Consider the following 72,089-nt stretch of genomic DNA (forward strand, 5'->3'; position numbering starts at 1 on the left):
ATATGTGTAAAAATTAATTTAATATTTGATATTAAATTAATTAGTTTTATTTAAAAATTAATTTAAGAAATTAATTACATTTTTCAAATTTTTAAAATAAAAATGTATTTTGGAAAAAATCATTTTTTTATTTTATGATAAAATTGGAAAATTAGAAAACAAAACGCAAAATGGAAAAATCTTGTTTTCCATTATTAATCACCTAAGTAACTCACACAAATAGCATTCTTTTTCCCTTGTCTTCTTCCAACTCATGCTACTCCCTTCTTTTCATGTTGATATATAATATAATGAAGAGTTTGGAGTGATTTTCAGGCATGCAATCGATAAAGAATTTCAGAGAAAATTCAGCTTGAAGAAAGGGTTTTTCACCAAGATTGCTGCTGTGAGCTTTTCTCCTTCATCCCTTGATTCAAGTTTGTTTTGAGTCCCCCAACTCAATCTAGAGCACCAAGAGAATAGTGGGGAAGATCTGGAGGTGGTCTGCAACAAGATTCGAAGAAGATAGCAGTTGGAGGAGGAGCTTTGAAGAAGTTCTACAAGAGGTATGTCTTGAAACTCATTTGTTTTTTGCAAGAGCATGGTTTATATTTTGCCAAAATTAGTGAATTAGAGTGCTTAGATGATCCTTGTGCTTCCACTGTTGCTGATACAATCCTACAATTGGTATCAAGCATCATATAAGCATTCAAGACCCGTTGTCAGCACTTAAAGGAACAACCTGTCACACCCCGCTCCAGATTACCCTCATAACCTGGATGGAATGGTGACTACAGTAGTTACCAACCCTTTTGCTGGCACTTACTGCCTATCTATCCTGTTAAATTTTGCTCAAACCCTGAATACGTACATATCATCAATATATGAACATATTAACTCAGAACTTAACACATTTACATTACAGGGTTTCGCAGCATGGTTCATACATAAATATTACAACTTAGTAAGCCCCATCAAGAATACTAGTCACTAAACAGACACATGTGTATTAACTAATATAGGTCTTCAATTACGCTTCCTTCCACCTGTTTCTTTGAGTGGCAAAGTAGCAGAAGAAAAGTTTTTTGGGAACTGACCGCTACCTGAAAGGAAAACATTTGAAAACATGAGCTTGAAGCCCAGTGAGTGACTTAATAAAGACATAAATCTCATGATTAAACTGAAAGCTCGAACACATAATACTGGAACTAAAATATGCCAAGCAAACGTGTACATAAAACCTTTAAAACCATTGTATCTTAAACCTGAATCTTAGTTGAGAATAAACATTCATCGCTCTAATTCCCAATGCCAAGCCACGACCAAAAGAGACCCCTACTTTGATCTCTTCATACTGAACTATGACTAGGAGAGACCCCTACGTTGATCTCTTTAAATATACCGATGGGCCTCTCAAGCAACTTCCTCTAAACATAAACATTGATAACTCCTCTTAAACACCATTAAACATCATTATTCCCTAGTTGAGAACAAACATACATCGCTCTAGCTCCCAACTTCTGTTATCGGCCAAGAGACCCATACCTTGGCCTCCATTTGCTGGTATATGGCCTAGGAGACCCATACTTCGGCCTCTCATTCAGAACTACCTACGTGCACGTGGAGTTTTCTATGTACCGTCAACACCTTAGGTACATTTATTCAGATACCTTCCTTACCTTCAGTATCAGGCTCACTTAAGCTATCAAGTTCTCGAAGAGCATTAAAAGAATAGTTCTCAAATATAGCATAGAAAACTCTTTAGGATACCTTCCCTACCTTAAGTATCCATTTTCATTATGTTTAGGAATACCAACGCATGTACTTTGACAACCTTAGGTATTTAAAACATAGTACATCAAGCTTCATTCAACCTTAGCTTTAACCCTAACGCATGCTTCATACTTTGTAAAATAAGTTGGCTTAAATCATGCTGAACTAGCTTGTAAAAACCATTAGCATGCGTTAGACATGGAAAACATACTTGGAAAACTCATACATTAGTAAACATCATGCGTTGATCATGCTTTCAATCATAGAAATAAGTTGCTCAGAATCACATAAAATTTAGCATGATAATAACTTTTCTCAATCCCTCGATGTCGTATTACTTACGTGCACGTGCTTATAACTGAGTACCGTCATACCTTAGGTACTTAACTAGGATACCTTCTCATTGTCCTTCAGTATCCTTAGGATACCTTCTCATCGTCCTTCAGTATCCGTTGTATAACTAGTCATAAACATTTAGTTGAAAACTAAGGCTTAGTGCTCAAATCATCATACTAGTTCATCATGAAAATGGAGTTACTAAAACATGCTGAAAGTATTTGGACAAGATAACATACTTCCTGTCAATTTCCATGGAAAACATGTTTTACTTAGCATGAGAAATAACTTCAAACATATGTTGCTTGGCACCTCATATAAACAATTAGCATGAGAAATAACTTCAAAGAAATCATGGTTTCTAAATCATTAAAACATTTAATCATCATATAGTCACTCACAAGTCCTTCAAGTTTGCTTCCTTAAGGTTTGATAGGCTTTTCCATGGGAGTTGAACCTACACATATAAGCATACTACTTAGTGTTTACATTAGCCTTCCTTTTAGGCCTACTCAATAAATCAAGCTCACATGCCAAACCATCACATTGTGCCTCCTACCATTCACTTTGAGGGACGGGCACCTAGCCAATTTGGAGGGATTAGGTGCCAAAAGAATGCACCCTTTGATCGCTCATACTCCCTGCACTTAGAAAAATTTTGGACCATCAAGCTGCAGATTCAATTTCAACAATTCATAACTAAATATCCAGAACTCATCTCAAGGAACTTCCTTCTACAAACTTTCTTAGAATCAAGTTAGCAACATTACCTTAAAATTTTAGCTCAAAATTCTTCGTCGTTTGATCTGGAGATTCAAGCATTCATCATTGGCTCTAATTCAAGTAGATGCCTGCTTGTTCAACAATTTCCAGTTCAAACTTCAAAAATATATAACTCGACTTCCAGGCCTCATCTTAAAAAATTTCATTCTACAAAGTTGTTTATAACTGAGCTAACAATATTACCTAACCGAGGGCACTCTTCTTAGGATGTTCTTTCTATCCATACTCAGACATTCTTTCTACTATAACATTTCCCAACTATGGCTTACCATACTGTATACATAAGGTTTTCTTAACTGTACTAGTCCCTAGCTCAGTCACAATTCAAACTTCGAGCTATTACCTAGAACATCAGCAGATCTGGACCTTTTCCTTTTTGTCTTCTGCTGACCATTTTGTTCGTTATTTTTATACTCAGCGTATCCCTGGTACATTTCGAGCTCACTGTTGCTCATATTTTCCCTCCTCTTAGGATTAATCTGACTAGGACTTCCTCTAGATTACACCCTTTCCTCTGAATTCACTAGAATGGACTTCACGTTTGCACCAACCTCTGAGCAAACCTGCTACACATTCTATTTCTAGTGAAAATTCTATGTTTACCTGCGTGACTTCCGACTTCCACTCAGGTACCGGTAGTGGATTGAGTATCCTGCCGGCCTCTGCCTTCCACGTTTCACTTGTTGACAAATCAAACATCGGTCTACATACTCAGCTATGCCTTTCTTCATTGTAGACCACCACTACGATCTCTTCAAAGTTCTATACATCTTGGTGTTTCTTGGATGCACGGAGTAAGCAAAACTGTGCGCCTATTCTAGAATAGCTTGCTTAAGCTGTAACACGTTAGGCACACACATTCCTCCTTCCTTTACCAACATTTCATCTACTTCTAACTAAAAATCAGTTCTTATTCCCTTGCTTACTTCTTCTGTAAGCTTTTGGAGATCAGGATCCTTCAACTATTCATGCTTAAGATCTTCCATCAAAATAGGTCTTACCTGAAATCTAGTAAACAATCCTGACTGACCTACTGATAGAGTGACCCTAGAACTCCTGAACTCCTAGAGTAACATTCCTGATACCGATCCAAGGACTACTTTGGATCCCAAGGATTTCCTGCTTAATGCATCAGCTACAACATTTTCTTTACTAAGGTGGTACTCAATTGAGCATTCATAGTCTTTGATCAGTTCAATCCATCTTCTTTGCTGCAGGTTCAGTTCCTTCCGATCAAAGATGTACTTCAGATGCATTGGTAAGTCTTTCCCAATTCACTATAGCTTCTGGAACCAGATGACCAAGAAATACAACCTGGTCTCAAATCTATCTTAGAGAAAATCATGACTCCCTCTAACTAATCAAAGAGATCACCTATACAAGGCGATGGGTACTTGTTCCTGATCATCACCTTTTCCAATTGCCTATAATCTATACATAACTGAGAGTACCATCTTTCTTCTTGATAAAAAGACTGGTGCTTCCCAAGGTGACACATTAGATCTGATGTAACCCTTATTTATTAATTCCTGCAACTGAACTTTCAACTCCTTAAGTTCTTCTGGCACCATCCTTAATGGTACCTAAAAAATAGGTGTTATATCTAGAATTAAATTGATAGTAAACCCAACTTCCCTGTCAAGTTGTAAATCTAATAACTTTTCAAGGAAAACATCCAGGAACTCTTGTACAACTGGTACATCCTCAGGCTTCAGCTTCTCGTCCTACGAAACCATCACATGGGTAAATAGGCTTCACATCTTTTACTTAGCAGCTTCTTAGCCTTCACTGCTGATATTAAGCTTCCTGAAAGTATTCCTTTGCTTCCTACAAATACTGTCTTTTGCCTACCAAATCTCTCGAACATTATCTATTCTTAAAATAATCCATACAGTTGTAATATTTATTCGAGAAATCCATGTTCTAGAGTGACATCAATTCCAAGAAATCTAATGGAATCACTTCATAACTATAATTATCAATAACTACCCCAAAGCCTGTAAAACTCTTATACTATTACAACCTCTCCACAACATAATAATAACTACTTAGGGACATGCTCTCTACAATCTTTCCTACAAGCAGTGCAACATACTAGATAACAATAAAGGTATAGCACCATAAGCAATTATTTCATAAATATACTGGTACATAAAGTTACTTTACCATTCACAACATTAGGTGACTCCTCTGCCTCCTGGTGAGTCACTTCGTAAAACCTGCCCTGCTGCTAAGATCGTTCTGCTTCCTTTCTCATTTTTCTTCTCTTGAATTCCTTCCTCGACTCCTGAGCCACTAGGCTTATCCATCGTCTGTAAAGTAATTTTGTGTTCTATCTGAACTCCTCGACCTAGCTGGGGCATTCCTTCTTGAAATGTCCTGCCTGTTCGCACTGGAAACATACATTTTTCCCTCTGTAACATGTCCCTCGATGATGCTTACCACAATTCGTACATAAGGGTTTCTTACCCGTACTAGCCACTAGCTCAGTAGGATGGCAAAATCTTGATCTATCACCTATACTAACCACAAGTCTTGGCTTCTTCCTTCCTACAATATGCTGACTTGTAGCTCTCTATCCTTTATCAATACCTATTAGGTTCAATACCATACTTCCTTTCTGAATCTGCTAGAATGGATTCGATACTTTCCGACAACCTCTTGGCGATCCTGTTAAATATTTTGTCTTCTAACTGAGAATCTGTTCCTGTCTACGGAATCCTCGACGCCTTGTCTAAAGTTATTTCCTGATTTACCGGGTCTTTACCTTTTCGTTCACTAAAATTTGGATTCCCTCAAATATCGAAACTTCTAAAGGTAGGGTCAGGGTCTCCATCTGCTGTCTGACTGCTCTGCATGCCACTTCTTCTCAGTATCCTTTCTTAATTATGTAGTACACATGTTAGAAACTTACATTAAGGGACCTAGACTCATGCATGAACTCTCTCTCTTTTCCCAAAACCTTATGCTCTGATACCAACTTGTCACACCCCGCTCTAGATTACCCTCATAATCTGGATTGAATGGTGACTGCAGTAGTTACCAACCCTTTTGCTGGCACTTACTGCCTATCTATCCTGTTAAATTTTGCTCAAACCTTGAATACGTACATATCATCAATATACGAACATATTAACTCAGAACTTAACACATTTTCATTACAGGGTTTCGCAGCATGGTTCATACATGAATATTACAACTTAGTGAGCCCCATCAAGAATACTAGTCACTAGACAGACACATGTGTACTAACTAATATAGGTCTTCAATTATGCTTCCTTCCACCTGTTTCTTTGAGTGGCAGAGCAGCAGAAGAAAAGTATTTTGGGAACTGACCGCTACCTGAAAGGAAAACATTTGAAAACATGAGCTAGAAGCCCAGTGAGTGACTTAATAAAGACATAAATCTCATGCTTAAACTGAAAGCTCGAACACATAATACTAGAACTAAAATATGCCAAGCAAACGTGTACATAAAACCTTTAAAACCATTGTATCTGAAACCTGAATCTTAGTTGAGAATAAACATTCATGGCTCTAATTCACAATGCTAAGCCACGGCCAGATAAGACCCCTACTTCGATCTCTTCATACTGAACTATGGCTAGGAGAGACCCCTATGTCGATCTCTTTAAATATACCGATGGGCATCGCAAGCAACTTCCTTTAAACATAAACATTGATAACTACTCTTAAACACCATTAAACATCATTATTCCCTATCGAGAATGAACATACATCGCTTTAGCTTCCAATGTCTATTATCGGCCAAGAGACCCATACCTCAGCCTCCCTTTGCTGGTATATGGCTTAGGAGACCCACACTTCGGCCTCTCATTCAGAACTACCTATGTGCACGTGGAGTTTTCTATGTATCGTCAACACCTTAGGTATATTTATTCAGATACCTTCCTTACCTTCAGTATCCGACTCACTTAAGCTATCAAGTTCTCGAAGAGCATTTGAAAGAATAGTTCTCAAATATAGCATAGAAAACTTTTTAGGATACCTTCCTTTTAGGCCTACTCAATAAATCAAGCTCACATGACAAACCATCACATTGTGCCTCCTACCATTCACTTTGAGGGGCGGGCACCTAGCCAATTTGGAGGGATTGGGTGCCAAAAGAATGCACCCTTTGATCACCCATACTCCCCACACTTAGAAAAATTTTGGACCATCAAGCTGCAGATTCAATTTCAACAATTCATAACTAAATTTCCAGAACTCATCTCAGGAACTTCCTTCTACATACTTGCTTAGAATCAAGTTAGCAACATTACGTTAAAATTTCATCTCGAAATTCTCCGTCGTTTGATCTAGAGATTCAAACCTTCATCATTGGCCCTAATTTAAGCAGTTGCCTGCTTGTTCAACAATTTCCAGTTCAAACTTCAAAAATATATAACTCGACTTCCAGGCCTCATCTTAAAAAATTTCATTCTACAAAGTTTTTTATAACTAAGTTAAAATATTACCTCAAAGATTTAGCTCAAAATGCTTCGTAATTCGTCCTGGAGCTTCAATTCTTCACTGATGGCATAAATTCACCCAAGAAACGAACCCTTCGTCTTTATTTTTCCCCTTCGGCCTTATTCTGACGAGTTTTCCCTCTAGCAACATAGCCACAGAAAATAGACACAAGAGCTTTCAAATGCGACTGGAATTACAGAAATAGCCTAAGCAGTTTATCCAAACCGACCCAATGAATTCGACCTTCTTGCTTATATCACCGCCCAAAATCCTACATGAACCCTCATTGTGCCACTTTGCCACTATTGGTTATGAAGGGCTAGGAATTAGCAAATTTTCTTTTGCTAACTGCACTCACAATATTACTTCAGCACTACACCTCATTAGATGGCATGGTCTCATCCATATGCTTATTATGCATTCCATCATCAAGCATGACCTTCCTTAGCCTAGCCGATTTTTGTCCTACCTTTACACTTAGCTACCCAAGAGCTTATTTATTCTTGCTTCCATCTTCTATCCTTCCTAAGACATGGCTGCATTTAGCTCATTATAAGACATCAAATTACTTACTCTTACTTAAAGTAATTAGGGTTCGGGTTTTACACAACCTCTCTACTATCCCTAAAAGCGGGTAGGAGTGAATTTCTTCTTGCACCCTATGTCCCCAACTATCTACTCGGTCTTACCCCTAAAATGGAGGTTTATTGAGTCGGTGTTGTTGAGCCAACTCTCACTTATGCAAATCTAAGGATAATCCCGAATAAACAGGAGTTCATAGTTAGCTCAGGATTAAGGTCAAGTTACCTAGTTCATCACTTTGAAATAGTCAGTTTTAAACTGTAAACAACGTAATAAAGTAAGAGTGACTTATTTCGCGGTCCAATCTTGTACAAACCCATTTGCACAGGATGCCCCCACTACTCATCTCATAACATGTATAAATTAGGATCACTTCGTTTGTAGCACTTTACAACTCTTTGTAATAACTACAGAGTAGGCCGCATCCAACAGTGTTACCAGAATAAGGCACCCAACCTTATTCATATACTATAGATCATTTTGACTATTTACTCGAACCTGATCCACTTTTATGTCTCCACATAAAGTTCAAGTACTCATGTAATAGCCATGGGTCTTTTAGGTTTATTGGATTTCTAATAAGCAATACATATATTCAATAACAACTTATTGAATTTTCAAAATAAGTTTTATTGCTTACAAACCACGAGTTTTAGGACAAAAAACCCAACAAATAAAACATAAGCAGACTGTCTACATAACATCACATTACCAGTCACAACATTTAGAGACTCTACTGCCTCCTAGTGCGTCATTGCATACACTTGCCCGTGCTGCTGGGGTCGACCTTCAACACCTTTCTGCTTGGCACCACTTGATCCTTCACCTCAATTTCCAGCACCCCTTAGCTGGTTAACTGTCTGAGAAGTTATCTATTGTGCTGTTGGGACTTCCCTATTCACCTAGGAACAATCTCTCTTGAAATGTCCTGCTTGATCGCATTGGAAACATACCCCGCTTCCACTATAGCACACTCCAAGATGCCTCTTGCCATAACTAGGGCACATCGGTTGCCTATCCGTACTGGCTACAGACTCACCAGCTCGTGGCATCTTTGGCCGGCTAGTTGCACTGGCTGTGGGTCTCAATTTCCTCTTTTTGGATGCCTACCAACTCATCCCCTGAATCAGCTTCCACTAGACTGACCTGCAACTGGGGTCGAGATCCCTTATCTCTCGGCCCTACTACAACCTCACCACCTCTTTGCAACTGCTCATCATCTGCAACACTCCACTCCACTCATATCGTCGTTTCTATTAACTGGTTAAAGTCTAACAAATTAGCTGTAGATGTTACCGGAGTTCTAATCTCTTTCCTCAGTCCTTGCTCAAACTTCCTGCATCTATCTCTTTCTTTAGAAATAATCTAAGCATACTGTGATAATTCTATAAATTTCTGCTCATACTCTGCCACTGACATCGTTCACTGCATCAGTTGAAGGAACTCATCCTTTTTCGCGTCTCGGAAGGAGTTGATGTAATACTTGTCTTCAAAGGCCTTCCTAAACTCAGGCCATAACATTGCACCTGTACTGACTCGTCTAGCGGATTAGTCCTTCCACCATTTCTCTGCTCCTTTCTACAGTAGGAATGTGGCTAATCCTACCTTCCTATCCTCTTGGTAGCCCATAACATTAAAACATTTTTCAATTACATCCAGCCATACCTCGACTTTAGTTGGCTCTGTTGTACCCTCTAATGTCATAGCCCCTAGGGCTTTAAGCCTCTCAATACTATACTTCTTCTCTGCGTCAGCTTGTACTGAGCCTACACTGGCTGCCAACATCTGCGCTATTCTGTCAAAAACTATATCTTCTAGTTGAGGATTTGCCCTCGTTTGGGGAGTACTAGACTCTCCCTCAGACGTCATTCCCTGACTCACTGGATCTCTTACCTTCCTCTTTCTTCCTGGTGGGTTCTTCCTAACCTTAGGGCCTCTATTGATAGGGTCAGTATTCATGTCTCTTGTCCGCTTCCTCTGTCTGCCACTTTTCCATAGCATTTTCACCTAGTAGAATATACACATGTTAGGGACTCACACTTAGAGACTTAGACTCATGCATGAACTCTCTCTCTCATTCCCAAAATCTTATGCTCTAACACCAACTTGTCACATCCTCTCCTAGATTACCCTCTTAACTTGGAAAAAGATGTGACGGTAGCAGTTACTAGCCTTATCGTCAGCACTTACTCACTTTACTTACTTACTTACTTAACTCTTTTAGTGTCAACCAGATAAACATTATTAACTTATACAATTAGCCCACATCAGAAAGGCTCAACATTAGCTTCCATACAATCACATGCTTAACAAATCATAACACAACATCTGGAGATAAAATATTTACAGTTGGGCCCAAACTTTACTAACAAAACCCTGACTCCCCTCACAACATGTGTACATTGTTATAGACCATTAACCTAAATTCTTTTAACTAGCTGGGTCCTTCAATGGCAGTAACAGGATCAACCTTGAGGAATCTGACCGCTACCTGGAAAAAGAAAAACATAGGAAAACTGTGAGTTAGTTGCTTAGTGAGTGACTATAGAAATCATATTATGCGATGCTTCACATTATTATAAAACATATAAACATGCTGGAAAATGCTTCAAGCAACTTCTGATAAAACATAAACATAATCATAATCTCATGCTTTATGAAGAAAAACTCATTGATTATCAATAAATCTCGTTAAACCTTAGTTAAGAATGAGCATACACCGCTCTAGCTCCCAACATCTATATTCGACCAAGACACCCATACTTCGGCCTCATATTATTGGTATATGGCCTAGGAGACCCATACTTCGACCTCTCTTTCAGAACTACCTACGTGCACGTGGAGTTTCTAAGTACTGTCAACACCTAAGGTGCTTTTTGGATACCTTCTATACCTTCAGTATCCGGCTTACTAAACATATCATACTTAAAAAAACATATACATTAAGAATCATTCAATCGTAGCCTTTAGCATAGCATTTGTAGAAACATAGATTTTATCTTAAAAACGCATGCTTCATCATAGATACTTAGCTTTTGTAATGAATTAATATAACCTTGGCATGCGATAAAACATATACATGCTGGAGAAGAAATCTATGCAATTCATAACACTTGGTTGCTTGAAGACATATAAACTTATCATCGAACATCATTGAAATCACATGGTCTTTTATGTACAAAACATTGAAAACATTAAGTTTATTTTAGTCACTCACTACTCGTCTCGGCTCTTAATGGTTTGTAGGCTTCTCCTAGCTCCTTTTGGCCTGAAACAACATAATTCCTTGTTAGATTCCTTAGAATTCCCATCAAGATGCTTCAAATAGTTTGCTTACTAGCAAGACCTTTACTAGAGGGATCATCACTACTGAGACCAACACTAGTGAAATCATCACTAGCAAAATCATCCTCATGAGCGAGATTAATCACAAAATTTAGCGAGACTTACACGATCCTTGTCTCGCTCTCGCTTTCTCGGGTGAGCTACTCGCTTGATCTTCCCAAGCAGTTGCTTGCTTACAATAGGGGTGTCCGTGTAATTCTTGGATCTTATTCTCTTATCTTAGTTTGTACATTACAATAGGGGTGTCCGTGACGCTGCCTTGTTTTTTGGCAACTTGACTTTTCTTCCTATTTTTCTTTCCCCTTTTGATGTTTGGCTCGAGTTTGATCTCATTAGACAATTTTGGTTCTTCTTAGTTCTTTTTGACTCTAAATCTCCAACTCGAACAGAACTCTATGAAATTTCTAACAAAGGACATCAAATCGAATAAAACCATACACCACTATTCTAAAACCACGGTAAGTAACACACATTTTAAGTGTGTTTAGCTTCATGTGTATTTGATGTAATTTTAAGTGTGATATTTATATTTACTGATATATTTTGTTTAATTTAGATTTCAAGATGAACCTTAACCAATTAAAAAATAGCTATTTTTCAAAACTAAACTCGACCCTGAATTAAGTAATCAAATTAATTAAATTAAATTAATACACAAAAATATTTGAGACACAATATCATACTAAAACTAATTTTAATATAATGATAATTACTAACATTTAATCTAATTTCAGAATTGTGTTTTTAGAATAATAAAGAAAACGTACAGTTGCAAGATGCGCTTGGTGATACACCAGTACGCTAGAACAATAAGATGAAGATCAGTACCGTGTAATCATGTATACAAACACTGAAGCCATGGACGTTCTTCACCGCCCCTTGTGGCTCGGCGGCTCCCCCTTTTTTCCACTTCCCAAATTTCAAAGGACAGGAGCTTCGACCTCGCTAGAATTCCGACCATCTTCCCCTTCTCCCCACTTCCGCACTTTCCTTTCAATTCACTCTCGTTTTTCTCTCGGTGAGTCGATTCGAAGATTCCCCCATCTCGTAACCAATTTCTTTCAAATTGCATAGGTTCCTTGTTATCCAATTAATTCCTGTTTTCTTTGATTTTTTCTTTTGTTCATTGAATTGATTCTGGGTTATTCTGAATCGTCTCGTATGCTTCTGGCCTCATTTATTTTCTTTCAAATTGTTGGGGTTCCTTGTTATCGCAATGAATTCCAGTTTCTGTAAGTTGTTGGTTGCTTCCTGCAGTTTCATTTGCAACGCCCGAGAGCCCGGTGGGCGAGGCGATCGATGCTGATACGCGAGAATGGGCGATGCAAGGTATGTTTAGTTCTCTTAAAAACAATATTTCAATTCCTAGACTGAAACTACTGTGTTCATGATGTTCTGTTCTAATTATTGAACACCCTCTGTTGCCTTTATGCTTTTTTTTTTAAAATTTATTTTTTTAATACTAATTAACTAACGCTCCGAGTGTAAAGGTCTCGGAAGTAAAACTAACAAGAACTAGGCATATAATTGAAAATTCTTTGAGGACGAAAGATTGTGATTCGAACAATAGTTTAGTAAGAAAATTGTTTTCTTATCAGGTATCCAACATTTCCAGTTATGGAAGATGATAAAATCTTTATTAATATGATATAATGCCCTTTATTTTTATTTTTATTATTTTTTTTTGCTTTCATATAATTGAATGTATTTTTACTCGTGCCCAGGTCAAATAAATATTGCTGTGGCATGTTGACTTCAAACGTTAGGCTTTTCCAAGCATTAAAATTTGGTCACTATTAGGTAGCCCTTGGTTCCTTGAATGGTTGGTAAACCATCTTAATGGGTTGACATAAGAAAAAGTGACTTATTAGTAGTATCTTCGTCAATTGTGGTCAATGTTTGTGTTAAATGACGTTCAATTTTAAATGCTGCTTTATGAATATTCACTTGAATGACAAATTGCTTAAGCCTTTTTATTATTTTAACATCCTTAAAATATCTATTGCGATTATTTTTAAGACCCAACAGGGTGTTTGTTGCCCCAGATTTTGACATTTCACATCAATTGTATAAATGGATGCATCTAATTCCCATTTATCCATTTTAGATTCAGTGGTGTTTTCAGCACAATGGAAATGATATAACCTGTGCTTGTTGTTGCTGACAGATTTTTATTTATTAAGGAAAGAAGTGGAAACAACCTCAGAGCGTGTGGAAGGGATAAGGAACTCTGCCGGTTTGTTACAGTTGGACCAAGAACTTGCAGACTTGGAATCTAAGGCTGCTGATAGCTCTTTCTGGGATGACAGATCTAAGGCTCTACAAGTTCTCGTGGCCCTGACTGACGTGAAAGATAAAATAAATATGCTTACTGATTTCAAAACTCAGGTACATATCATGCAGTCTTGTATTTAGAGCACTCTATTCTTTTTAAGAATAAGAAACGCAATTTTTTATTAGAGTAATGAAAAAGATCAATGCTAAAAAATACAAGCACCAAAACCAAAAGGAGGAAAAAAAAAGCGAGAAGAAAAACTTCATAGACATAATAAGAACTAAAAATTTCTCGATTCATACAAATATCTGTTTGGCCTCTGGTTAAGAAAGTTTATTCTAGGAGGGACAAGAAGGGTATTTCACCTCAGACAAGTAGTGTATAGCAGTGTAGCAATGTAAGAGCAAGAGAGAATGTCATTATAATGTATGACAGGTATTTCACCCCACAGCTGCAGCCTTCTGAAAGAGTTTTCCTTAACTCAAAAGAAGCCGAGAAACCCTTGCAGCCGCAGCCTTTTGAAAGTCCATTTGGCATATCAAAGGAAACCGAAATGCCCCCTGATTTATTTGCTGCTGCAGATGAGACTCCTTGTATCCCACGAATAGAAATTAATTCTACTGCTACCATTAAGATGAAAGAGAAAGAAGTTGAAAAGCCACCGATGCCAAAAAGAAAAAAGAAAGCAAAACTTTGTGTCCCCTATAATGAAGTGCTTCACTCAGCCTTTTCCTCGATCGAGCATGTCATAGCCAAGCCCGAAACCAAAGCTCCTCATTAGTTTTCATCTTCCCCTGCTCTCTATCTCAATTCCTCTCCCCTGCCCTCCCCTGTTTTTCCAAACCAATCGACCTCCCTGCCTCCTCTACCTTCAAACAGCCAGTTCCCCTACCCTAACAAAACACCTTCCTCCTTTGTCTCTGCTTTTCCTAAGCCTCCTCTCCCTCCCCTAAACATTAAACCTGCCCTTAAACCTAGCAAAACAAACCAGAAAAGGCTAACCAGAGCCCGCAACCCCTCCTGCCTCGTCAAAACCTTTCCCAAACACTTTATCAGAAGAAAGCACCCGAGGGAACATCCCAAAAGCCTCGGAATCACCCTCAGTTCAGCCTCCTCCCAGCCCCAAGAAGCCAAAATCCTCTCTTTTCCAAAGCAGTCTTTTAATTCCAGGTCAGATTTTCCATTTCTCTTTCCCCTTACAACCCAACTGGACCATCACCAAAAGAAACCCCTTCCCCCCCCCAAACCACCCCCCCCCCCCAAAATTCACTCAATCAGTGAGAGAGACTGCCCTCCTGACTCCCCCTTTAGTATCAGTTCAGAGAAAAACGAGTGGCTTAGCAATTCAAAAGATCAAAATGAGTCAAATCTGGAAGAAACCATGCTTGCTGACCTAAATTCCCTGTTTCAAACAGGGGAGGAACCTGCTGCCCAGAATAAAATCCACAACCCTGCCTTTCCCGCCCTCCCTTCAACCCCTTCTGACCTCCCACCACACCTTCTGAGTTTAGTCACTGAATGCAGCTTATTATGAGATTAACCCTTGATTGAAATTGATAATTGTTCTCGAAAAGATGAAGATTTTATCCTGGAACACTAGAGGTCTCAAAGACATTAATAAAAGATTGGCCCTTAAACGATTCTTAAAGAAAATTAACCCTTCAATTGTGTTAATTCAAAAATCCAAGAAGGAAAATTTTGATGCAAGTTTCATTAAATCTTTATGGAGTTCTAAAGATGTTGATTGGGAATTTGTTGAATCTTTTGGTGTTTCGGGTGGGCTGTTAACAATGTGGGACACAAGCCTAATTTCAGTATTAGAAACCCTCAAAGGCGGTTACTCTCTCTCAATTAAATGCATCACTAATTATAAAAAGACTTGTTGGGTTACTAATGTATATGGGCCAACTGATTACAAGGAAAGAAAATTTGTGTGGGAAGAATTTCTTTCCTTGGTAGCTTATTGTGAAGACCCATGGTGTATGGGTGGCGATTTTAATATCACAAGATGGGCACACGAAAGATTTCCCTTGGGTAGAAGCACTAGAGGCATGAGAAAGTTTAATAAGTTCATTGAGCAAGCAAAACTCATAGAAATCCGGTTGAGTAATGGGAAGTTTACATGGTCAAGGGAAGGCACCACTGTTTCAAGATCCCTACTAGATTGCTTCTTCATATCAAAAGGTTGGGATGAATTATTTGAAAACTCTAGAACCAATAGACAAGCCCGGATTTTTTCAGACCACTACCCAATTTTATTAGAAGCCGGATCATTTAGTTGGGGTCCTTCACCGTTCAGATTTTGCAATAGTTGGCTACTCAACAAAGACTGCATCCAAATTATAGAGAAAGCATGGTTTGACAGCAAAGCACATGGTTGGGGGCGGGTTTTGTATTAAATCAGAAACGGAAAGATGTGAAAACAGCAGTAAAACAGTGGCATATCAGCAATAAGGAAGAGTTAAAACAGAAAGAGGAGAGGTTGCTAGCAGAAATAGAAAATTGGGGTACACTTGCTAAAAATTCCCCACTGTCCAGCACTGATTATGCAGCTTGGTCTTCCTCAAAATCAGAACTAATGGCTTTATATAGGTTAGAAGAAATTAATCTATTGCCGAAGAGTAAACTAAACTGGCTTAAGCAGGGAAATGAGAACACAAGTTTTTTTCACAGATTCTTAGCAGCAAAAAAGAGGAGAAATTTTATAAATGAGTTAGTTGATGAACAAGGGATCCCAACAAAGTCGAGTGCAGAAATTGAAAACCTAATACTCAAATTTTACAGCAACCTTTACCTAAAATCTCCAGGGGAGAGGCACCTCCCTTTAAATATAGATTGGCCTTGTGTGAACTCGAATCAGAATCTTCTCAAAATAATTTTTCAGCCACAGAAATCCTCTCAGCTATAAAAACCCTTGGTAAAAGCAAAGCCCCAGGCCTTGATGGCTTCACCACTAAATTTTTGCTAAAGTTTTGGCCTATTCTCAAGACAAGCTTCCAAGATACCTTTAATGACTTCTACAAGAATGGCAAGATCAATGCGTGTATAAGAGAGAATTTCATTTGCTTAATTCAAAAGAAGAAAGTAGCCATCAAGGTAAGTGATTATAGACCCATTAGTTTAACCTCATTAATCTACAAAGTCATTACTAAGGTGTTAGCCGAGAGACTAAAAGGGGTTATGTCCAACATCATTGCTCCATCCCAATGTGCTTTCATAGAAGGAAGACAAATTTTGGATCCCATACTTATAGCCAATGAAGCAGTGGAAGAGTATAGAGCAAAAAAAAAGAAGGGTTGGATACTTAAACTTGATATGGAAAAAGCTTTTGACCGAGTTGATTGGGATTTTCTAGAAAAAGTGCTTTGGGCCAAGAACTTCGATCAGAAATGGATAGAATGGATCTTGGGATGTGTCAAAAACTCACTTTACTCGGTCTTCATTAACGGGAGACCAAGGGGAAGAGTGGCCGCTTCAAGAGGGCTTAGACAAGGTGATCCTCTCTCCCCTTTTAGATCTTCTAGTCAGCGAAGTGCTGAGTGCACTAATCTCCAAACTCAACCAATCCGGCATCATTGAAGGGTTTTTAGTAGGCAAAGAGCAAGTCCAAGTCTCCATACTCCAATTTGCAGATGATACCTTATTATTTTGCAAATATGACAGCACTATGCTGTCAAAACTTAAGCATACAGTGGAGCTATTTGAATGGTGTTCAGGACAGAAGGTAAATTGGGATAAATCAGCACTCTACGACATTAATGTGGATGATAGTGAGCTCTATACTACAGCAGCTTCCTTAAATGTTTTGGTTGACCATCTCCCCTTCCTTTATCTAGGGTTGCCTCTAGGGGGTTACCCAAAAAGAGCCTCTTTTTGGCAGCCGGTCCTAGATAAAGTACAAGGTAAGCTCGACAAATGGAGAAGATTCAATCTATCTAGGGGTGGAAGTGCCACTCTTTGTACCTCAGTCCTTTCAAACCTCCCAACCTACTATTTGGCTATCTTCCTTATGCCCGAAGGGGTAGCAACTAAATTGGAAAGGTTAATACGAAGTTTCTTTTGGGAAGGTAATAAGGGCAGCAAGCAGAATCACTTGGCCAAATGGGAATTGGTTCAAAAACCTTTAGCAGATGGTGGTCTAGGTCTTGGGGGGCTCAGAGCTATGAACATTGCACTCCTTGCTAAATGGGGTGGAGATTTTTCAATGAGCAAAACTCTCTTTGGGGCAAAGTTGTTAGAAGCATTCATGGTATGGATGCTTTTGATTGGCATACAACAGGGAAAGGAGGTAGAAGCCTGAAAAGTCCATGGGTTAACATCTCAAAGACGTGGCTGAAGGTAGAATCCTTGGCCACTTTCAAACTTGGTAATGGCAGTCGTATTGCTTTCTGGTTAGACACTTGGGAAGGACATTCCCCCTTCAACATCCTTTTTCCTAGCTTATTCAGAATCACCAAGCTACCAAATGGATCAGTTGCCGATCATTGGGACAATAACATAGCTTCGTGGTCCATTACTTTCCGAAGATCGCTTAAAGATGAAGAAGTGTTGGTCTTCCAAGACTTGTTGAGAAAAATTGTAAGTAGAAGCCATTCTCTCTCTTTTGAAAAAAGAGTGTGGTCTATCTCAACCAATGGCCAATACACTGTTAAATCCCTCAAAAGACACCTAACACCATTCTCCCCTTTGGAAAAGCCCATCTTCTCGGCTATTTGGAAAACAAAAAGCCCAAGAAGAGTCAACATCCTCATTTGGATTATGCTTTTCGGTCAGTTGAAGTCCTTCAGAAAAAGCACCCAGCATCCTCCCTTTCCCCCACAGTTTTCCCACTCTGCCTACATCATAGTGACGACTCGCTTCACCTTTTCTTTACATGCCCTTACTCAAATTGGTGTTAGAATAAGCTGCTGTGTTTTTTCAATCTTCCATGGACCTTGTGCAATGATTTCAAAAGTAACGTGTTTCAGCTCCTTGCTGGCCCCATCTCCCACAAATCCATCCGCTTGTTATGGTGTAATGCTGTAAAAGCCTTATTTGGTAGACCTTTGGTTCGAAAGAAATCAAAGAATTTTCCATAACAAAACCACTTGTTGCCAAGACCGCCTTGAAGCCGGCCGTCGTCAAGCCTCCTCTTGGACCCTTTCTGTGCTTACAGCCTTTCAGACTTCAACCTCAATTGGGAGGCCTTTACTGAACCCCTCCTTTCGGACAGCACTAAACTTCTCCAGATTTCCAGAATTCAGCAACGTTTATTGAACTTTTTTGTATTTTTCCATCATCTTCAGGCCACTGTTTTGGCTTCATTTTTAGTTTTTCATTTTTGTTGTCTCTTTAGGCTTTGTCCTCTTTTTATAATCTTGTTCTCTTATCTCCTAGTTATGGGTTAGAATTGGATATGATGAGGGTGCTAAGGGAGTGTCAACCTAGTTGAGATGTCCGGATGCACCTCCTGATCCTTTTACAAACACTTGTATTCTCGCTTTGCTCTTTGTATAACTCTCTTGTACTTAGACCCTCGCTCCTCTCTATTTATTAATACAATGAATCGTTTCCTTTTCAAAAAAAAAAAAAACATATTCCTCTCTTCCCCCTTTCTCATAACTAAACTCACACTCTTTCTTTTTCCCTCAAAATCACTCTTTTTTCTCTCTTGGTTTTCACTCAACTTTTGCCCCTCACTTTTCTCTTTTTTTTTTTTTTTTTTTGGCTCTTCTCCTTTAACTTACTTTCTTCACTCCTCTCTTGATCCTCAAATTCTTTTCTTTTCTTTTATAATTTCACTTGATCGCATTGTACTTCATATGGAGATAATGGAAGCAAAGCAAACTTCTTCCCATTCAAAGTAAATGTGTACTTGTTCAACAGTCCATCATATGTGACTTCTCTATTATATTGCCAAGGTTTGCCCAATAACATATCACCCACGTGCTAGGTACTACATCGCAAAGAACCTCATCCTTATATCTTCCCAAAGTAAAAGAAATAAGAACTTGGGAGTTTACCTTCAATTCTCCTTTGTTTGTTATCCATTGAAGTTTATATGGTTTTGGATGTGGACGAGTAGTGAGTTGGAGTCTTTTTACAAGAAAACTACTTACTACATTTGTGCAACTTCCACTATCAATCACCAAGCTACATGGAGTTCCTTCAATCAAGCACCATGTGTGAAACAAGTTCTCCCTTTGATCTTCAACTTTTTCCTCCTTGATTTGCACATTAAGTACTCTTCTTGCAACTAAAGATATGGAGTTACCGTCTTCAATGTACTCATTATCAAAGGTTTTGGATTCTTCCTCAAGTTGGCCACCTTGTTCATCACATTCATCTTGCAAATCAATAATTCCATTTCTTATGACCATGACTTTTTTTATTGACACAATCTTTACTCATGTGTCCAAATCCTTTGCACTTCCAACATTGAATAGAACTAGTCTCTCTTTCCTCCTTTGAAGCTTCATTCTTTTTAGTATTGATGCTCCCAGCTTCCACTCTTTTAGGAGCCATAAACTTCCCTTTTGCTTCACCCCTATTCACAAAACCATCCTTGTTCCAAACATTAGAATTTGAAAAGGTATTAGCTTTAGAATTATACCTCTTGGAATGTTCCTTTTATTCTCTCAATTGTTCTTCAATTTTGATTGTATAATGATACATATCTTTCAAATATAGTTGTGGATATCAATGAGATGAGCAATTTCTCGATTTAAACCTCCAAGTAATCTAGACATGGTGTTTTCTTCTTATTCTTCTCAAATATTTGCACTTTCCATCAAAGTTTCCATCTCTTGATAATATTCAACTACACTTTTTGTTCCCTGCCTCAAAGCTTGCCATTTAGTTCTCAAATCTCTTTCATAATGTTTTGGAATATCTCTTTCTCATGGCTTCTTTAAGTTTTTTCCAACTTTCAATGGGATCCTCCTCTTTCCTCTTCTCAGATTTGAGATGTTGATACCAATTTCCCGCATGGTTAGTGAATTCAGCAATAGCAAGTCTCATCTTCTTATTCTCACTAAATGAGTTGCAATCAAACACATGTTCTATCTTCCTTTCCCATTCCAAGTATGCCTCCGCATCCGACGTTCCACAACATGTTGGATTTTCGAGCTTGACTCCACTATCTCTATCTTCATGGATTCTTTCCCCTCGTCTAGGGTGCATATTATTTCTTCCTCTTCCTCTCACATTTCCTCTTCCTCTAATTTGTCTTTCTTGTTCAACTAAGTCAAATACCCCTTCATCTTCTTGTAAGACGCTTTGTTGTTGTGCCCTCCTTTCTTGCCTATCTTCCCTCATCATTTCCATCATGTCTTGAATGGCTTGAAGAATAGCCATATTAGTATCTTGTACTTGTGGTACTCCTTCACCCTTTGACATTTTAAAGTTAGTAATAAAAGGACCTCACCACATTTCTCACCAATTTCACTCAAGAACACTCGTGTTTATCACTTAAGGGTAGGCTTCTGGTACTAGGTCAAAGATGTAAGGGTTGACTTATATTTTTTATGCAATCTCACTAAAAGTTTGATAAAAACCAATTCAAAATGATCAATTCTCACAAACTAAGACTAGAGTAACTAAGCTTAGGCAAAAAAAAAAAAAAAAAAAACAAATATAGATGTTTTTTTTCTTTTTTTCAAATGAATGACAAAAAACTTTCATGTGCCTTGGATCTTTGATTTCTTTTCTTCTCTTTTTTTTTTTTGCTGATTTTTTTTTTCTTTATGACCCAAGAGTTGATTCGAAGAAATTCTCAAGACAAGTTGTAGTATGTCTTGTAGTACAAGAAGTAAGCAATTGCTTTGGAGAAAAAAATTTGTAATAAAAATAAATTAAAATAAAGTAAAGATAACACCTCTAAAGTCGGTCAAGAACGATGAACAAATGCTCTGATACCAAATGATAAGCGCCTGCGATGCTTGTTGGATGCAAAGCTAGAGGTCTTTCTAGGATCCTTGCAAACACTCACAATGAAAGCTAACTTAGATTGAACTTAGAATATGATGGTCACTCTTAGATCGTAAGATAACTCACTCCAGAACTAGCTTGATCAAGACTAATCCAATGAGAATTGATTTAAACATCAAATCTAAAGCAAGATTTGAAAGAAAAAGACAACACCAAAGGGTTGAATAAGCACAAGCTTTTTAGAGCATTACAAGCCATTTTATAGGCCAAATAGTCGTGGATAGACCAAGAAACTCAAAAGTCATTCAAATACAATTAATTGCATGGTGTCAATAATAGAACTTCAGTTTGTAAGTTTTTATTGTTAGTTTTCAGTTGTAAAAACAAAAACTATATTCTGTTATTTTTGTAATTCAATTGTAAGAACAGAAGCTATATTTTGTTTTCCCCTCTATAAATAAAGTTTTCCTCTCCTCATTTGAGAGAGATCACTTTCATTCAAGATCAGACTTTTGGTATTACACCAAATTGGTATTAGAGCTCCAAGAATCCTTGGACTAATGGCTGGAAGAAGAGCAGCCCATCCAAATGGAGGAGATGCTCGTACGCAAGAGCAAGAGGTGGAAGAAACCCCCACCCTCTCTCCAATAACTACAACACGACGCTTGCTTTCTGTTGAGAACTCTTTGGAGGGAATTATGACACTTTTTTGAGTCTCCAAGAAAGTATGGACACTCTTACTCGAAGGGTTGAAATGTGGGCCACACCTCAAAATCAGGGGAATGATCAACCATTCATTCAAGAATGGGGAAGAAGAGGTAGACGTGGTGCTGGACAGCCAAGAAATTTCCAGTTTCAGCAAGAAATTCATCAAGAAAGACCTCCGAGAATGCATAGACAACCCCAAGAAAGATATCAAGAAAACCAAGAATGGAACTCATCTAGTGAATATTGATGAAAAATAGAGTAGAGAAAAAAGAAAAGCACACTAAGATTTTACGTGGAAAACCCTAATCAGGGAGAAAAAAACCACGGGATAAAAGGATTATTAGAAGACTGATACAAAGAAATACAACAGACCACCAGCTTAAATAGAAAAAAAAGGCAATGAAAATCTTTTTTTGAGATGCCCCTAGAGTACAATGAAAAAGACAATGGTGTGCTTTTCAACACTCCCCCTTAATTGGGGCGTAGATGTCAATAAGACCCAACTTGCTCACACGTGTCAAACAGGTATCTGGGCAGGCCCTTTGTTAGGACATCTGCAATCTGTTGATTGGAAGGAATATAAGGAACACAAATGTTGCCACTATCAAGTCTTTCCTTGATGAAATGCCGATCAATCTCCACATGCTTTGTTCTGTCATGTTGAACAGGGTTATTTGCTATGCTTATTGCAACTTTATTATCACAATAGAGTTTCATTGGACCGGTATGCACTTGATCAAGGTCTTTCAAAACCTTTTCAAGCCAAATCTCTTCACAGATTCCCAGACTCATGGCCCTGTATTTTGCCTCGGCACTACTTCTGGCAACAATACCTTACTTTTTGCACTCCATGTAACAAGGTTGCCCCACACGAAGGTACAATATCCTGATGTTGATTTTTTGTCTACTACAGATCCTGCTCAATCAGCATCAGTGTAAGCTTCGATGCATCGCCTTTCAGTTTTCCTGAACATCAAGCCTTTCCCTGGAGAGGTTTTTAGATATCTCAAAATGCGCTCCATTGCCCTAATGTGTTCTTCGTATGGAGAATGCATGAACTGATTTACCATACTTATTGCATAAGAGATGTCGAGTCTAATTTCCCAACAAGCCGCTGATATCTTTCTTTGCTAGCTGGAACACCTTTACTCATATTACTTAACTTTGCATTTGCTTTTATAGGAGTATCAACTGGTTTGCAACCTGTCATACCTGTTTCCTTAAGCAAGTCCAGAGTATACTTCCATTGGGAGACTGAAATTCCTTCTTTCAATCGAGCTACTTCCATTCCAAGGAAGTATCTTAGTTTTCCAAGGTCCTTGATTTCGAATTCTTTAGCCATCTTTGCTTTCAATCGGTCAATCTCTGAGGTATCATCGCCTGAAATAACAATGTCATCAACATAAACAATTAAAACTGCAATTTTCCCGGATACTGACCTTTTAGTAAAAAGAGTATGATTAGAATGACCCTGTTTATATCCTTGCGACTTTACAAACATAGTAAACCTGCCAAACCAAGCCCTTGATGACTATTTTAACCCATATAAGGACTTTCTTAATCTGCAAACTTGGTGATTAAACTCTTTCTTGAATCCTGGGGGAGGACTCATATAGACTTCTTCCTCCAACTCTCTGTTAAGAAAGGCATTCTTCACATCAAGCTGGTGAAGGGGCCAATCCTTATTAACTGCAATAGAAAGGAGGACTCGAACTGTATTTAGCTTTGCAACTGGCAAAAAAGTCTTGGAATAATCAACCCCGAAAGTCTGAGTAAATCCCCTGGCAACTAATCTGGCTTTGTATTTGTCAACTGTTCCATCGGGCTATACTTTATTGTGAACACCCATTTACATTCGACTACTTTATGACCACTTGGAAGATTGACTTGATCCCACGTATGATTTTTCTCGAGAGCTCTCATTTCTCCATGATTGCGGCTTTCCATTCAGAACTTTCTAAAGCTGTGTGTGTTGTTTGGTATCACCACTGTGTCTAGATTTGTAGTGAGGGCCTTGAACTCAAGAGACAGATTACTATAGGACAAGTAACTCTGCAATGGATATTTTGTACATGATCTAGTACCTTTCCTTGGGGCAATTGGAAGATCAAAGGATTCATCTCTGTCTTTACTTTCTTCTGACATATGGCACTCACCCTCCGGTTCTGTTATTTTCCCACTTTCAACGGTTTTTTCAACGGGAGTAAGAGATGCTTCTTTTCCAGGTTCTACCACGTTCTCAAGAGTCACACAATCATCTATCTCTGCATCATCATCGACCTCAATTATCTTTGCTGTCATTGTCTTCCTTGCTTTTGCTCTTAACGTTTTCAACACAAGCATAAGTTTTATCACATTTATTATCATGATTGGGGATAGGACTATTAGTACCTGGAATTGATCTCTGTTCAGACTCATGGACTGGAGCCAGAGAGATAACTGGCGGCGCTATTTCCTTCCTGAGATTCTTCCTATAGTATGTAAGGGACTTGTTTGGTCGGGAGGATAGATGCATTGGCACTGATACTGACATAAAGGATGATTCAAGTTCAGGTAAGGCAAAAAGACTGGGACCCCAATTGGTTTCTTCACTAGTATGCTCCCCCTGAAGAGAACCATTGGGAAAGAATGGATGATCTTCAAAGAATGTCACATCCATAGAGACAAAGTATTTTCTGGAAGAGGGATGATAACACTTGTACCCACGATGATGTAGAAGATACCCCACAAAGACACATTTCTGTGCCCGAGGGGTAAACTTGGTACGGTTAGGGCCGTGTGTATGGACGAACACCACACAGCCAAAGACACGAAGGGGTACATCAGAAAGAAGTCTGGTATTTGGGTAAGACTCTTTTGAAGAAATCTAAGGGGGTTTGGAATTTTAGGACCCGGGATGACATGCATATTAGATGGGTTGCTGTCAAGATAGCATCACCCCATAAATAAGAAGGAAGGGAAGTTGACAACATAAGAGATCGGGCAACTTCAGGCCACTCCATTTTGTTGAGGGGTGTACGCACAGGAACTTTGATGGACAACTCCTTTTGAGACTAGGAATTCTCATAAGGCGTTATTAAGGTACTCTCGACCATTATCACTCTAGGGAATAGCGATTTTGGCGTTGAACTGGGTTTCAATAGAATTGTAAAATTGTTGGAAAACTGAAGTAACTTCTGATTTGTCTGTCAGAAGGAAGACCCAGGTTAGTCTAGTATGATCGTCAATAAAGGTTACAAACCAACGCTTCCCAATTATGATAGTAACAGGTGACGAACCCCAAACATCGCTATGGAACAGGGTGAATGGTTTAGAGGGCTTATAAGGCTAAGAAGAGAAAGAAACACGAGACTGTTTGGCTTGGACACACACATCGCATTTCAACTTAGAAATAATAATATTGTAAAAAAGATAAGGAAACAAATAATTCATATACTGGAAATTAGGATGGCCTAGGCGATAATGCCATAACATATATAATCAGTTTTAGAAACAGAAAAATGGGAAGAAAACAAACTAGTCCTATCACATATCCTAAAGGAGGCTTCTTCAGTAAGGAAATAGAGTCTTCTGTCATGCAGGGCAGTGCCAATCGTCATCCCTGAGTTCAGATCCTGAAAAACAACAACATCAGGTGAGAAGAAACACGACACTTCAAATCCCTTGTAATTTTACTAATAGATAATAGATTGTAAGAAACTTTTGGCACATGTAACACATCTTGGAGGATTAAGCTTGCAAAGGGCGACACCCGTCCTTTTCCAGCGACGGGGGCAAAGGATCCATTTGCAATTCTGATCCTTTCATTTCCAGCACCAGGTTGATAAGACAAAAATTGATCAGAGGAACCAGTTAAGTAGTCTGTGGCTCTTGAATCTAATATCCATGGTTTATTACCAATTATACTCACAAGTCGAAAGGAGTGAAAAGTACTTGATTTGAGCGATGGCACTTACTCCAACTGTAATAGTAATACTCTGAGTGGTTTCCTGATTCTAAGGCTGAGTATCTCCAGTAACAGATTCACCAACAAGAGCCCGGCTTGGCTATCGTTTCTTACCATTTGGTGGTCGGCTGTGAAGCTTCCAACACTGATCTTTCGTGTGCCAGGATTTCTTGCAATGTTCACACACTGGGGGTGGCTTACTGTTCTGTTTATCTTGGACAGGGCCAGATGTTTTGAAAGCAGCAGAATCGGTTGGTGTTACAGGTGTACTGTTCATGACCCTCGACCTATCTTCCTCCAGGTGAACTTCAGAACAGACTTCCATTAGGGATGGTATAGGTCTGGTCCCTAATATACAACTTCGCGCTGTATCAAATTTAGAGTTAAGTCCGACAAGAAAGTCATACACGCGGTCCGTTTCCTTAGACTGATAATGTAACACTCCTCCACAATGATAGTTCCAAATCATTTCACGGCACAAATCCATCTCTTGCCACAAGAGAGACAACTTGTTAAAGTAAGCAGTAACGTCCATTGTTCCCTATTTAATTCATGGACCTGCTTACGTAGGGGGTATATAAACGAGAGGCATTCTGTCTCCTAGAGTAGAGTTTTTGGGCTGCCTCCCAAATATCACGGGCTGTGGCTGCATACAATAAAGGTTTTCCAACCTGAGGTTCCATACTTCCCATCAAAATCGATCTTAACAAAGAATCCTCTCTTTTCCAAATTCGCTCTTTGGGATCACCGATCCTTGGTTTTGGTATTTCACCTATCAGGTATCCAAATTTATGATGACCCTCAAGGGTCATTTTAATAGATTGGGACCAAGAAAAGTAATTATCATCATTCAACTTTTCTCCTATAATAAAGCTAGAAGAATTTGCCTATAGCTCTAGAACATAAATTTGAGGGGTAAGTAGGGAACGAAGTTACCGAGTTTTCAGGATATGGGCTTAGATCTGGTTGGATCTTGGATGTCGATCCCAGGGTTTCCCCAATAGCAACTATCTGCTGCTGGAACATCTCGTTCTGTTATTTAATCTACAACTGCAACTGGGTAACTTGATCTTGGATTATACTCCCTTGGTCCTGGTGGTATGATGAAGAATCTCCCCTCCAAACTTACCCATGATCGGCGAAAACTGCCCCATTTGATTGCTCATACTTGGCTGAGAGACACCTACACATCTTCCATTGATCTTTCGGTGCGGCAGTGGCCGAGGGGGGAAGACCGGTTGTGATGGCAACAAACAGGAAGCACTGGGCGGCGCCAATCTTGACTGGGCGGCGTTGATCTCACATGGAGAAGCACTGGGCATCGCCGATCTCGACTGGGCAGCGTCGTTTGGCTTTGTTTGATAGCGACTGGACCTGATCGCGGCTGGGCAGCTTCGTTCGTCTCCGTTTGAACGCGACAGAATCGGATCGTGATTGGTCGTCGATCTCTGCTGGGTCTGGTGGCTGGTCGTTCCTTCTTCGAAAGAATCGGTCGGTAGGGGTGGAATCGGTTCGGTTTGGAGGCCAAACCTAACCGAACCGTTTTTATTTATACATGAAACCGAACCACACCGTTTGTGCGGTTCGAACCGAACCGAATCGAACTGGTTCTATTCGGTTCGGTTCGGTTTCATGAATCGGTTTCAGTTTTTTTTTTTTTTTGCCTTTTTTTAAAACTTTTTTTTTTGTTTCTTCTTCCTTCCAAGTTCCACTCTCTTTTATTTTCCTTCATTTTTTTTGAAATTTGTATATTCTCTTTTTTTATTTTACCAATTTTTCATAATTTAAATTACCTTTTATTTTCTTCGTTCCTTTTTTTTGAAATTTGTATATTCTTTTTTTTTTATACTCTAAACATAATTTAAATATCAATCCAGTAATTCACAATAAGAACATGTCCAAAGTACACAATACACAAATTTCTTAAATATATCACAATAACTCATAAAAACATATCAATCCAAATGACTACAATAAAAAGTAACTAAAAGTTCTCCAAAGTACACATAGCATAAATTTCTTAAATATCAATCCACAATAACTCATAAAAACATATCAATCCACAATAACTCATAAAACATATCAATCCAAAGTACTACAATAAAAAATTAAAAACTAAAAAGTTCTCCAAAGTAGAAGTACACAATACACAAGTCACATTTGCAAATAACAAGCTAAAACACTAGTGCTGAATTCCAAAAGTCCAATCAATACAAACAAATTTGTTCGCTTGTCAATCATGATTCTCCTTCTCCTTGTTTTTTGCATTTGCCGCTCCGTTCAATCCTGTTATGAAAACTAAGAAACAAATGATAAACTTGTTAGTAGTTACTATAATAAATATATGAATAAATATGTTAAAAAATATATATATAAATATGTTTAAAATATACGAATCTTCCTCTTCATCTTCAATTTCCTCCAAGTATTGTCGTAAACCAGTGCTAATTTATTCAGAACGTAACCAATTTTGTGCACATACAAGTGCCTCAATAGTGGTTGGAGATAATGAGGTACGAAAAGGATCAATTACTCTCCCACTAGTGCTGAATGCGGACCCAGAAGCAACTGTGGATATTGGAACTGCTAAAAGATCTCATACAATTTTGCTAAGAATCTTATATCTAGAAGAATTCCCCTTCCACCAATCTAAGATATCAAAGTTATCTTCACGTTTAACACGAGGCTCCAGTAAGTAAATATCAACTTCCGAATCCACACTTTACGAATCATCTTCATCCAAATCTTCAAAATCAAAACGGAAAATCTCTGAAGCACTTGCACTTGCACTTGAAGTTCTAAATGGAGAACTTTTAATGGTACATGAAGATTGACCCTTATTAGCAACTGATTGTGACAAATTGTATTCATTGAACAATGCTCCCAAAACATCCTCTACCTTACTTCCTATGGCTTTTGCCACATCAACATCAAATAATTGATTTAAGCAATGCAAAAGAAATTTCATCTTATAACGAGGGTCCAAAACGAAGGCAACATACAAGAATAAATTTGTTCTATCTTTTTTTCCCCAATACTTATTAAACTTTTCTTGCATTTTCATTGCCATTTCTTGCAAAAGCACATCATTAGGACCAGTTGCACTTGAATATTTTTGGATGCAATTCTGGACAATACTAATCTCATGGAAGATTGTATTGGAAGTAACATACAAAGACCCTGAAAGCCTAACAGTTACTTCATATAACACTGACAAGAATTTGGTAAATATTCTCGCAATTTCCCAATCCTTGGTGGTTGGTTTTTCCTCCTCATTCATGTAGACTGTGTCGTAGTCTTCTAACCTCTCAAATGCCTTTTCAAATTTTACAGTGGCCTCAAGCATCAAATAGGTAGAATTCCATCTAGTTGGAACATCAAGACACAACATACTTTTACTATCTATGTTCTCCTCTGTGATAAGTCTAGCAGGAGAAGATCTAACAAACCTCACAACATCTCGAATTCGAACCAATTTATTAATATCTTTTAGGCCATCGCATACAATTAAGTTCAATATATGTGCACAACATCGAACATGCAAGAACTCACTATCTAACACCAACCCATGCTTAAAATGCTTCTTCAAATAAGCAAAGGCAGTATCATTTGATGAAGCATTATCAACTGTCAATGTCATAACCTTTTCAATACCCCACTGTTTTAGACATTTCTTAACCTCTTTTCCTATCGTCTCCCCTCTATGATTCTCAATTTGGGTGAAATCAAGAATTCTCTTATATAATTTCCAATCTTTATCAATAAAGTGTGCAGTCAAAACCAAATAGTTCATATTTTGGATTGATGGTATCGGTTGTGAGTGACACTCTATATCCTTCTTTCACAAAAATGCCCTTCAACATCTCTTTCGCGCTATCATAAATTCCCAAAATATCCTTAGCAATTGTTTTTTGAGAAGGAAGAACAAAATTAGGTTCTACTAACGTCAAAGTCCCATTCACAAATCTCTAAACCCTTGGTTCTCCACGAATTTAAATGGCAAGTCATCTATAATAATCATCTCAGCAAGTAGTCTCCGAGCACTCTCAGTAGTAAACATCTTGTAACTAAGGGATGAATGTGATTGTGAATTATCTCCAATACCCTCATTGTTCTTAAAAACCAACTTAGTTTGTATTACATCTAACTTAGACTTCTTAATCTGATAAGTATTTTTTTTATAGTAGTGTTCAATATGCATTCTCATAGTTGAATTTTCATTATTTCTAGGATGACATGCATACACCATACCACAATAGTTACATTTAGCATGCAGATCATCATCACTATATTCAGAACATTTAGTAAAGTGATCCTATATCATAGATGAATTTTTCCTCTTTCGTCCACTTGTATGCTTTGAAACTGTCTCCTCACTTTTGTTTTTTTCGTGGTGGTGGTGGTAGTGATGGCATCACAACAACATCATCATTGGAATCGTTGCTCTTGCTCAAGCTCATTGTGATAGACCGATGGTGGTATAAAGGGAAAAATAGAGAGAACTTATTAGTTATTACCATCAAACAAAATCATTTACTTAAACTAAAAATTCAAACACAACAACAAGACAACATCAATTGGATTTTATTTGTTCAAACACAACAACAACAACCAACAACAACAACAAAAGTTGTGCTAAAATAAGATAACGATTACCTAACAATTTCATTAGTTACTTAAAATTTTATTTTATCTATCTAAAATTTTATTTTATTTACCTAAAATTTCAATAATTCAATCGGATGAGGATTGGCTTGAACGAGCTGCAGTCGCCGCGATCTGAGCACGAACCAAATTTTATTTACCTAAAATTTCATTATAAAATCATTCACCTAATTTTTACATGTATTTAAGAATTTTTAAATGAAAAATATTAATGTGGTACTAGAGTTAAATGAGGGAGAAATTTTTTACATGTACTAGAGATGCGGCCTGCGGGGTTATTTTCCTTTCCTGAGCATGACAAATGTTCTTGAGCACGAAGCGAACGGAAGCGGTGGTCTATTGGTCTTTCGTGCGTCATCTAGTTCACGAAAGAAGAACGTCGAAAGTCTTTCCTTTGGTTCACGAAAAAAGAATGGCAAAAGTCTTTCGTGCGTCCTCTGGTTCACGAAAGAAGAATGGCGAAAGTTTCCTTTGGTTCACAAAAGAAGAACGGTGAAAGTTTCCTCTGGTCGACCAAAGAAGAACGGCGGCGGCGGTGGAAAAAAAAAACCCTAGAAGTTCTAAAGGAAGAAATTGAAAGCAGACGGATGCCAGACGGAAAGGAAGAACTTGCGTTGCGTGCGTTGTGCGTGCGGCGGTCTACTGGTCTTCGCTGAATCGCTTTAGTTTTAAATTTAGGTTATTTATTATAAAATAAATATTAATATTATATATATATATATATTTATATTTCAACGGTTCGGTTCTGTTTAGAAATCGGTTTTCAAGCTTTGAACCGAATCGAAGCGTTTAAATTCGGTTTCAACAGCCCAACGAACCGCATTGAACCGAAAAATTCGGTTTTGCTTATAAATCGGTTCGGTTTGGTTCGGTTTTGTAATTTGGTTCAGTTTGAGCAGTTTTGCTGTCCACCCCTACCGGTCGGCAAGTGGTAGGGTGGCGGCAGCTGGTCTGCTGGCTGGTCGGAATGGGTTGGGTGATCATCACGAAAGTGGGGAAAAAGAGACTGAAAATATCTGTCAATGGCTTTTTGGATAATACTGGTTATATTTGGGTTATTGGTTTGGAATTCTCCTATTGGATTTTCCTCAATGGTGGCCAGGGTTCCGTCTCCATGCTCTGATACCATGATGAAAAACAGAGTAGAGAAAGAAGAAAAACACACCAAGATTTTATGTGGAAAAACCTAATCAGGGAGAAAAAAACCACGGGATAAAAGGATTCTTATTAGAAGACTGATATAAAGAAATACAACAGACTACCAGCTTAAATAGAAAAAAAGGGAAACCCTAGGGTACAATGAAAAAGCCAAAAATGCCCCTAGAGTACAAAACCCTAATTTCAACAAATATGATCAAGAAGAAGAGTTTTTTGCTCCAAGAAGAGAGAGGTGAGAGATTTGAAATGAGAAGTAACTCGAATGACTACAAAATGAAGATAGACTTGCCAATATACAATGGGAAGCGCGACATTGAGGTATTTCTTGATTGGATAAAAAATACGGAAGCTTCTTCACCTACATGAACTCTTCCGAGCACAAAAAAGTGCATCTAGTTGCTTAAAGTTGAAAGTCGGTGCATCGGTTTGGTGGGACCAACTAGAAGTCAACCGGAGGAGAAATGGTAAACGACCAATTCATTCATGGGAAAAGATGAAAAGATTTGTTGAAAGAACGGTTCCTCCCTCCCAACTATGAGCAAACATTGTACAACCAATACCAAAATTGTAGGCAAGGAGCACGGTCGGTGGCTGATTATATTGAAGAATTACACCGGTTGGGAGCAAGAACGAACTTGATGGAGAACGAACAACATTTTGTTGAAGGCTTACGCATGGACATCAAAGAAAAGGTAAAACTACAACATTTTCACTTATTATCTGAGGCTATTTCCTTCGCTGAAGCAGTTGAACAAGTGAATGAAAATCGCTCCAAGAATTCATCAAGAAGAACCATGGGAAGCCTCCGCAAGTAGGAAGGCGAATGGTGCAAATAAAACATCCGACCTACCAAATCCTCCACCTTTGACCAAAGGAAAAGAGAGAATATCAAAAAGGGGCCAAGGAGAAGAAGACAGAGGCAGTTCTCAAGAAAAAAACTCAAAATCTAACCATAGGCCCTCTTTGGGCCAGTGTTTTCGATGTGGCCAAGCTGGTCATTCAATGTGGCCAAGCTGGTCATCTATCCAATGCGTGCCCTCAGCGAAAAACAGTAGCTTACATAGAGGAAGAAGAAGAAGAAATGTTGACTGAAAACAGCGAAGAAAATGAAGAGGAGGCTAAATTTATTGAACCAGATGATGGAGATAGACTGTCTTGTGTTCTTCAAAGGATGTTAATTGCTCCTAAAGAAGACTCTAAGCCCCAAAGGCATTCTCTTCAAAACAAGGTATACAATCAACAATAAAGTGTGCAATGTCATTATAGGCAGTGGAAGTAGTGAGAATTTTGTCTCCAAAAAGCTAGTGGTAGCCTTAAATCTTAAGGTGGAAGCTCATCCAAACCCTTACAAGATAGGTTGGATGAAAAAAGGCGGCGAAGTACAAGTAAGTGAAATTTGACCATCCCTCTTTCAATCGGTAGTAGCTATAAAGACCAAATAGTGTGCGATGTGTTAGACATGGATGTATGTCACATTCCTTTGGGAAGACCTTGGCAATTTGACACTCGAACCTTGCATAAGGGGAGAGAAAATACTTACGAATTTTAGTGGATGGGTAAGAAAGTGGTACTACTTCCACTAAACAAGAATGATGTGGGTGTAAAGTGAAAAAAAGAAGACAATAGCCACTTGTTTATTACAATCAGTGGCAAAACATTGATGAAAGAAAGGGAGGCTGACATCCTTGGACTTGTTGTCGAAAAGTCCGAGGAAACACAAAAAGATGGAGTCCCACCGGAAGTACAAAAGTTGTTCGATGAATTTCCTTTCTTAGGAGAGGAACCCGAGGGGTTGCCCCCCATGCGAAATATACAACACCACATTGATCTAGTTTTGGGAGCTACTTTACCGAATTTACCTCATTACAGGATGAGTCCGAAGGAGTATGAAATTCTCCACTAACATATCGAAGAATTGCTGTCAAAAAGACACATTAAACCAAGTTTAAGTTCGTGTGAAGTACCAGCTCTACTCACGCCCAAAAAAGATGGCAGTTGGAGAATGTGTGTGGATAGTGGAGCCATCAATTGAATCACGGTGAAGTATTGTTTTCCAATTCCTTGAATAAGTGATTTGGTCGATCAACTTGGAGGAGCCTTAATCTTTTCAAAGGTGGACTTGAAGAGTGGATACCACCAAATATGAATTAGGCTGGGAGATGAGTGGAAAACGACCTTTAAGACTAACGAAGGCTTGATTGATTGGCTTGTCATGCCATTCGGCTTATCAAATGCTCTGAGCATTTTCATGAGACTTATGAATGTACTTCATCCTTTCCTTAACAAATTTATCGTAGTATATTTTGACGATATTTTGGTTTATAGCAGGAACCTTTGAAGAACATTTACGACATCTTCGTAGCTTATTTCAAGCTTTGACAACTGACAAGTTGTACGTCAATCATAAAAAATGCCACTTTCTTATGAAGGAAATTGCTTTCCTTGACTTTCTAATTAAAATCAAATCAAAGTTGATCCAAAGAAGATTGAAGCAATAACTTGATAGGTCTCCAATTATATTGCAATATCAAAGAAGAAAGAATAGAGGAAATAAGGGGAAATCGGCGGTTGAGTCGGTTAAGGAGGTTGGGGACCACAGCTAAACTACTTTCAATTCTGTTGGGAGAAGTTGGGGTTTAAAAGAAGAAAGAAACCGAAAGAGAAGGCATTGAAGATTGAATATCTTGAGGAAGGGAAGTGAGCTCTCGAAGGTGGGAGTTCGGGAAAGTCTATCGTGTAGAATTGGTCGCGGAGTGCCACTCATCGCCTACTTCATCTACTAGGCGATCGTGTAGTGTTGGTGAGCGATCGCGTAGTGTCTGTAAGCGATCGTATAATGTTAGTAAGCGATCGTGTAGTGTTGGTGAGCGATCGTGTAGAGTTTGTAAGCGATCGTGTAGTGAATGTAAACGATCGTTTAGTGTTTGTAAGCGATAGCGTAGTAATAGTAAGCGATCGTATAGTTGTTGATTGACACTCATCGTTTAATAAAGAGTAAGTTCATCGTTTAGCTGTTATGTTGTGCGATTGTGTCAACTCACTTAATCAATAAATACCTTTTAAAAGATCAGTTTCCTATATAATTGGTATCAGAGCAACCACCAGGGCAGGCATGGCTTGGAAATGCTTTGAGGAAAAGCTGGAGTTACTAGACCAGAAGATTTCTGGACTCAGAGTCGAAATGCAGAAATTGCCAACCATATAGGAGAATTTAGCGTCGTTAGCGAAGAGCATTGAGCGATTGGGATTGCAAGCAGAGAAACAAATGCTCATTTCCTATGTTAAGGAAATGGCTAACGGAAAGGTGAAAGTGACAGAGGAGGCCAAAAGGATCGAATGCCAATAATGTGTGCGGAACGAATAGTTCAGTGAAAGCAGCCGATGAAGAAGCGACTTGTGATCGAAATAAATTCAAGAAAGTGGAGATGCCGGTGTTTAGTGGAAGTGATCCAGATGCGTGGCTATTCAGAGCAGATCGCTATTTTTAGATTCATAAATTGACTGAATCTGAGAAGATGACGGTGGCGGTTGTGAGTTTCACGGCGCCACGTTAGACTGGTACCAGTCGAAGGAAGTTAGAGAGCCGTTTAAAGATTGGGAAGATTCAAAGAAAATGATGTTAGTGCGATTCCGATCTTTAAGAGAGGGATCGATTTGTGGAAGGTTCTTGGCTATTAAACAAGAAACTACTGGAGAAGCATATCGAAATCTATTTGATAAATTGGTAGCGCCATTGCCACATCTACCAAATGAAGTATTAGAGGAGACATTCATGAACGGATTAGCGCCGTGGATAAAAGTTAAGGTCGAATGTTGGATCCGTCCGGGTTAGCACAAATGATGTGGTTAGTGCAGCATGTTGAAGATAGAGAAAATGCGCGGGTTGGGCGTGAATGTACGGAGGTAAGATCCAAAACTTGAACTCTTCGAAATTTAATATAGAAAATATGAGTAAAACGGGAAGTGGTAGTGAACTGAAAGAGGGAGGGAAGTCGGGAGAGTCATTTCCGATGAGGACAATTACGTTACGAGGAGTGTCGAATAATGATAATCGGAGAGAAATTCCGGCAAGAAGGTTAGCAGATGTTGAATTCCAGTCGAAGAGAGAGAAAGGACTTTGTTTCCGGTGCGATGAAAAGTATACTGTTGGGCATCGGTGCAAAGGGTGCGAATTGAGAGAACTGAGATTACTTGTTGTGCATGCGTCCGGTGAAGAATTGGAGTTGCACGAAGAAGATGAAATAAGAGAAGAGATGCTTGAATTGAATATGTTGGCGTTGAATGAAGAAATATCGTCGATTGCCGAACTTTCTGTGAATTCGGTTGTGGGATTGACGAACCCTCGAATAATGAAGATTAAAGGGGAGATCAAAGGAGAACCAGTGGTGATACTGGTTGACTATGGAGCTACCCATAACTTCGTATCAGAAGGATTGGCGAACCGTCTGTGGTTGGAAATCACGGAAACGACAAATTATGGAGTAGTTTTGGGATCGAGAACCACAGTGCGAGGTAAGGGGGTATACAAGAATGTGGAAATGAGGTTGGGAGATTGGAGGGTGAACGATAACTTCCTGCCGTTAGAGCTAGGAAATGTTGACATGATTTTAGGGATGCAGTGGTTACATTCTTTGGGAAAAACAGAGGTCGATTGGTGGAATCTCACTATGACATTTGCTCACGAGGGTCGAAAGATTACTTTGCTCAGGGGGATCCAAATCTGACGAAAGCTCTCAGTCTAAAATGTATGGTGAAAACTTGGGAGGCTGAAGATCAATGATTCTTGGTTGAATGTAGAATGATAAGTGGAGGCGAGTCTGTGGCAGAGCAAGGGGAAGCGAGGAAGCCGACGTAATACCAGAATCTCTATTGATCTTGCTAAACAAGTTTCAGAGCATATTTGAATGGCTAGAGGAATTGCCCCCACGTCGGAGTATAGAGCATCACATCCACTTGAAGGAAGGAACTAGTCTAATAAATGTTCGTCTATACAGATATGCGTAACATCAGAAAGTTGAGATGGAGAAATTGGTCGAAGAAATGTTGGATTCGGGCATCATTAGACCAAGCACCAGTCCCTACTCCAACCCCGTTCTACTGGTTAGAAAGAAGGATGGAGGGTGGAGATTTTGTGTGGATTACCGTGCTCTCAACACTGCCAACATTCCGACAAATTTCCAATTCCTGTGGTGGAAGAACTTTTCGACGAATTAAATAGAGCTGCTCTCACTAAGCTGGATTTGAAGTCAGGCTATCATCAAATAAGGATGAATCCGTGGGATGTTGAGAAGACTACCTTTCGGACACATGAAGGGCATTATGAATTTCTGGTAATGTCTTTCGGTTTAACTAATGCACCTTCCACATTTCAAGCACTGATGAATAATATATTCAGGCCTTACTTACGCCATTTTGTGTTAGTATTCTTTGATGATATACTTGTGTATAGTGGAAATCTAGAAGAGCATTTGCAGCATCTAGAAGTGATATTATCAATATTAAGGGAACATGAACTTTATGCTAATAAGAAGAAGTGTCAGTTTGCAAAAGACAGAGTGGAATATTTGGGGCATATCATTTCAAAGCAAGGGGTGGAGGTCGATCTGGAGACGGTGCGGGCAGTGTTGGATTGGCCGGTGCCTAAGACAATGAAGGAGGTGCGGGGGTTCTTGGGATTGTCTGGCTATTACCGGAGGTTCGTACAAAACTATGGCAGTATAGCGGCTGCTTTGATACAGATTTTGAAAGGAGGGACTTTTTAGTGGACAGAGGATGCTCAGTACGCTTTTGAGAAGCTCAAAACTGCTATGATGACACTACTCGTGTTGGCGTTACCAGATTTCAGCATACCCTTTGAGGTGGAGACCGATGCTTCGGGGTATGGCATAGGCGCGGTGCTAGTGCAGCAGAGACAACCGATAGCTTTTTATAGCCATACTCTGTCATTGAGAGACCATGCGAAGCCGGTATGTGAGAGGGAGTTGTTAGCCGTTGTCATGGCCGTGCAGAGATGGCGACCTTATTTGTTAGGAAGACGATTTGTCATCAAAACGGATCAGAAGGCATTGAAGTTTTTACTTGAACAGAGGACGATACAGCCGCAACATCAGAAATGGGTAGCTAAATTGCTTGGTTATGATTTTGAAGTAGTCTATCGTCCGGGATTGGAGAATGGGGCCGTGAATGCACTGTCCAGAGCGGATATGGAGACTCATTTGGCCCAGTTATCAGCCTCTACTTTGATTGGTATGTCTGTAATTCAGAAGGAAGTAGAGCAAGATGATCGGTTACAAAGAATTAAAGGCCGAGTACTGAGGAAGGAGGACAGAGTACAAGGTTTTTTCTCTCCATCAGGGCGTGCTGAAGTAAAAAGGGAGGTTAGTACTTTCCACTACCTCGTCTTTGATACCTACAATCTTGCATATATATCATGACTCTGTGTTTGGTGGCCACTCGGGATTTCTGAGGACATACAAGAGAATATCCGGGGAGTTGTATTGGTAAGGAATGAAGAGAGCTGTTAAGAAGTATGTGGAAGAGTGTGTGGTTTGCCAGAAGAATAAATCGATGGCCTTGTCCCCAGCAGGGTTATTAATGCCACTCCCTATTCCTGATGTTGTATGGGCTGACATATCGATGGATTTCATTGAACACCCACGGCCAAGGGGTATGATGTGATTTTAGTGGTAGCCGATAGATTGAGCAAGTATGCTCATTTCTTGCCTTTAAAACATCCTCTGAATGCTGGTGTGGTAGTAGATGTATTCTGTAGAGAAATAATAAAGTTGTACGGGGTGTCGAAGTCAATTGTCTCGGACCGAGACAAGGTGTTTGAGTCACTTCTGGCGGGAGTTGTTCCGGCTGTCGGGTACCAAGCTCCATCGCAGCACAACATATCATCCTCAGTCGGATGGTTAGACAAAAGTGGTAAACCGCAGCGTGGAAATGTACTTGAGGTGCTTCTGTGGGGAGCATCCTAAAGAATGGATTAACTGGTTGCATTGGGCGGAATACTGGTATAATACTACGTATAATGCCTCCACTGGCTTTTCCCCTCTTCAGATTGTATATGACATCAACCTCCAGTGTTGATTTACTGTGAGGATGATTTCACTGTGAATGCGACTTTGGACCAACAAATGCGGGACAGGGATGTTGCACTGCGAGTACTTAAGGAGCATTTGAGGGTGGCTCAAGAGAAAATGAAGAAGTTTGTGGATAGGAAACGATGGGATATAGAATTTCAAGTTGGGGATTGGGTATGGCTGAAGTTGCGTCCCTATCGCCAAATTTCAGTTCGGCAAAAGCGGTATGTGAAATTATCTCCTGTATTATGGGCCATATCAGGTGATTGATAGGGTGGGATTAGTAGCTTACAAGTTGGAGCTTCCATCAATAGTGTCGATCCATCCAGTTTTTCATGTGTCACAACTCAAAAAGGTGGTTAGACAGCCAGAAGGAAAATCATCTGTAGATCCTTTAGCCAATGAAAATCATACTTGGCTACTTGAACCAGAGGCTGTATTGAGCTCTTGACCTGGGTTGTCACATCGGGGACGTGAAGTTTTGGTGAAATGGAAAGGATTGCCAGAGCATGAGGCGACTTGGGAGGTATTGGATGATTTCCAGACTCAATTTCTAGAATTTTACCTTGAGGACAAGGTAAAGGTGGAGGGGGAGGTAATGATAGGCCACCAATTATACTGCAATATCAAAGAAGAAAGAATAGAGGAAATAATGGGAAATTGGCGGTTGAGTCGGTTGAGGTTGGGGACCACAGCTAAACTACCTTCAATTCTGTTAGGAGAAGTTGGGGTTTAAAAGAAGAAAGAAACCGAAAGAGAAGGCACTGAAGATTGAATATCTTGAGTAAGGGAAGTGAGCTCTCGAGGGTGGGAGTTCAGGAAAGTTTATTGTGTAGAATCAGTCGCGGAGTGCTACTCATCGCCTACTTCATCTACTAGGCAATCGTGTAGAAGAGCTTCAGCGATCATGTAGTATTGGTGAGTGATCGCGTAGTGTCTGTAAGCGATCGTATAGCGTTAGTAAGCGATCGTGTAGTGTTGGTGAGTGATCGTGTAGAGTTTGTAAGCGATCGTATAGTGAATGTAAATGATCGTTTAGTGTTTGTAAGCGATTGTATAGTTGTTGATTGACACTCATCGTTTAGCTGTTATGTTGTGCGATTGTCAACTCACTTAATCAATTAATACCTTTTAAAAGATCAGTTTCCTATCATCACTCAATGGACAACTCCATCAACAATAAAATATATCGGAGCCTTCCTTGGCTTAGCATCATTTTACAGGTAGTTTATTAAAGACTTCAGGTCCATTGCAGCATCAATTACTGATTGTTTGAAGAAAGGCAGCTTCATATGGGGTAAAAAAACAACAGTCCAGCTTTGATTGTATTAAGAAGAAGTTAAGCAGAAGCCCTGTTTTGAAATTACCAGATTTTTCAGCCCCATTTGAAGTAGCAGTGGATGCTTGCGGAGTAGGAATTGGTAGTGTTTTGTCTCAACAAGGACACCCAATTGAATACTTCAGCGAAAAGCTTAGTAACTCAAGAAAAACTTAGTACAGCAGGAGTTGTATGCTCTTGTTAGATCCCTTAAACAGTGGGAACATTATCTACTTTCCAAGGAGTTTCTCTTATTAATAGATTATTTCGCATTAAAATACTTACAATCTCAGAAGAACATAAGCCGTATGCATGCAAGGTAGAATTCTTTCATACAAAGGTTTGACTGTCATTAAACACCAATTGGGCAAAGAAAATAAAGTGGCTGATGCCCTAAGTCGAAAAGGCCTAATTCTTACTACTTTAGCCATGGAAGTAACGACTTTCTCCCACCTTCCCGAACTATATGAGGATGACAAAGATTTCGCAGATAATTGGTACAAATGTGCTCACTATTTGAATGCTGAAGACTTCCATATTATGAATGGCTTCCTATTCAAAGGAGAACGACTATGTATCCCTCACACTTCTCTTCGAGAAGCCCTCCTAAAAGAAGCTCACTCCGGAGGTTTAGAAGGGCACTTTGGCCAAGACAAAACATTTGAATTAGTATCCAAACGATTCTATTCGCCACAACTTCGAAAGGATGTTAATAATTTTGTCAAAAGATGTGCTATTTGTCAAAAAGCCAAAGGAACTTCTACAAATGCCAGATTATATACTCCATTACCGATCCCCACAACCATTTGGGAAGATCTATATGTTGACTTTATTCTTGGTCTACCCAAAACACAGAGGATAATGCAATCATGGTGGTTGTGGATTGTTTTAGCAAAATGACCCATTTTCTAGTATGCAAAAAAACGAGTGATGCAATCTATATGGCTAACTTATTCTTCAGATACTAGTTCGACTTCATGGAATACCAAAATCAATCATTTCATATAGAGACGTGAAATTTTTAAGTCATTTTTGGTGTACTTTATGGAAGAAGTTTGACACTAGTTTGAAATTCAGCACCACTTGACATCCGCAAACTGACGGCCAGACTGAAGTAACCAATAGAACTTTGGGAAATCTCATACGATGTTTAAGTGGTTCACGACCAAAGCAATGAGATTTGTCCCTTGCTCAAGTGGAGTTTGTTTTCAATAACATGAAGAATAGATCAACGGGAAGATGCCTATTCGAAGTAGTATATATTCAACCTCCTAGACTCACATTTGATCTTGCCAATTTACCTTCTTTTGTGGATATTAGTTTGAAGCTGAAAGTATGATTGAAAGAATAGAAGAATTGCACCGAGAAGTTCATGACCATTTAAAGAAGACCACACAGTCTTACAAAGAAACTAAAGACAAGTCACGAAGAGAAGTCAATTTTAAAGGAGACCTTGTAATGATCCACCTACGTAAGACAAGGTTCCCAGTTGGAACTTACAACAAGTTGAAAGATAGACAAATGGGGCCTTTTAAAGTCCTACAAAGATATGGTTCAAATGCTTATCGCATTGAGCTACTGATTGACCTTCACATCAATCCAGTTTTCAATGTAGCAGATTTGAAACCCTACTTTGTTGTTGATGATTGCCATTTAGCTTCTTGATAAACCTCGAGGATGAGTCTGAATTTTAGGGGGATGGAATATGGTGTAAATAACAGAACTTCAGTTTATAAGTTTTTATTATTAGTTTTAGTTGTAAAAATAGAAACTATATTTTGTTATTTTTGTAATTCAGTTGTAAAAACAGAAGCTATATTTTGTTTTCCCCTCTATAAATAAAGTTTTCCTCTCCTCATTTGAGAGAGATCACTTTTATTCAAAATTAGACTTTTGGTATTACACTATTGCACATTGTAGAAAATAACACCTGGAAACTTGAAACTTAATTGCATACTAAATTATAAATCAAAATGCAAAACTAGAAATGTAAAAAGTCTTCAAATTGCCTTAAATATCTCCTCTAGAAGGCGAAAAAGTAGATGTGCACGTTTGACATCACATTTCCCCATGCAGTGCACACTTGACAGCATTTTCTTCACAAAATCTGCAAACTTTTTTTGACCACCGTGTCATCTTCATATCATTCTCTTCTTGACTCGTTGAACTAACATTATATAAAACTTTGGTCTCAAAATTATTTGTCGGTTCTTGTGAATTTTCTAGTTTTTGAAGATGTAGTGTAAATGCCTCTTGAATCTTATTTGTCTTGCTTCCTGTAATTGGTCCTACATGTAATTGTTCAAGGTTGAATTCGCATCAGGGTATTGTTAGGCCTTCTATCATGAAAACTTGTGTTAGAAGGAACAAACAGCCTGTTGATGTTGGGCCTAGTCAGTAATGTGCTTTTATTATCTTTTGTTATGTTTTGGGCTAGTTGCTTGTATTGAAATAGGGAAAGAAGACGACACAAGGAGTTTACGTGGAAAACCCTTATTCAGGGAAGAAAAACCACGGTAGAAAAGAAATTATTTTTATGTCACATTTACAATAGACTCAACCTCAGATATAAATAGAATAATGTGAAACCCTAATTTAGCAAATATAGTAAAAAGACAAAAATGCCCTTAGGGCTAATTTAACGTATTTCAACACTCCCCCTCAAGTTGGGGCATAGATATCGGCAAGACCCAACTTGCTAATACAAGCTTCAAACGTCTGTCTCGATAACCCTTTCGTAAAAACATCGGCAATCTGTTGGACTGAAGGTACATAGGGAATACAAATAGCTCCGCGGTCTAACTTTTCTTTAATAAAGTGCCTATCAATTTCAACATGTTTGGTTCTATCAAGTTGTACGGGATTATTCGCAATACTGATGGCAGCCTTATTATCACAATACAGCTTCATAGGCCTAGGACTACTCTCGTGAAGATCAGATAAAACTTTCTGCAACCAGATTTCTTCACACACTCCCAGATTTATAGCTCTATACTCTGCCTCAACACTACTTCTGGCCACTACACCCTGTTTTTTACTCCGCCAAGTTACCAAATTTCCCCATACAAAGGTATAGTACCCTGAGGTTGACCTTCTATCAGTCACAGATCCGGCCCAATCTGAGTCAGTATATGCCTCGATGCTTCGTGTGTCATGTTTCCTGAATACCAAGCCCTTCCCAGGGGTGGACATTAAATATCTCAAAATTCGAGTCACAGCTTCCATGTGCTCCTCATATGGACTCTGCATGAACTGACTTACTACACTCACAGCATAGGAGATGTCGAGTCTAGTATGAGACAAGTAAATCAGTTTTCCTACTAGGCGTTGATACCTCTCCTTATTCACAGGAACTCCTTCCGAAACACGTTTCAGTTTGCTATTGACCTCAATAGGAGTGTCAATAGGTTTGCATCCGGTCATTCCTGTTTCTTTTAACAAGTCCATAGTGTACTTCCGCTGAGAAACATATATTCCTACTTTTGATCTTGCCACTTCCATCCCTAGAAAATACCTTAAACTACCAAGATCCTTAATTTCAAATTCACTTGCCATCCTTTGTTTTAGCTTAGCAATTTCTGCCGTATCATCCCCTGATAGGATGATGTCATCAAAATACACTACCAACACAACAATCTTTCCTAAGGGTGATTTTTTGGTAAACAAGGTATGATCAGAATGCCCCTGAACAAACCCTTGGGACTTAACAAACACGGTGAACCTGTCAAACCACGCCCTAGGAGACTGCTTCAACCCATATAAAGACTTCCTGAGTTTGCAAACATGATTCCCAAACTTAGCTTCAAAACCTGGAGGTGGACTCATATAAACTTCCTCTTCCAACTCACCATTTAGGAATGCGTTCTTTACATCTAGTTGATGTAGGGGCCAATCTTTATTCACGACGACAGACAGAAGAACACTAATCGTGTTTAACTTAGCCACTGGGGAAAAAGTTTCTGAATAATCAATCCCATACGTCTGAGTGAATCCTTTAGCAACTAACCTGGCTTTATACCTCAAAAGTGTTCCGTCAGACTTATACTTCACTGTGAACACCCATTTGCAACCAACTGTTTTGTGACCTCTAGGGAGAGCTACTAACTCCCAAGTCTTATTTGCCTTAAGAACTCTCATTTCCTCCATTACTGCTGCTTTCCATTCGGGAACTTCCATGGCCGCATGTATACTGGTAGGTATTGTTAGAGCATCTAACTGAGTAGTAAAAGCCTTAAAAACAGGAGATAAGTTACTATAGGTCAGAAAGCTATGCAAAGGGTATTTTGTACATGACCTGGTTCCCTTTCTCAGTGCAATTGGCATATCCAGAGTGGTATCATAATTGTTAGTTTTTGTCGGTCTCTCTTCAGTATCAGACTTTTGAGACAATTCTGCATCTTCTTGAGGATCTTTCAGCACCTCATTACCTCCTGAAATTTGAGACTTTTGAGACTTTTCAGTACGTGGAATTGTTAGTCTCTTCATTCGTGGTCTCCCCCTGAAGATGACTAACAGGAAAGAATGGTTTGTCTTCAAGGAACGTGACATCCATAGTGATAAAATATTTTCTGGAAGATGGATGAAAGCATTTATAGCCTCGCTGATGAAGGGGATACTCGACAAACACACATGTTTTAGCTCGTGGAGCAAACTTAGTCCGGTGTGGACCATGAGTATGAACAAAGGCTGTACACCCAAACACACGAAGAGGAACCTTAGGAATAAGACGGGTACACTGATAGGACTCTTTGAAGCACTCAAGAGGGGTTTGAAACTTTAGAACTCGTGAAGACATTCTATTAATTAGATGAGCTGCGGTAAGAATCGCATCTCCCCACAGGTACGAAGGAAGAGACGCTGGAATTATCAAGGAACGAGCAACTTCAATGAGATGGCGATTTTCCGTTCAGCTACCCAATTTTGTTGTGGAGTATATGCACACGAGTTTTGATGGATGATCCCTTTTGACACTAGGAATTCCTAGAAGGTGTGGTTGACAAACTCACGACCATTGTCACTTCGGAGAATGACAATCTTTGTGTTAAACTGTGTTAATACAGTGGTATAGAACTGTTTGAAGGTATATAAAACCTCAGACTTATCAGCAAGGATCATACCCATGTAAGTCGGGTATGGTCATCAATGAAAGTTACAAACCACTGTTTACCAGACAGGGTAGCGATGCTCGAGGGACCCAAACATCACTGTGGACCAGGTGGAAAGGCTGGGTAGGCTTATAGGGCTGAGAAACAAATGGCACGCGAGGTTGTTTAGCACGTATACAGACATCACAAGATAATGAAGAAACATTCACATTATGGAATAAATGAGGAAACAAATATCGCATATATTGAAAACTAGGATGTCCAAGACGAAAATGCCACAATAAATAATCTGTTTCAGATATAGCAAACGAAGATAAAAGACTAGTCCTAAACAAGCTTCTGGAGGAAGCATTTGTAGAAAGGAAATATAGGCCTCTATCATATCGGATAGTGCCAATCGTCCTCCCCGAGCTCAAGTCCTGAAACAAAGCAGTATCTGGTGAGAAGACAACTCTACAGTTCAAATCTTTTGTTATTTTGCTTATTGATAATAAGTTGTAAGAAATTTTGGGCACATGTAAGACATTTTGCAGAGTTAATCCCTGTAATGGTGACAGTCTGCCTTTTCCAGCAACAGGAGCGAAGGACCCATCCGCAATTCGAATCCTCTCATTTCTAGCACTTGGATAGTATGAGAGAAACCGGTCGGATGAGCCAATCAAGTGATCGGTTGCTCCTGAATCTAGAATCCATAACTCATTCCCCTCAGCAAGGAAACTAAAGGATTGAGGGTTACCTAATTGAGCAACTGTTCCGATTCCTACGGTACCTGAATCACCGAGATTAGTCACTGGAGGCTGTGTCTGAGGTTGTGCAGCCCCCTCAACTGATTCACCCACTAGAGCACGCCCAGATTTCGACTTGTCACTTGGAGGGCGACGTTTACCATTTGGAGGGCGACCATGCAATTTCCAGCACTGATCCTTCGTGTGCCACTGTTTTGTACAATGCTCACAAACTGGGGGTGTTTTACTATTCTGCTTGTCACCATCAGCTCCAGCGGACTTCACCCCGAAGGCAGCTGACTCTATAGTGGTAACACCTGGCCCGTTCATTGCACTCGATCTATCTTCTTCCAATCTAACTTCTGAACATACCTCCATGAGAGACGGAATTGGTTTCTGCCCTAGTATTCTACTGCGAACTGTATCAAATTTGGGGTGTAGCCCAGCAAGAAAATCATACACACGCTCAACCTCTTCTATCTTGGAGTATTGAATTCCATCTTGTGGGCAGGTCCAGATGATCTCCCGACATAGATCCATTTCTTGCCATAACAATGACATCTTGCTGAAGTATGACGTTACATCCATGCTCCCTTGTTTGCATTCGTGAACCTGTTTACGTAGAGTATACAGGCGGGATGCGTTCTGACGCCTCGAATATAACCTTCGGACTGCATCCCAAATATCTCGGGCAGTGGCTGAATAGAGTAAGGGTTTCCCGATTTGTGGTTCCATACTACTAATTAACATTGAGCGGAGCAAAGAATCCTCTGCCTTCCAGACACGCTCTTGAGGATCCCCAGGATTCGGTCGTGGTATCTCTCCAGTTAAATATCCAAACTTATGGCGTCCCTCAAGAACCATTTTAATGGTTTGGGACCAAGAGAAGTAATTTTGCCCATTCAACTTCTCTCCCGTGATCATTCCTGCAGAATTTCCAATTGTTCCAGATAAAAGATTAGAAGTTGGAGTAGGAAACATTGATACCGGATTTTCTGAATACATCGGGGAAGAATCATGGCCATTCAATCTGGCTCCCAGGGCGACCATCTGTTGCTGAAGACTAACTAATTGTTGTTGGAGTTCCCCATGAGATTCAGATCTGGAATTTTTCTGTCTAAATACCATGGGATTTTCTTCAATGGACTCACCCATTCGAAACTGGGGCTGAACTGGATATACATGAGGAAGAGGCTGTCCACCATGACACTGTGAAGAAGCTACTGCCGGAAGTCCACCAGCGGCAAAGTTCGGCAACCCGTGACTGGCGCTGCTCCCAGACGGCTGTGATGGTGGGTAACGGACAAACGGCTCGGCGATCTGCTACGAAGCTGAAGAAATCGCGCCGATCTGACCCGACTCGGCAGCTGGAGCAAGCCCATGACCGTCTGGTGTAGATCCGATTCTGTGCGATGCCAAGATACCTACCGGCTGTAGATCGATCGCGTGCGCCGGCTGGAGAACGTGCGAGGCTGAGAGGTTGTGTGCGAAGTTGAGGGTCCGATCGGTTGTGACCCGATCGCGTGCGCTGGCTGGAAGGCGTGACCTTCCACCACCACCTGCTGTTCGGCTGGAAAGATCCGATCGATGGTGTTCAGTTGGAACGGCTGAGACTGGAAGCTAATCGGCGCGCCAGCTGGAGCAATCCCACCACCTGCTGTTCGGCTCGCCAGCTGGATCTGTTCGGCTGAGCCACCTGGGATGATGGTTCGGAGATAGCGGTCAACCGCTGCTTGAATCACAGCCTCATTAGTCAGCGTACCTTCACCTATTAAGTTTGATGACTGAGTTTCTTCTACCGGGGCTAGGGTTTCATCACCTTGCTCTGATACCATATTGAAATAGGGAAAGAAGACGACACAAGGAGTTTACGTGGAAAACCCTTATTCAGGGAAGAAAAACCACGGTAGAAAGGAATTTTTATGTCACATTTACAATAGACCCAACCTTAGATATAAATAGAATAATGTGAAACCCTAATTTAGCAAATATAGTAAAAAGACAAAAATGCCCTTAGGGCTAATTTAACGTATTTCAACAGCTTGTGTTGTCTAACCTATTTATATTTTGTGTTGTGTGTGGTGTTTGAGTTATGGAATATTTTATGTACTAACTGGATAGTGTGAACTTGGGAGAGGTCTGACACTCTCGAATCGGCTGGTTGGCTTGTATTATCGTAATTTCAATATCAATATCACAAAGGTGGACCTAGTGTGTCCTTGCAGAAATTTAGACCATTTTGGGCATGCAATGGCTCGGGAAGCCCAGCAATGACTATTAATTGGAAGAATCTATGCATGATGTATATGATGTTGATGCGAAGTTAATCTTGAAGGGTGATCCGACATTGGCACAAATGGAAGTCTTGTTAAAAATGTTGACAAAAACTTGGCAACCCGAAGATCAAGGATTCCTTGTTGAGTTTTGGGCATTGGGCATTCCGAAAGAAGACAGGCAAGTAATGCTTCAAAAGGAGATTGGAGGAGCATGGGCTAATAGTAGAGAAATTGATTGAAGAACATGAGGATGTGTTTAACATGCCTGAAGGCCCTCGCCATTAGATTGGCCACCAAATCCAGTTGAAAGAGGGGAGTGATCCTACCAAGGTTCACCCATACTGGTATCTGTTGAAAAAAAGGAAGAAAGGAACACAAGATTTACGTGGAAAACCCTAGATCAGAAAGAAAAAACCACGATAGAGACTGATTTTTTAATTCTGATACACAAAGTTCATGAGAATAGGTCAAATAAGTAAACTAGTGGGAAGCCCTAGGGTACATATAATTACTAAAATACACAGTAATCAAAGCTTTGTCTCAGTAACCCTTTTGTGAGCACATCTGCAATTTGCTGATTTGAGGGAACATAAGAAATGCATATACTTCCGTTGTCAAGTCTTTCCTTGATGAAGTGTCGGTCGATCTCAACTTGTTTTGTTCTGTGTTGAACAAGATTATTAGCAATACTTATTGCTACCTTATTGTCACAAAACAGTTTCATTGGGAGCTCATTGTCTTGATGAAGATTTGACAACACTTTCATCAACCAGATTTCTTCACATATCCTTATGGCCCGATATTCAGCTTTTGCACTACTTCTGGCTACTCCCTGTTTCTTGCTCCTCCAGGTCACTAGATTACCCCAAACAAATGTGCAATACCCAAATGTTGATTTTCTATCAACAGACCCTACCCAATCAGAATCAGTGTAAGCTTCAATTCTACGTTTATCAGAGTTCTTGAACATTAACCCCTTACCTGGTGTACCTTTCAGATATCGTAGGATGTGTTCAACTACTGTCATGTGTTCCTCACAAGGAGCTTGCATAAACTGACTGACAACACTCACTGCATATGAAATATCGGGTCTCGTATGAGATAAGTATATTAATTTTCCAACTAACCGCTGATACCTTTCTTTATTGACTGGGACACTGTTACTGGTATTGCTGAGCTTTGAATTATATTCAACTGGGGTGTCAGTAGGTTTGCACCCAGTCATTCCTGTTTCCGTTGGAAGATTAATCGTGTATTTTCATTGGGATACTGAGATTCCGTCCCTTGACTGGGCTACTTCCATTCCAAGAAAATATCTTAACTTCCCAAGGTCTTTAATTTCAAATTCTTTGGCCATCTTTGCTTTGAGTTTCACAATTTCATCATATCATCACCGGAGAGCACAATATCGTCAACGTACACGATGAGAACGGCAACCTTTCTTGAAGTTGACTTCTTTGTAAATAGTGTGTGATCTGAGTACCCTTGGGTATACCCTTGTCCTTTGACAGGAGACTGTTTCAACCCATATAGCGACTTCCTTAACCAGTAGAGTAGCTGTTTGAACTGATCTTCAAATCTGGGGGGAGGATTCATGTAGACTTCCTCCTCAAGTTCTCCATTGAGAAAGACATTCTTTACATCCAGTTGATGCAGAGGCAAATTGTTAATTGCAACTGATAGCAATACTCGGATAGTATTGAGTTTAGACACGGGAGAGAATGTCTTGGAGTAATCTACCCCAAAGGTTTGAGTAAACCCTTTGGCAACTAACCTGGCCTTGTACCGATCAACAGTCTCGTCTGACTTGTACTTTATAGTGAAAACTCATTTGCATCCAACTGTCTTGTGCCCTTTGGGTAGGATCACCCGGTCCCATGTTCCATTTTTCTCAAGGGCCCTCATCTCCATAACAGTGGTTTTCCAAACGTCAGTTCCCATTGCTTCCTGTATGTTACTCGGTATCACCTCTGTATCTAAACTGATAGTAAAAGCCCTAAATTCAAATGACAAGTTACTGTCAGTCATGTAACTATGCATGGGTACCTTGTACATGACCGAATACCTTTCTTCAGGGCTATTGGAAGATCAAGAGAAGCATCATGCTCCTTCAGTCTGTCAGAATTTCCACTGTGATCGCTAGTCTCTTCTGCCTGGGTTTCATCTTCAGAAATCACCTTTTCACAAATCTCTAGTATCACTCACATTTTCAAGACTTGTGTCTGAATCATTATTTATCGTCGTCTTCCCATCTGCTATAGTGGTGCTGTCAGCACCTTTTCCTCCTTTTTCCTCTCTGCATTCGTTAGCCTCAGTACAAGTATCAATCTCATTGATTTCAGGAATATACGTACCTAATGTCGGGTTTGACTCATGGACCGGAGCCGGAGATGCAACAGGTGACGCTGCTTCCTTCCTGAGATTCTTCCTATAGTATGTTATCCATGGTACTTGATTGGTAGGGAGGATAGGACCGACATATTCGGGAATGGGAGATGACTCCAAGGGAACTGTATAAGTGGACCAGTTAGTCTCTTCACTAGATGTCTCCCCCTGAAGATGGCTAACAGGGAAGAAGGGTTGATCCTCAAGGAAGGTGATAGGGAAACAAAATATTTGCGAGTGGATGGGTGGTAACATTTATACCCACGCTGATGAAGTGGATACCCAACAAAGACACATTTTTTAGCACGAGGGGTAAATTTCGTGCGGTTTGGATCATGAAAGTGAACAAAAGCAACATAGCCAAAAACTCGAAGAGGTACATCGGAGACTAAACGAGTAGTGGGGTAGGACTCTTTCAAACAATCTAATGGGTTTTGAAAGTTGAGGACCCGGGAAGGCATTTGGTTGATTAAGTGAGCAACAGTAAGGATGGCATCACCCCATAGGTAAGACGGGAGTGATGTGGATAGCATCAAGGACCTGGCCACTTCCACCAAATGACTATTTTTCCTTTCGACTATCCCATTTTGCTGGGGAGTGTAGGCACACGAACTCTGGTGGACAAGGAACTCCTGGAAGGAAGTGTTAAAGAATTTCTGCCCATTGTCACTTCTCAAAATACTAATCCTGGCACTAAACTGGGTTTCCACAGTGGCATAGAATTGCTGGAATACAGATAACACTTCAGACTTATCAGTGAGAAAAATTACCCAAGCTGAGTGTGGTCATCTATAAAAGTGACAAACCAGCGTTTCCCTGTGGAGGTTGTGGTTGGTGAGGGACCCCAAACACCACTGTGGACTAAGGTGAAGGGTTTGGATGGTTTATAGTGCTGGGAGTGAAAGGAGACATGACTCAGTTTGGCACGAATACACACATCACAATTTAAAGAAGATATATTAATTGCGAAATAAATGCGGAAATAAGAATTTCATGTATTGAAAGTTTGGATGTCCTAAGCGGTAATGCCATAACAGAAAATCATTCTCAGAATTAGAAAAATTTAAAGAGACAAGGCTAGTCCTATAATCATTCCTAGAGGAAGCATCATAGTCAAGTAGAGTCCCTTATTGTGTCGGGCAATGCCAATCATCATCCCCGAGCTTAGATCCTGAAATAAAACAGAGTCGGGTGAAAATACTGTCTGACAATTCAGATCTCTTGTAATCTTACTAATGGATAACAAATTATATGAAATTTTAGGAACATGCAAAACATCCCGCAAAACCAAACCCTCAAATGGAGATAAATGCCCTTTTCCTGCAACAGGTGCGGACGACCCATCTGCAATCCTAATTCGTTCGTTACTGGCACTTGGACAATATGAGAGAAACTGATTAGAGGTACCAGTAAGATGATCTATCGCCCTTGAGTCAACAATCTAAGGTTTTATGTCGTTAATACTAATAAGACCAAAAGGCTGGATATTACCTGACTAGGCGATGGCACTAACTCCAATCGTACTCAGGCTGGTTAATCTACTAAGGGTTGTTGCTGAGGATTCTCATTTACTGAGTCACTCACAAGGGCACGTCCAAAGGTTGATTTGTTATGTGACTACCGACGTTTACTGTTTGGGGGCCACCCATGTAGCTTCCAACACTGGTCCTTTGTATGCCATGGCTTTTTACAATGCTCACAGACAGTGGGCCTTTTATCACTGTCAATCCTGGAGGACTTAGTGGCAAAAGTCGTAGCATCAGTAGAGGTAATGACTGGGTTATTCATTGCAGTTGATCTATCTTCCTCCAGGCATATTTCTGGACAAACTTCCATGAGAGAGGGAGTAGGGCGTTGCCCCAGAATCCGACTCCGAATGGCATCAAACTTCGAATTTAGTCTGACCAGGAAGTCATAGACACGATATGCTTCTTCAATTTTTGCATACTATGCTCCGTCATGAGTACATTTCCAGATTATCTCCCTACAAAGATCCATCTCCTGCCACAAAAGAGTCATTTTATTAAAATAGGACGTTACGTCCATGGTGCCTTGCTTACATTCATGTGTCTGTTTCTGTAACGTATAGAGCCGGGATGCATTCTGCCTCTTTGAATAAAGTTGTTGAATAGCATCCCAAATATCCTTGGCAGTTGTAGCATAGAGTAACGGTCTGCCAATCTGGGGTTCCATACTGTTAATCAGAACAAATCTCAACAGCAAGTCTTCTCCATTCCAGATCCGCTCTTGAGGGTCTCCTGGAATGGGCTTAGGTATCTCTCCAGTCAAGTATCCAAACTTATGCTGTCCTTCCAAGGCCATTCTGATGGATTGAGACCAAGAAAAGTAGTTCTGGCCATTCAATTTCTCTCCAGTAATAAACCCTACAGAATTTCCCATGGATCCAGACAAGATATTTGTAGTGGGTAAAATAGGGAAAGAATTTACTGGGTTTTCAGAGTATATTGGTATGTTGGCCGAGAAATCTGGTTGAGAGTTTGTCTCAAGAACCATTCTAAAATTTGCAAGCTGCTGTTGTAGAGGGGCAAAACGCCGTAGGAGATCACTTGTAGACCCCTTGCAAAGCTGATGTGCAGATCCAACCGCCAGTGCCATCAGAGCAGACCGCTGATGAGAAGTGGCACCGGCTGTTGATTCTGCTTGACCACAGCAGCTGTCTGGAAGCAGATGAGAAGTCGCGACCTGCTGGGTCGATCGACAAAGAGGTGTAGCTAGGGTTGTGCGGTTGGAATCGTGACGGTTGGGAGTGGTCGAGCAGCTGGAAAACACTGGGCTCGAGCGGCTGGAACATCCGCGGCGGTTGGGAGTGGTCGAGCGACTGGAAACCGCCAGGGTCGCGTGGCTGGATGATTTTCGGTTCGGCTGCGACTGGGATTTGGTCGGTTGGGGATGGACGATTGGAACTGGGCCGATTAGGGTTAGGGTCTGAAACGGATTGGATGATTTTCAGTAGCGCGGCTTGGAGGTATTGTTCCACGGCTTCCCGAACGGTTTTGGTGATATCGGCTTCCCGACTAGTTCCAATGGAGGTTGTTGATGAGAATCTGGTCTATTTTCATCAATGATGGCTAGGGTTTCGTCGCCATGCTCTGATACCATGTTGAAAAAAGAGGAAGAAAGGAACACAAGATTTATGTGGAAAACCTAGATCAGGGAGGAAAAACCACGATAGAGACTGATTTTATTATTAATTCTAATACACAGTACACGAGAATAGGTCAAATAAATAGACTAGTGGGAAGCCCTAGGGTACATACAATTACTAAAATACCCCTAAGGCTGCAAGCTGTTTTTCGACAGTATCCACATGCGCAAAAGAACGAGATCGAACGGTTAATCAATGACAATCAGCTGGAATCATTCGTCCTAGCATTAGCCTGTTTTCTTATCCGGTTATACTTGTGAAGAAGAAAGATGGTAGCTGGAGATTTTGTGTGGATTATCATTTAGTTGATTTTGCAATGGTAGTAGATAAGTTTTCGGTTCCTATGATAGACGAATTGTTGGATGAGTTGAACGGTGCGAAGGTCTTTTCGAAGACCAATCTGTGGTCCAGGTGCCACAAATAAGGTTAAAAAATGAAGATATTGAGAAAACAACATTTTTGACACGAGGGACCTTAAGAATTCCTGGGCATGCCGTTTGACTTCACGAATGCACCGACAACATTTCAGGCCCTCATGAACGAAGTTTTTCGACCTTATTTACGTTGCTTCATTTTCATCTTTTTTTATGAGAAGTTTTGATGAATTTAATTCCAAGCTTGGACAATATACAACCCCACTTGAGAAGTGTAGATTTGTGCATAGTCATTTATATCTTTTGATGATAGTCTGATATATAGCCCCGACATGGATTCTCATATCCTACACTTATACTTATGTTAAGTTTGTTAAGAGAGCATTGCTTGTATGCCAATAAGAAAAAGTGCCAGTTTGTCAAGAATCGTACAGAGTATCTAGGTCATTGGGTTTCAAGTCAGGCGACCCAAGAACGTGAAAGAGTTGCATGGGTTTCTGGGTTTGATAGCTGGTTAAAAGATATAAATGAATATGCAGAACACAGTTTACACAAGTTTATCATGGCAATGACTCTGTATATTAGTTGAAATTGCAATATTTATTTTCAAACCGCTAACATTCTTTCTATTACTATGTACAGATTGTTTTTTCTCTTTTTAGTTTTTGCGATCCAATGAAAAGATGGACTCTTACTTTGAAAAGTACTCTTTATTTAGAGTGCTGATAAAATCACTTGGAAATAATTCATTTTAAGAAAATTAGACTAAAACTTCCTTTGGCTGCAACCAAACTAAGCTTTAACATTTGAGGCAATAGCCTAACCAAGCTTTTGAAAAACGAATGAAATCATCTCCTCAGGTGGGTTGTGTAAAATGATGATTCAGGTTGAAGAAGCAGAAACAATCGTTAAACTGACTGAAGAGATGGACTCTGTAGATGCTGGGCTTCTTGAAGAGGCTACTAGTATCATTAAAGACCTAAACAAGGCATTGGATCAATTTGAATTATCTCAACTTCTTTCTGGTCCGTATGACAAAGAAGGTGCTGTCATCTCTATCTCGGCTGGAGCTGGGGGTACTGATGCACAGGTAAATAGTTGAGAGCTTTATCTTGGAAACTGTTTTCAAAGTATTTTTTTGGTTTTGTTTTCTAAACTGCTTGTAGGAATTATGGTCAACTGTGGAATTTTGAGCTCCAACTTCTTCATGAAATTTATTGCTTCTCCCATATTAAATTTTTTACAATATCCAGTGCAGGATTGGGCTGACAAGCTCCTGAGGATGTATGTGAGATGGGGAGAGAAACAAAGATATAAAACAAGAGTAGTTGAAAAATCTGCTGGAGAGGAAGCTGGAATAAAATCAGCTACAATTGAAATTGAAGGCCGTTACGCTTATGGATATATATCTGGGGAGAAAGGAACGCACAGGATAGTGCGTCAGTCTCCTTTTAACTCTAAAGGACTTCGACAGGTAATTTTAACACTAACCCCAACATTGCCAGTGCTTGGAGATTTTAAGAAAAGGTAGACAATTAAAGTTACGTAATGACATTATGTTTTAAAATTTTCTTGAACTGAAAATTAGAATCCAGAATGATTTATTGACTTGTAATGAATGATGTAAAACTAAGTCCACTTGCTCATGTTTCCTCAAGATAGATTGTTTGATGATTGAGCCTACATGTTTTAATATAAGCTCTATGCAGACGAGCTTTTCTGGTGTAGAAGTCATGCCTCTCCTTCCCGACGAGTCCATGGATGTTGAACTGCCAGAAGAGGACCTGGAAATAAGCTTTTCAAGGGCCGGGGGAAAAGGAGGTCAAAATGTTAACAAGGTCGAAACGGCTGTACGCATCACTCATATCCCTACAGGCGTCACAGTTCGCTGCACAGGTTTCATATTCTAATTTAGAAGTACTTGTAACCACCATGTAAGCTTGATGTCTGTTCTGTTAGTAAGAGTTAATAATAGAACAGCGTCCCTAACTTTTATCAAAATTGTTCAAAGTGATCCTCACTTAAAAGCAGAATCATTTCACTTTTATGATCAAATCAATTGATTGACATGTAATGTTATTATATTAAGGATGTGTTTGGAATACATTTTCAAGTGTTTAATTTAAAAGGTATTTATTTTGGAAGAAATTGGAGTGTTCGACAATTATTCAAAATAGTTTTTCAAGTATATTTTAATCAATTTTTATCAAAAGTGTTTAAATAAAAATGAATTTTTATCGCTTTTCTTCGAGAAAAAATTTAAGCCAAATAGTTTCCGGAAATGTTTGGTATAGTGTTGTCCTTTAAACCTCCATGTTTGAAGTCTTCTGCTTAGGATTGATGTAGTCAACCTGGAACCATTCATACCGAGTGAACCAAATATGTTTTCATTTGACAGCAAACCTTTCAGACTTTCCATGTTCCATGATTTTAGTAATTCAACCTGGCTTGGTGACAAGTTTTGATAGAATCGAATAATATTTGTTTACAGCAAGTTATGAATAATCTCTGAATTAATGTCATTTCATCTTCTTCTCAACTATAATGCAGAGGAGAGATCACAGCTGGCGAACAAGATCAAGGCATTAAGCCGGTTGAAAGCCAAGCTGTTAGTCATAGCCGAGGAGCAACGTGCATCCGAAATCAAGCAAATACGAGGAGATGCCGTAAAGGCCGAGTGGGGGCAGCAAATAAGGAACTATGTGTTTCATCCATACAAGCTAGTGAAAGATGTTAGGACAGGCTATGAGACATCAGACATTGTCTCTGTAATGGATGGCGAACTGGAGCCCTTCATCAAAGCTTACCTCAAATACAAGTACAGTATGGCATTATCTACTGGTGAGGCTGACTAAAAATTGGCATAAACTAATAATAGTCAGCCTTGATTGTTGATGTATTACGTATTTTTCTTACATTAATATTCAAAGGAGCAAAGGCCACGAGGCAAAGTTCTTGTACATTGCAAGCTCTCTGAATTTTGACTCATCGAATATAAATCTTTTCCATTGTTAAAAGGCCCGTTTGGTCATTTCGTTTGAGTTTTGTATATTTGTTTTTTAAATCCGTTTTAAAAAAACAAAAACCATACACATTTGTAATTGTTTTTTGTTTTCTGTTTTCTAAAATCTAAAAACCATGTTTGGTAATTGTTTTTTTCTAATTTTTTTATTATATCTTTATTTTTATTTTTATTTTATTTAAATCATAATGATAAAAAATGTCATTACATATCGCTAAAAATACAAAAAAAAAATAGTTTATTTTGAAATTTCGTTGTTTTGTTAAAACAATTTTATTTCCTATATGATACTCAATGATTCGTGAACAATCGTCTAAGATAGGATAAATTACTAATATGTGAATGCAACATGAAAATCACATGACTCGACAAACTCTAGTGATGATAGTAATTGTATATAAGAGAGACGAATTGGGGTAGTAATATTTTATATTTTTGTGTTGAATTGATAAGAAAATCACATATTTAAAAACTATTATAAGTAGCTGTTTCATATTTTTTTTAGAAAATACACATTCTTTCCTTAAGATTGTGTCTTTCAGAAAACTATCATCACTCGAATAAGGCAAAACTCGTGAATCTATTCTATGAAGACTCTTAATTATTCGTAATTAATTATTTCTTAATTGAGTTTGTAGAAATTAAAAAAAAAGCTCTGTACGTATTATATAGAAAATGTCTATATATAGAGGAATAAATATTGCACTCATACAAGGAGTTGTGTTTTTCTAACTTTTAAAATAATAATAATAGTTTTATACATACTTTCAACTTTGAATTTTGAAATAGTTTTCTAAAAGCTTTCTAAAATATTATTATTAAAATAAAAAATTTGAGTTGACGTGGAAATGAAAGTTTGAACATTATTTTTCATTCAATTTCATATAAAAAAGGGTCAAAAAAATGTATAAACTCAAGTATGAGAGGTGGGAGATAAATGAAGAGATCGAATCCTGTAGTAGAAGTGAGTGATCATTTTTTTCTTTGATTCGTAAAATAATACATTCAGAATGTAATCTACACAGGTTAAACATGAAGAATTTACAGGGAAACGGGATAAAGAATGCAACTCTTCTCAAATATACTTTTTTACAAACTGATCCTCTTCCAACAACTTCTCCTCACGTATAGATATGCTTCTAATTGATCTTCCTCGATTATTCTCTTGGTAAGGACCGATTTGTGGTAACATTCTTTTGAAAGAGAGAAAATTCTTTTTGTAGAAAGAGATCGAAAGGAATTAAAACGAATCAAAGTAACACTGTTTGAGCCGCCCACCGACTCTAGGGCAACTTCCATCTTCTTCACCTTGAAATCAACCGTCGTCGTCTCCACCTTCCCTGCACTCCAGATTACCTTATTAACAGCATTGCCACCAGCACGATCCAAACAGTTAGCCGTAATAGAGACCTCCAGAGAACCCTTAAAGACAGAATAAATCCCAGCAGACGCAACAAGATCAGTCGAGTTCGAATTCATAGCTGCAGGTTTCATTCAAGACTTGATATGGCTGTCACAGAGGGGGATGAGACCCAACCTTATCCTTGAAGCGAAGTGGTGAACATTTGCGAACCATCAAAACATTCCAGATCCAATGCCCCTACGGATTATAGAGCCACCCCACTATAAACAACAAGCACAATTGGGCGCTTGGATGAAAACTCGATCAAATTCAAATAGAAACGCGATATTCGATCCAATACTCGATCAAACTCGATCCAATACTCGATAAGTCTGGATTCAAAATCAATCAAGTTCGATTAAAATTCAATCCAAACTTGATCCAATACACGAACAAACTCGAGCAAAACTCGATGAAACACAGTCAATACTCGATCAAACTCGATCAAAACTCAAACAGAAACACAATTAAACTGAATCAAAACCTCGATCAAGATTCGTTTAGAAACTCTATCAAACTCGATCATAACTCGATCAAATCCACCTGAAGAAAGCACAATCACCTGATGCAACCTTTATCACATGCAAGAATCTCTTGTGAGAAGAAAGAGAAAAGAGACGTGCGTGAAGTGCATGCGTGTGACTAACCCTAATTATCCAAAGTTTCAATTGTTGGATTTCTCCACTAACTAAGTGGACTTTGAAGTGGCACTTCCAAAGCTTGATACCTAAAGATTACATGCTAGTGGAGTTTGAGGTGGAAGACATACAAGACAGAGTTTTGCATGTAATTAGTCTATAAATAGTTTGGTTTTTGAATTTTGTAAGAACTAATGCTTTTTTTACTTTGACTTTACTGATAAGCAAATAATTGGTAATGATTAGGAGCTGAGCATTAAAGGACTTACTTCCAAATTAAGCTTCCAAGTATGAAGAGTTGGCAACTCTTCAAGAATCAAAACCACCAAAAGTCATAATGAATCTAGAAATTCAGATTCATTCACATATTTAATATTTGATTTATCAATTTATGACAATATATTTACATTTATGAAGGTTTATGTATGTAGTTGAAGAGTTTTTATTGAACCTAGTCAATTAGGTGAAAAGTTATATATATATATACATCCTTTTGTCATTTCCATCTTTTCATTCACACCTTTTGTTCATTTTGATATATATATATTTTTTTATCATTTACCAAATTTCTTTGTCTTCATTTTTCTTTGTCATTTCCATGATTATTATTACTTTTGGCGGCTTTGATTCTTGAAGGATTGCAACTCTTCATACTTGGAAGCTTAATTTGGAAGTAAGCCTTTTAATGCTCCAACTTCTAATCATTGTCAATTATTTGCTTATCATTTACTCTTCCACCAAAATTTCTTTACTCTCCATTTTACTAGAGTAAAAGTCCCTTTAGTTCACTAATAAAACGATCCCACAACCATGTTCTTCATCCGGAGAATAGTGAGGATTTACTGTTGGCGGTGTCGATCGAGCTTGGGAGAGGAAGATTGTATTGGTTCTACAAAGGTTGTAATTTCTAACCCTTTATGCATGCTTATTCTTGTTTATGTAAATAAAACGTTATCGATCTTCGCTTCCGCTATTGCATGTCTTGTTTATATTCCAACAAGTTTGACACCTAGAGATTTTATGCTAGTAGAGTTTGAGAGGGAGGACATTCAAGATGGGATTTTGCATGTTTGTCTTTAAATAGGTTTTGATTTTCAAAAATTAAAACTTAATGCTTCCTTGAATATTGAAAATTTACTTCTTTCACAAAATTCTCTTTGACTCTCCAATTTAATTGGTAAAATTCCCTAACTTTCACTAATAATTCGATCCTACAACCGTATTCTTCAATCGGAGAATAGCGAGGATTTTTCGTTGGTGGTGTTGATCGAGTACAGAGGGGAAGATTACAGTGGATTCTACAAATGTTGTATTTTCTAACCTTTTTTGCATGCTTATAAAGTTTTAATGTAATTAATGTTGGAAAACAGAAACAGATAGCGGAAGAAAACAAGATCATTAAGCATTTTAATTCCTTAATTTTGACATCAAAATAAGCATATTCATAGGGTATTAAGATGGTTTCAAGAAACACATACCTTTGAAGAATTCTCCAAGCATAAGCTGCAAGTCATGCAACTACGTCGTGCAAGCTACTCATCACGAATTCTCAGCTTCAAATCTTCAGTGAACCACCAAGAGATCTTCTCTACTATTCTCAGCATTGAACATAAGTGATGAAACTAAAAAAGGGAGTGAATTTGTGAAGGGAATAGAATGGGTTTCAGGTGAAGTAGAAGAACTCAACAGAAAACTTTTTCCAGTTCTGTCTCTTTTCATCAGCAAATTTTGAGAGTTTCATGTATCATCTTCATGCAAGCACTTGCAATGCCACTTCAATTGGACAACATGAAGTGGGATATGTGGTTTAAAAGTGAAGAAACTGAAGGAACTCTTATACAAGAGTACCTCTAAGCAGAAGCGGATCGTTTCAAATACATTGTGACAGAATTTCCACATTTACATTCAAACAGAATAGATATGCAATATACTACAAATTATCGGCATGCTTTCAAACATAAATAACAAGAGAACAAGAAACATACCAGTTGAAGAACACTTCTTCACCAAAGACTCGTTCTCTCCAAACGAACTGCTACTCTCGCTCTCGCTGGAACATCCAAGCAATCGTTCACCAAAACTCCAATTTTCTACTCACGAACGGCCTTCACACGAACACCGCAACAATGGGGATGACACCACCACTTGGAACCCTCGGTATTCTCGGTGTGTGAATCCAAAGAGTGAGCTCTGTTGGAATTTGGTAGAAGGGAGGAGGATACGAAGATTGTATACAACGATCAAGCAAGTGGGAGAAGGGCAGGGATCGTATAGACAACGCTTGATCATTTAGAAGAATGTACACGATCGTGTAGTAAATAGGCAGCGATCATATAGACAATCGTTTAGTAAACGCTCGATGCTAGAAGATCGTTTACTAAAACTTAGGCGATCGTTTAGAAAGAGGCGCGTGTGTATACGATCATGTAGTAACTTTGAGCTATCGTATAATCTCTCGGTTTTCTATGCGATCAGCTGTATACACAATGCGTGAGTGAATTACGTGATCCCTTGCAAAATGAAAACGATTTTCATTTTATTCTTTAGTTACAAAACTGAATGAAACTTCCCACTATCACACGGTTACGGAGAAAATGCTGGGCACAACTATCCTATAATTGTCCAATTAAAAGTAATAAATATAATCATATTATATTCTACCTATAGTTTAATATCACATATAAACCATAATGTTTTCTCCTCCACTAGATATAAATCATATTTATATCCATTTTCCTCCAATTAATGTATCTCATACATAAAGTCAATCATATCATATATAATTAACCAGTTCAATCATATCATATATAATCGAACTCCCTCTTGTCAATTTGAACATTTCAAACTGACCTAAAAACTTATTCTCAACTTGAATCCATTGAGCTATCAAGGGGACCTTATGGACATGTGGCTCGAAGCTCCAACGGTACATGAATAGCTGACTAAACTCTTTAGCCACGAGATCCACCATCCATTAACTGCCAAGCATTCCACTAAAGATCGACATTTATGTTGAGTTTTATGTCCTAAAACTCGCAGTTTGTAAAATGATAAACATTTTCTATAATCAATATAATTATTATTGATATCATAAATTGTATGAAAGTCTAAATCCAATAAACTAAGACCCATGACTATTGTATGAGTACTTGAACTTTATGTGGAGAAATAAGAGTGGATCAGGTTTGAGTAAATAGTCAAAATGATTTATGGTAACGTTGGGTACCTTATTCTGGTAACACTATTGGATGTGGCCTACTCTATAGTTGTTACAAAGATTTGTAAAGTGCTACATACGATGTGATCCTAATTCGTATATGTTATGACATGAGGAGTAGGGGCGTTCTATGTAATGAGTTTGCATAAGATCAGGACCAAGAAATAAGTCACTCTTACTTTATAATGTTGTTTCCTGTATAAGATTGACTATTTCACCTAGATAACCTAGGTAACTTGATCTTAATCCTGTTTATTCAAGATTGCTCTTAGATTTGCATAGGTGAAGGTTGGCTCAACAGCGCCGACTCAATAAGACTCCCATTTCAGAGGTAAGACTAGATAGATAGCTGGGGACATAGGGTACAAAATGGAGTTCACGCCTACCTGATAAGGATAGGAAAAAGGTTGTTCTCTCAAGTACTGAATCCAGGTCTTGAATAAGGGGCCCCACCCTCTCACTGGGCTGAGAGAGTTTGGTTTAGTGATTAGATCACAAACCAGTTGTTCATTAGAGGATCAATAGGGACTTGAGAAAAAAGACGTAATCTCGAGGATAAAATAGATATTTGACCCAACCGTTATTACGAACAACCTGTGAAGGATCGACTTATTGATTATGGTTAAATCATGTCGACATAATATATCTACAGTGAGGGGAGTGCAACTATGAGCTTTAGTGGAGTGACCCATTAGTTAAAGAATGGGGATTAATCTGGTCTAATGAGTTTAGTCAATTAATCTCGGATCGTTAGAGCTCATGATCTGTAGGTTCGCAAGGTCCCCCTACTAGCTCATAACGAACTAACTCTAGAATAGCATGATAAGTTAATTTGAAATGTTCAAATTATTAAGGGAATAGTAATTATATAAGATATAGTCAGTGGGGGATTTTTTTTATTAGTCCACTTCAGATTTGTACTAGTGAGACGAGGAGTCGTCCTTGTCTTCTCCAAGCATATTCATAGGGAATTCTCCAAGCATAGATGGATTTGTGTTAAAATTAATTTTATTTTTCAGTTTTAAAATCAAGTTTTTATTTTTGAGATAAAATTGAAAAAGAGAACAAAATACAAATGGAAAAGCTTGATTTTCCATTATCCATCTTTTTACTTGCTCACACAAAAAGCATTCAACTTTTCCTTGTCTTCTCCAAGCATAAGCTGCAAGTCATGCAACTCTCTCATTTACATGTTGATCTACAATATAATGAAGAGATTGGAGTGAAAATCGGGCATGCAATCTATAGAGAATTTTAGAGAAAATTCAAGTTGAAGAAAGGGTTCTTCACCAAGATTGCTGCTATGAGCTTTTCTTCTTCATCCCTTAGTTCAAGCTTGTTTTGAGTCCCACAACTCAATCTAGAGCACCAAGAGAATAGTAGGGAAGATCTTGAGGTGTTCTGCAACAAAATTCGAAGAAGATAGCAGTTGGAGAAGGAGCTTTGAAGAAGTTTATAAGAGGTATGTCTTGAAACTCTCTTGTTTTCTGCAAGAGCATGCTTTATATTTTGTCAAGATTAATGAATTAGAGTGCTTAGATGATCCTTGTGCTTTCGTTGTTGCTGATACAATCCTACAATGAATATTGGTATTGTTTATACTTCTAATTTGGTGAGTGATAGGCAGAACCTGTGGTCCCAGTTGATTAATTTTTGTTTTGTATGGCAGTCTCCGGGAGTTTTTATGGATGATTTTAATGTTATTCGTAATAGTTCGAAGGCTCATGGTGGTTGCCCTAGCTTGGGTGAGATGGGGGAGTTTGATAGGGCGATGTTGGAGGTGGATTTGGTTGAGCTGGGAGTGGTAGGTAACCAGTTACTTAGACTAGTAAGGTTCGAGGGAGTGGTATCTTACGCAGGTTGGATCGTCGTTTGACTAATGAGACGTGGTGGCATTTTCTTATTCAGAGGTTAAGGTTGGTTAGTGGGGGATTTTTTTTATCATAGTCCACTTCAGATTTGTACTAGTGAGACGAGGAGTCGTCCACCTCATTCGTTTCGTTATTTTACCCATTAAGAGGAGGCAGATGGTTTTATCGATACTATTAGGTCTGTGCGGAGAAGGTCCGTGGATGTTTCCCCTATAGTTAATTTTGTAAGAAACTTGAAGTCCATAAAACCGATTTTGCATGCTTCGTTTGGAAGGCGTATTTATGTGTTATCTGATGTGGTGCGGGTTGCTAGACAGAATATGGAGGCTGCTCAGGCCACGGTAGAGAGGGATCCCTCCTCGGAGACTATTTTTTTAGAGGCTGCCCAGGCCATTGCGGTGTTTTGGTCTATGGCTAGGTTGGAGGAGGCTTCTTTACAGTAGAAATCTCGGGTGAGATGGTTGGAGTTGGGTGATTAGAACACGACGTCGTTTCATCGCAGTGTTCGTTCTCAGTGTAGTAGTAGTGGTCTGTTTTCGGTTGTGGATGTTAGGGGTGTTCATCAAACTGTTCATGACCGTGTGACGGGGGTGGCCGTGGATTTCTTCCGGGTTAGTTTGGGGGCTTAGTCTGTGGGGTATAGGGATCTAACGTCACGGATTGAGGATATTGTGCAGTATCGCTGGCCTGTGGAATGTGTGGCAGTGCTTGGTCGTCCAGTGGGTAGAGGTGAGATCCAGAAGGCTTTATTTTTTATGAAGTCTGGTAAGGCTCCTGGTTCGGATGGGTTTACAGTGGATTTCTATAGAGCTGCATGGAGTGTGGTCGGCGATGATTTTTGTGATGATACTATGAATTTTTTCGAGACATGTTATCTTCCTGCTCGAGATTTGGGGTTTAATTCAGGCAGTGGGGCCTAAGGTCGGTAAGGATTATTGAGTATGGGTGTCGAGTGCTAGTGGTCGATTTTCTGTTGCTAGTGCGTGGAAAGTCTGTGTCCTAGGGTGCCCTGGGCATGTCTTTTGTGGTATGGGGTTGGTATTCCGCAACATTCCTTCTGTATTTGGTTGCCTGTAAGAGATAGATTGGGTACACGAGATTGGTTGAAGAGGTGGGGTGTGTTGTTTGTTGGGGAGTGTCTTCTGTGTGTGGGTGGTGTGGAGTCGCGGGATCATTTATTCTTTAAATGTGGGTTTGGGAGAGAGATATAGTTGGGTGTGTTGCCTCAATTGGGTTCATCTCATCGGGTGATGGGGTGGGATCTCGAGTTGAATTGGTTGTGTCGTGTGGATTCTGGCAAAGGGGTGCATAGTAAGCTATTTCGAGTCTTCTAGTGTGCTTCTATCTACCACATCTGGTAGGAGAGGAATCATCGACTGCATGGGGGTCGTCTGAGGACGACGTCAGCTCTATTCCACCTTATGGTCTTTATGGTTCGTGCTCTGCTTCTTCCTAAAGGGTTGACCTTCTTGGTCTCATCTAGTTTGTTTATGTTGTTTTTCTTTCTTTGCTCTTTCTGTTGTTTTGTTCTGCTGTTGTCCCGGCTTGTGGGGTTCTTTTTGTTACTTGTTTACTTTCCCTAGTCGGTTGTTGTGTTTGCCTTTGGTTTGGCTTTTGTGTACTATCGAGCTTTGTCTTGTTCGTGCTTTATTTGCTATGATACCTTGATCCCGGGCTGTGGGATCCTCCTTGTTGTTATATAATAATATTACCTATTAAAAAAAAGAATTGGTATTACCGTTAACTAAAGCAGAAGCAAGTATTTTAAAGGAATTCGACAAGTTGAAATTTTAAACATATTCTTATTAGTAAATTGTGTTGGATTTTATGTCCTAAAAACTCATGGTTTGTAAACAACAAACTCATTTTGTAAATTAATAAAACTGTTATTGAAGTTTGATTCAGAAAAGTTATATTGAATATATGAATTGCTTATTTCATTTTATAAATAAATCCAATAGACTAAAAGATCCACGACTATTACATGAGTACTTGAACTTTATGTGGAGACATAAGAGGGGATCATATTCGAGTAAATAATCAAAATGATCTATAGTATGCAGATGCCTTATTCTGGTAACACTATCGGATGTGGCCCACTTTGTAGTTGTTACAAGGAGTTGTAAAGTGCTACAGACGAAGTGATCCTGATTTGTACATGTAGTGACATGAGGAGTGGGGGCATCCTATGCAATGAGTTTGCGCAAGATCGGACCAAGAAATAAGTCACTCTTACTTTATAACACTGTTTACTGTTTAAGACTGACTATTTCACAATGATGACCTAGGTAACTTAACCTAAATCCTAAGCTATCTAATGGGGTTTAATTCAGTGTAAAGAGTTTACCAGTGACTCCGGGTCTTGAACAAAGGGCCCCACCCTCTCATTAGCCTGAGAGGGATTCGATTTGATGATTAAATCACAAATCAATTCTTCATTAGAGGATTAGTGGAACTTAAGGAACAAGAGGTAATCTGGGGGGTAAAACAACCTTTTGACCCAGTCGTTATTATGAACAACCTATGAAGGATTAACTTACTAATCATGGTTATATCGAGTGGACACAATATATCTACAGTGAGGGGAGTGCGACTACGGGCTAGTGGAGTGATCCGGTAGATAACAAATGGGGATATTCGTTGTAACTTTAGCCAATTAATCTCGGATCGTTGGAGTCCATGATCTGTAGGTAGGTCCCCTTACTAGCTCACAAACGGATTAGCCTTAGAGTAGCGTGATAAGTTGATTTGAATCGTTTAAATACGAATGAATAGAATAAGTAAATATATGTGATATAATTACACGTTTAATTTTAGAATTAAACGAAATTGGAGAATTGATTAATATTATTAAATTCATGAATAGAGTTTCAAGGTATTAAATTAATTTAATATTTGATATTAAATTAATTTAATATTTGATATTAAATTAATAGAATTAATTAAATTATTTAATTAATTATTAGTTATTAATTTTATTAGAAAAATTAATTTTGAATTAATTTTTGTAAAATTAATAAAATTTCAGTTTTGTTTTTTGAAATAAAAACTGAAAATCTTTTTTAATCTTGAAAATAGTTTTCAAAATGAAAAAAAAATGAAAAATGAAAAACCAAAAGTGGGTGTTTCCCACTTTTGGAACCAAGCACCTTACTCATATTTTCACTTCAATTTTAGCTAAATAATGAAGGTGGAGCTGGAATTCATGCAGAAGGTTTGTTGCTTGAATGTCATGCAATATAAACTTCAATTCTAAGTGAAAATCAGGCATGTAAAAGTTTGTATTTTTGCTGAGAATTTGTGTTTGAAGAAGTGTTCTTCACACTGTGTAAAACCAATAACCTCGTCTCCAATTTCCTTCGATTCAAGCTTGTTTTGAGTTCCACAACTCAATCTAAGGCTCCAAGAGAATAATAGGGAAGACCTTATGGTGGTTCACAACCAAAGGAAAGGAGATTGCAACTCAAGATCGTGATTCAAGAGCTACTTCAAAGGTTAGTGTCGAAACTCTAATTTTAGTTTATGAACATGTTGAATTTGAAGCCAAAATTAACGAATTAGAATGCTTAATGATCCTGTTTTCTTCCACTACTTGCTTCCTTATTCCAACAATTGGTATTAGAGCATCATTTAAGCATTCAATTCGATTTAATCTTGTTTGGTGGGTGTTTTCCATAAGTTGTATGAAAATGATGAACTAATATGGTTTTTGTCTGAGTTCTGGCATTGTTTCCTCTTCAATTGATAGGATCTACTAGCATGCAACGGAAGTAAATAAAATCAATATGCACTCTAATTACATTTAATATGAGTTCTAAAAGAATACTTAAATAGAAATTTAAGAAGAGGGTTTCTCAACAACATACCTTTGATGAATTCTCCAATTCCAAGTTGCTCTTCACATGATTTCAGCTTCAATTCAATAGTGAACCACCAAGAGATCTTCTCTACTATTCTTAGCCTTGAATTTGAGTGGTGGAAGCAATTGGAGTGAATTTGTGAAGGAAAAAAATGGTGTTTTGTCAAGAAGAACACTGCAGTAAGAACTTTTCCAGTTGCAAAAAAACTCTACCCACATCTTCAAATTGAAGAGGTTTTATATTTTATTCACATGTAAGCACTAAAGTTCAACAACATTAACACTTCAATCACCTGAAATTCAGTGGGAAAGGTGTGTAATTGGAGGTGATACACCTCCTACTTGGAGTTTTGTGGATTTTTCCACTAACTCCTCTAATTTTCAATCTTTTTATTTTAAATTCACATTCTAATTAATTCTAAAATTAACTAAATTTTAATTTAATCAATTCATAGTTAATTAAATTGAAAATATCAAAATTCAATTTCTCAAATTGAATTGAAAATGAAAATTAATTTGATTTTTAATTAATTAAACATATTTAGTTAATTAAAATAACAATTTAATATCAAATATTAAATTAATCACACAGCTAATTTTAAACATGAATCCTATTCATATAATTAATATTTAAATAAATATTTAAATATTATAAACTCTCCAATTCCATTTAATTTCAATAAATTAAATGTTAATTAATTATATCAAATATAGTTATACAAACCCTAATTTGAATTTTGAACTATTCAAACTCAACCCCTAATTTCAATTTGAACATTTTCAAACTGAAATTCAATTTGAACAATTCAAATTGATATCATTAAAAATTCATTTAATTTATTAATTAAGGTGAATATTTTACGAGCTAGTAGAGGGACCTTATGGACCTACAGATCATGAGCTCCAACGATTTAAGATTAATTGACTAAAACTCTTTAGAACAAATTAATCAGTATTCGTTAACTATCAAGTCACACCACTATAGCTCGATAGTTGCACTCTCCTCACTATAGATATATTTATGTCCACTTGATTTAACCATAATCAGTAAGTTGACTCTTCACAGGTTGTTCGTAACGGCTGGGTCAATATGTTGGTTTACCGGATATTACATTGTCTGCTTAAGTTCTACTGATTCTCTAATGAACAATTGGTTTATGATCCAATCACTAAACTGGATCCTTCTCGGGCCAATGAGAGGGTGGACCCCTTGTTAGACTTGGATTCAGTATTTAAGAGAACAACCTTTCTCATATCCCTAAATTAGGTAGGTGTGAATTCCTTATTGCACCCTATGTCCCCAGCTATCTACCCGATCTTACCCCTGAAATGGGAGGCTTATTACGCTGGTGCTTTTGAGCCAACCCTTACCTATGCAAATCTAAGGATAATCCCGAATAAATAGGAGTTCATAGTTAGCTCAGGATTAAGATCGAGTTACCTAGGTCATCTAAGCGAAATAGTCAATCTTAAACAGTAAACAACGTTATAAAGTAAGAGTGACTTATTTCTTGGTCCGATCTTACGCAAACTCATTACATAGGACGCTCCCATTCCTCATGTCAATATATGAACGAATCAGGATCACTTATTTGTTGCACCTTACTACAAATTGTAACAACTACAGAGTGGACTGCATTCGACAGTGTTACCAGAATAAGGCACTCAACTTTATTCGTATACTATAGATCATTTTAATTATTTACTCGAACCTGATTCACTTTTATGTCTCCACATAAAATTCAAGTATTCATATAATAGTCATGAATCTTAGTTTATTAGATTTAGACTTTATAAGTGAAATTTATAGATTCAATAACAACTTTATTGAAGTAATATCGAATAACATCTTTATTGATAATAGAATATGTTTAACTTTACAAACTGCGAGTTTTAAGATATATAACCCAACATCAATTACATTGTAATTCTTGCAATTGGCTCTTATTTGATGGGCTTTAATGTGTGTTTAAGTGTCTGTAATACCTTTGGAGTCATTAGAGTTGCAATTAGAATGTAAAGGACAAAAGAAGTGAAGAAGGTGGAGCAGCAGCTTGGGATCAAGGCATCACAGCAACAAAGCACAAACAAAACAAGTAGATAGATGCACACTAGAAAACTCAAAACAACTTACTACGCACCCCCTTACCAGACCCCACTCGACACAACCAACTCAATTCGACATCCCAATTTGTCATTCGATGAGACGACCCCAACTGACACAGAACACCCAACCACACCTTTCTCCCAATGTCACACTAAACAAATAAATGGTCCCGGGACTCCACACCACCCACACATAGGAGACACCCTCCCCTCAGAAGATACATCCAACCTTCTTAACCAATCCCTCATACCCAATCGATCCCTCATGGCTAACAAAGCACAAAATGAGTGACGCGAAATACCACCCCCCGACCATAGAAGACATGCCTAAGACACCCTAGGACGACGATGATGCACACTCTCCCACACACATGCAATAGAAAACCGACCACTAGCACTTGGAACCCACACCCAGTAATCCTTCCCACTCACCCTAGGCCTTATTGCCTGAATCAAACCTAGATCTCGAGCAACTCCCACGATACTGTAGGCCACCTCCACCTTCCCTCACCATCCATAAACTCTGATAAATGCGTCTCTAGTCTACAAGGTGCATCATAAACTACCCTAGACCCATACGTCTCCAAAATTCCCCCCCCCCCCCTCCCCCTGGTAACCAAGGGTCCCACCAAACAAAACAAGATCTCCCATCGCCCACCATCAAATGAACTAGATGTTTGAATCTATCTCTACACCGCAAGATAGCCCTCAAGCACAAAACCTCCTTGCTTCACTCCGAACTGCCCATAAGGACCTCCCACGCAGTACATACGCTTCCATCCACGCCACCCACAAAGAACCAGACTTAACTAATAGAACCCAAAGCAGTTTCATAATAGCAGCCTGATTCCAAGAAGACACATGAGCAACACCCAAACCTCCCTTACCCTTCGGCAAGCACACCTCATCCCACGCAACCCGCGCACTGCCTTGACTCTCCACATTACCCTTCCATAAAAACCTCCTCAAAAGATGATCCACCTCATGAGTGACACACACATGCAATACGAAGATGCTGCACCAAAACACCTAAAAGGAATGTAAGACAGACCTGACGAGCTGCAACCTTCCAGCAAAAGAGAGGGACCGAGCTGTAATCCTTTGGATTAGGGGGGCACAATCCCCAACCTTCAACCGACCAGCTAGTTATCCCTAAATCAAGTAGGCGTGAATTCCGTCTTGCACCCGATATCCCCAGTTATCGACCTGGTCTTACCCCTGAAATGGGAGGCTTATTAAGCCGGCGTTGTTGTGAAAACCCTCAAGCATGCAAATCTAAGGATAATTCTGAATAGACTCGTTCATAGTTAGCTCAGGATTAAGATCGAGTTACCTAGGTCATCTAAGCGGAATAGTCAGTCTTAAACAATAAACAACATTATATATTAAGAATGATTTATTTCTTGGTCCGATCTTATGCAAACTCATTGCATAGTACGCCCCTACTTCTCATGTCAATACATGAAAAAATCTCGATCTCTTTGTTTATAGTATCTTTACAACAACTTGTAACAGCTACAGAGTATGCCGCATCCAATAGTGTTACCAGAATAAGGTATCCAACCTTAATCATATACCATAGATCGTTTTGGCTATTTACTCGATATTG

The 72,089-nt window shown here is 38.9% G+C and overlaps 1 protein-coding gene across 2 annotated transcripts; it reads left to right on the forward strand.

The window, feature by feature from the left end:
* The first annotated feature begins 11,982 nt into the window (after positions 1-11,982).
* Positions 11,983-57,382, forward strand: LOC120069682 (peptide chain release factor PrfB1, chloroplastic-like). Of its 2 annotated transcripts, none has more exons than XM_090315808.1 (7): positions 11,983-12,289; positions 12,529-12,600; positions 13,439-13,659; positions 55,252-55,455; positions 55,624-55,839; positions 56,075-56,261; positions 56,916-57,382. In XM_090315808.1, the coding sequence occupies exons 1-7, from the start codon at positions 12,109-12,111 to the stop codon at positions 57,218-57,220; spliced, it is 1,386 nt and encodes a 461-aa protein (XP_090171934.1). In that variant the 5' UTR covers positions 11,983-12,108; the 3' UTR covers positions 57,221-57,382. The 2 variants fall into 2 exon arrangements, with proteins under 2 accessions (XP_090171934.1, XP_090171938.1); XM_090315812.1 differs by having other exon boundaries at positions 12,052-12,289; positions 13,455-13,659.
* The last annotated feature ends 14,707 nt before the right edge of the window (positions 57,383-72,089 follow it).

The sequence above is a fragment of the Benincasa hispida genome, chromosome 1 (genome assembly GCF_027475165.1).
Source record: "Benincasa hispida cultivar pf3 chromosome 1, pf3_genome.v1.1, whole genome shotgun sequence".
Classification (NCBI taxonomy): domain Eukaryota; kingdom Viridiplantae; phylum Streptophyta; class Magnoliopsida; order Cucurbitales; family Cucurbitaceae; genus Benincasa; species Benincasa hispida.

Coding starts and splice junctions, on each gene's coding strand:
- LOC120069682 (XM_090315808.1), top strand. CDS start 12,109: ATGTATACAAACACTGAAGCCATGGACGTTCTTCACCGCCCCTTGTGG. Junction 12,290..12,528: donor TCACTCTCGTTTTTCTCTCG/GTGAGTCGATTC, acceptor TGCTTCCTGCAG/TTTCATTTGCAACGCCCGAG. Junction 56,262..56,915: donor CGTCACAGTTCGCTGCACAG/GTTTCATATTCT, acceptor ACTATAATGCAG/AGGAGAGATCACAGCTGGCG.